Source organism: Octopus sinensis, unplaced genomic scaffold, assembly GCF_006345805.1.
Source record: "Octopus sinensis unplaced genomic scaffold, ASM634580v1 Contig15572, whole genome shotgun sequence".
Classification (NCBI taxonomy): Eukaryota; Metazoa; Mollusca; class Cephalopoda; order Octopoda; family Octopodidae; genus Octopus; species Octopus sinensis.
Genome location: NW_021833803.1, coordinates 1 through 68549, shown reverse-complemented (window position 1 = coordinate 68549; position 68549 = coordinate 1). Strand labels below are relative to the sequence as shown.

General features: G+C 33.7%; 3 protein-coding genes, 2 long non-coding RNA genes and 1 other non-coding gene across 6 annotated transcripts; 4 read left to right on the top strand and 2 right to left on the bottom strand.

Moving 5' to 3' along the window:
- The first annotated feature begins 2524 nt into the window (after positions 1–2524).
- LOC115230442 (sodium-dependent proline transporter-like) lies at positions 2525–3739 on the top strand. Its single transcript, XM_029800636.1, has 7 exons — positions 2525–2545; positions 2579–2690; positions 2721–2852; positions 2886–3092; positions 3308–3333; positions 3467–3601; positions 3632–3739. Exons 1-7 carry the CDS (start codon positions 2525–2527, stop codon positions 3737–3739), a joined length of 741 nt encoding a protein of 246 aa, XP_029656496.1.
- An 18-nt stretch (positions 3740–3757) lies between these two features.
- Positions 3758–4758, top strand: LOC115230443. The gene is made up of 5 exons (XR_004997504.1): positions 3758–3887; positions 3918–4030; positions 4066–4194; positions 4229–4621; positions 4652–4758. It is a non-coding gene; the product is annotated as an uncharacterized LOC115230443 (long non-coding RNA).
- A 608-nt stretch (positions 4759–5366) lies between these two features.
- Positions 5367–7686, bottom strand: LOC115230441 (serine/threonine-protein kinase 3-like). Its single transcript, XM_029800634.2, has 7 exons — positions 7570–7686; positions 7131–7338; positions 6951–7100; positions 6638–6768; positions 5924–6544; positions 5618–5885; positions 5367–5586 (listed from the first exon to the last, which is right to left on the bottom strand). Exons 1-7 carry the CDS (start codon positions 7684–7686, stop codon positions 5387–5389), a joined length of 1695 nt encoding a protein of 564 aa, XP_029656494.2. The 3' UTR covers positions 5367–5386.
- Positions 7687–41907: 34221 nt separating this feature from the next.
- On the bottom strand, positions 41908–41980 carry Trnav-cac. Its single transcript has one exon. It is a non-coding gene; the product is annotated as a tRNA-Val (tRNA).
- Positions 41981–56442: 14462 nt separating this feature from the next.
- Positions 56443–56988, top strand: LOC118761605 (arginine kinase-like; the record flags this gene model as incomplete). Its single annotated transcript, XM_036499665.1, is given in 3 exon segments — positions 56443–56601; positions 56633–56806; positions 56809–56988. Coding segments are annotated over 3 exon segments (513 nt in total), but the record flags the coding sequence as incomplete, so codon positions are not given.
- A 2203-nt stretch (positions 56989–59191) lies between these two features.
- LOC115230440 lies at positions 59192–59642 on the top strand. Its single transcript, XR_003883428.1, has 3 exons — positions 59192–59235; positions 59360–59478; positions 59510–59642. It is a non-coding gene; the product is annotated as an uncharacterized LOC115230440 (long non-coding RNA).
- The last annotated feature ends 8907 nt before the right edge of the window (positions 59643–68549 follow it).

Genomic DNA, 68549 nt, shown 5'->3' with positions numbered 1-68549 from the left:
GATGTGGTTCAATACGCCTTAAACAATCGGAAAGTTCGTCTCGTCTCTACTGGTTTGGATTTTGGGGATTCTGGATTTAAAAAGTAGTTTTATAAAAAAATTATATTATATTTTTAGATTCAAGCATTATAAATTCCATCCGTCTATGTCTTTGACTCGTCGTTATTACCCTCATGTTCATAATGTAGATGGATTCTTTGTTGCTAAATTAGAAAAAATATAATTATGATTTTTTTAATTACTGTGTATTACATTTTTTAAGAGATCTGGTCAGCTTTTTTAGTATTTAGTCTAGTGTTTTCCAACTTTTTTGTGCTTGTGGTATTTAAAACCAGTGATTTGATAATCTGGCAATAGACCGCTAATTAGTAATTAAAAAAATCAGACAATGAAACAAAATACATTTTTTTTATTAATACCTGATTAAATTCAGAATCTGAATCATTTCCATGTCAATGGTCTTAAATTCACGGTTTGCAGTTTTTTGGAGATTTACACTTTATTTGTGAGACATATGTTAATAATATTTGTAGATGTAACTTGTCGTTTTCATATCATTTTAATTAGTATTGTTTTTTCTATTTTAATTTAATACGAATCCATTATTTTGATACATGATAAGATATTTGCCGGTATATTTATAATCTAGTCTCTCGAGTCAATATCATTTTTCAAATTGTATTCAAATTTTACAGAATTTTTATTAACTGCGTCAACTGTATATTTAATTTACAATCTGTTCAGTATCCTTAGTCAATTTTGAAGAATCTTGTTTGCTTACTATAATTAATTTGACAGATGCGAATTCATTTAGATTTCTACAAATAATTCTATCAATTAGAAAATTGGTTAAGATAAGTCGTGAAGGGTTTTTTGTTCAATTTTTGTCAGTAGTATGTTACAAATGTATACACCTCTAAATGTTAAAAAATTTTAAGTCTTTAAACGAATAACATTTGCCAAAGTAAAACAGTTTCAATACTAATACAAGGGAAACACAATCCTCAAATTCAAATGTCTCGTTTGAACACTAAATAATGGCCTCTTATTAACTGTTAATAATTAAATCATATCGACCGCAATAAAAAAAATTATACACACGCGTCCGCAATAAGAAAAAAAATTCAATTTCTTTTTAAATTTTAAATTTGAGGCTAAATTTTAAATTTGATTGTTTGGTCAATGAAATTAACTCAAATAAAATTCTGAAGCTTATAAACCCATTTATTTTTTTGCATAAGAAGAGCGGATTTTAGAAGAGCGATGAGTGATTTGTTCAATAATCGTTTAAATATTAATCTATAATCAGAATTAAAGCTATTGCTCATTTCGGATCCTGATTCATGATTTTAAAGAGTAAAAGCAATCAAAAACAAATGAAGTCAACTTCAAAAGATAATCATTCTGTTATAAAAATACTAGAAATACATTTTACGTTTCAAACAAGCTTTTATTTTAAAGTTTTTTTACTCATTCGAAAGACTCAGAAATTATCCAAGAATTTTCAAATGGATTTTCAATTACTTTTGGTGGACCTTTATTTTGTAATTTAACCGACACTTGAGTAAAATTCAGTAAAAAATGGTTTTTAAGAAACACAGATTTATATAAAAACATATGTTATGTATTATCAAACCTAAAAAGAGTATTCAAACGTTTCTTCCCTCTACTGTTGGTACAAATGATTTTTCACAAAATCTAACTCAAACATTTGTTTCAGAAAATATTAAAATCAAAATGTCAAAACAGTGTCAAAGTTTTGAGGGAAAGACGCGTTAATGAAATAATCGAATTGTTAATTAATGAAAAGATGTTTTTATTATAAATGAGACTAACATCGGTAAAAAAATATGTAAACATTTTTATTGAGAAAATAACATGTTCCACGTAATATCTTACTGCACATTTTTGGATTTTCAAGTCTTTTTGCTATTGCACATTTTATTTACAATCGTGTTTTAATGATAAAACTAAATTACTCTCTAGTAAATAGTCCAATTGCCTCCATTTTCTGAGAATATTCGATCTAGAAGAAAATAATTGTAAAATAAAAAATCTATTAAAAATAAATTTGAATGAAAATCTAAAAATTTCAAATGCAATTTTTTGTTTTTGGAAGAGTTGTGACTAGTTTAATGCTAGATCACTACATTTTTGGTGGAACGTTTGTTTTAATTTTTCATAACATTGAGGGCAAAAGTCGGAAATTTTAAAGCCGAAAACGTCAAATATTATATGATTTAAAAAAATTATTGCCGAAACTTTTTAGATCTACATTTTGTCATCTTTTGTTTTTTAATCAACATGATTGACTTTTAGGTGTTCAATTTTTGCTATTTTAGGTCATCTCTGTAGTTAGAATATAATAAAAATTACTGGTAAAAATACTAAATTTATTTGATTAAAAATTACTGGTAAAAATACTAAATTTTTTTGATAAAAAATTACTTGCGTTTTTAGAAAATTTTTTTGGAAAATTTTTAATTATTTTTAATATAAAGAAATGGTTAACCTATAATTTTTAATGCCTGAGTCAAAGAATCACGTTCCGAAAAATTTGATTAAATGGAATTCCTAGATCGATGAAAAGTGGAAAAATCATTTTGAATTTATCCTCTCAGTCGTTGGATATGCTATTGGATTAGGAAACATATGGAGATTCCCATATCTTGCTTATACGAATGGCGGAGGTAGTTTCACGTTTTTTGAATCACTTTTAGGAGCATTTTTGATACCTTATTTGTTATTCCTAGTTCTCACTGGAATCCCCATGTTTTATCTAGAATTTTGCATTGGACAGTTTAGTTCTTGTAGACCAATTAATGCATTTTCTATGGTACCAATTTTCAAAGGTTTTTTTCATATTTTTTGATATTTAATTACAGGAATTGGAATCTCAATGGCAGTTATATCAGGATTAGTTACCATGTATTATAATATTATTGTTTCCTACGCACTTATATACTTTGTTAAATCGTTTGCAAGTCAGCTTCCGTGGGAAACGTGTAACAATTCTTGGAACTCTATACATTGTACAGACAGAACACAAAATATCACAGTTAATATTTCTTTTTTAAAAATCCCTCAATTAGGTTATCATTATATAAATTATATTTTCAGACAAAATTAATCAAAATTTTTTATGCTTAAATGAGACAATTGCAGATTTCTTAAAACAAAAGAATATACATTCGGATGCTCTGGTTGATAAATTTTGGACTTATTTCAATTGCTCAACTTATAAAAGTATTTCACCTTCTGAAGAATTTTGGAAGTTTGTTTTTTAAAGATAAAAACATTTTTATAGAAATTACATCTTACAGCAATCTAGCAGTATTTCAGAAACCGGAAAATTTGTTCCGACTCTTGTCGGAGCTCTTGCTATATCGTGGGTTTTACTTTTTCTCTGTCTATCAAAAGGAATTCAATCGAGTGGAAAAGTTTAATTATTTTACATAGCCTATAGGTTGTATATGTTACATCAATATTGCCATATATCTTAATAACTGTAATGTTGGTTCGGGCCAGTCTTCTGCCAGGCTCACATAATGGCATTCTGTATTTTATTAAACCTGATTGGTCAAGACTGTTGGATAAATCTGTATTTATTTATTATTATCTGATATTATAGGTCTGGATAGCTGCTGCAACACAAATATTTTATTCAATGGGTATTGGATTCGGATCTTTACTACTGTATGCTTCATATAACGATTTTAATAACAAATTCGAAAGGTAATTACATATCCTGTTAACAAATAGTGATGCTGTTTTATGTTCATTAATAAATTGTGGAACAAGCATATATGCAGGTTTTGCTGTTTTCGCAATAATTGGACATTTGAGCTTAAAAACAGGGTTACCAATAAACGAAGTAGTTACTCAAGGTTACAAACATGATATAATATTTATTATAGGTGTGGGTTTAATATTTGTTATCTATCCCGAAGTTTTAAAAACATTACCTATCGCACCTTTATGGTCTTGCTTAGTATTTCTTATGATAATTTTAGTTGGAATTGATACTCAGGTAAATAACATTTTATATCTAATTTTGATTAATAGTTTGGAATGTATGAAGCTTGTCTTTCATTAATTTTTGATTCATTTTCATTTTTTAAAAAATGGAGAGTAACGGTTACATTTTTTTGTTGTTTCATATGGTTCATATTAGGTCTCCCATTAACTACACAGGTTTTTAACAATTAAAATTTAATTAAACAAATAGGCTGGAATTTATTGGCTTACGTTACTGGATACAAGAAGTGCTCAATTATCACTTATATTGGTTACTCTCTTGGAAAATATTGCTGTTTGCTGGATTTATGGTATAAAAAATTTATCTGAAGACATTTTAATGATGACCGGTAAAAAACCTAACTATTACTGGAAATTTACTTGGCTTTTAACTTGCCCACTAATTTTACTTGTATTAAAGTAATGTTTATTTTAGGGGATTCTAATATTTTCGATGGTTACGTACACTCCCATTACTTATAATAAAGTTTTAATGCCTGTATTTACAGAATATTTGGGATGGGGAATATTTCTAGCACCGGTCCTTTGTATTGTTGCATACGCAGTTTATATAATTAATAAAAAAGTAATTATACAAAAAAAGGTACTTTAAATGATAAAAATAATATTTAAGACCTTTAAATCCTTATTTCTCCCTAATTCCCGCTATGGACCAGTCAAAAATGAAAACAGGGATGGAAGTCGATATAAATTACACGGAACTAAATTGTAGCATCTAATACATGATTATCTTTAAACTAAATTGATTATTCTTATTAAAACAAATAAAATTTATTTAAAAATATTAATATTTGTGATGCAAAGAAGAATTTACCAATCTATTTCAAAGGACAATCCATTTGGTTTGCTTATATCAAATGCCAAGACCTTCTTTGAGAGACTTGTAAAATTTTCTGGTAAAAGATCAGACTTCTCATATTCATCATAAATATTAGTTAAGTACTGCTTTTCATTTTCAAAAAACTCTTGAATTATCTAAAAATATAAAAACTAGAAGAGATACATAATCTTCACGAAGTTGATCCAAAGTAGTAATTTTCTCAGAAATGTTTCTCTTAATACTTCCCCCGTCAAACGATTTATGCTGAACGAGATAATTAATATACATTTGCTGTTCGGGTAAACAAAATATTTTAAACTTTTTCATCTTCTAGATTTTGAAACTGTTGTTTGAAATAGTTATGGAGACGTTCAGATTCGTTCGAATAGTTCTCTTTAATTTGCTTAAATTCTTTAAACAATTCTTCATCTGAACATATAATCACAAATTATTAACTAAATTGTTTTTTCTTTGTGATCAATTTAATTTCTTTTTCCAATTTTTTAATTACAGGTTGGTATTCTGTGTCTAATTTATAAAAACTATCACGTTCTTCTTTAACCAAAAGAGAAAAATTCTAAAAATATTTAAACTAATCAGAACCATTTGAAATCTCTCATCTTGTTCTCGAGCTCGTATGTCATACACTCTATTAAGTGCCTCTAAAAGTAATTTTTCCATTTCTAGTTGATGGTTTCTTTTAATTTCATATAAATTTTTCTCACAGTCTAAAAATTGCTAAAATTTGAAAACAAATACCTAAAATTAAATCCATTTTTTCAGAATATGCCTTTAAATCAATATCGAAAATGGTGGTCATGCGGTTAACATAAAACTGTAAATTTCGTTCTGTGTTCTTGTTTTTGATTTCCGTAACAAAGTCCATTTCCTTAAAAGAAATCGAATTAATTGATACTTTAATTATCATATTTTTTTCGCATGATGACATGGTTAATCGGTCACTCACCTTCGCCTGACGTTTGTATTCTTGTTTTAGTGTTTTTCGATAAAACTTCACATCATCGCTCTATTATATATTCACAAGTCAGCTTATAAGAATTATACCTCCTGAGCATCCATTTTTCTTATAAATAGTTTGTAGGCGTTGCAGGCGTCCACACACGCTGAATACACTGCTGAAGTCCGTTTTTTAGAAATTTTTTGAAGATCACCAATCACTTTATGATAAATCTTGTTGACCATTTCAGAATGAGTTGCTATTAGCTGGTCGTAGGACTTTGTAGTTTCGATTTTAACGAACTTCAGAATTTTCCTATTTCTGTCTTGCCACTTGCGGTATTGGAGAAGATTTTTCTTTTTGAGATTTTTTCCAAGAACTGTTAAGTTTCTTCTCGTTATTTCGTTAGTTTCAGTCTTGGGGTCGTCTCTGCACGTTCTTTTCGTTTCTTTTATAACAAAATTTCCATCTTCGTCAATATAAGTACTTTGATGCATAAAAGTTTTAGATTTTGTTATTTTTCTTGGAGAATTATCTTGCAGAACTTGTTGAGACGTTCTTATTGAATTTTCTGAATTTGTATTAATTGGAATCGAGTCCAAAATTTCTTGATCGTTTGAAACCGATTTTTCGTCTTCGATAATTTCTTCCACCACCAATTCTCCAGAAAGAAAACAAACCAATGACTGCATTGCCTTTTCATTAAAATCTTTGGTTATAAAAGTATGCTAAAAATCAATCAATTATAATACATTTAATAAATTCTCAGTGGTAGGCCTTTCTGCAGGGCTTTTAATAAGCATAGAAGAAATGAATTCTACAAACGAATTTGACCAGTTATTAGTATTCTCAAACGAAGGAGGCTCCGAATGAATAATAACAAGTCCAACTCGCAGTGGGACTACTTCATCATGAGGCGGTTTGCCTTGAGCCAATTCAATCCCAGTAATTCCTTTTTTAATTAATCACTTTTTAATAAAGTTTAATTAATATTTGCAATATTTAATTAATATCAATCAATTTAATTATTTAAATGATAAAATATTCAAACTAAGTTCTAAATTATTATTTTTATATCGAATTTGTACTAAAAATTAAAAATGAATGACGCAATATATAATAATTGATACAAACCTAAGGACCAAATATCAGCACTTGTGTTGTAGCGCAAGTTGCTATCGGTTTCACATGAAATAACTTCCGGAGCCATCCAATAGGGGGTTCCTATAAAACTATTTCGGCCAATTTCTTCGGTATTCATCAGTACAGCCACTCCAAAATCAGCTATATGCTATTGAACTAAATAGGACATACCAATCTTGATAATGGCTGACTCATTTAACATGATGTTGCTTGACTTTATATCTCTGTGAATAATCCTCTGCTTGTGAAGATATGAAAGTCCGTACAAAACAGATCTCATCACCGCTTTAATCTGAATTTCAGATAACTCGTCTCCCGATTTGGCCAATTCCTCAATTATGAGGTCAAATGATCCAAATTTACAGAATTCCAAATATAGCTTAGGAATGTATCAAAAAATTGTTACATAAATCGTATTCTCTGGTTGATATAAGTAAGAGGTTATATAGCCAATTATATTTGAATGTTCCAGCTCTGAAAGGATTTCGATCTCATTTAAATAGTCTTCAATATCATCTTCTATTTTTATTTCCTTCAAGGCTCCAATTTGATTAGTTTTGTTATTGATTGTCTAGTTTATTGAAACTTAATTTAAACATGCCTTGTATACTTTCCCAAATGCACCGTCTCCAATTTCTGAAATATTTGACCAGTCAGTGTGACTATTGGAGGTGTCTTTGAGTTTTTGAATAAGTTTTGAATGATTTTTTGATGGAATCTGACCCATCCGTTAACTAATTCTATCAAAATGTTAATATTTGAAAAAAATAATCAAGTTAAAAAATGCAACATGAATACGAAGCGGTACAATGTATTTTTTAATTAAAACTATTTATTTTTGCAAGATATTTAAACTTTACATAAATGTATTTTTATATTTATATAAAAATATTATCTTTTCTGGTTACAAAAAGATTGTATTACCACTGTTTAATAACTAAGTACATTTGACCATCGCAAATTGGCCATTTTTAGTTCCTTAGAATTTTGTGGTTAATTTTAAAAAATAAAATCACTAATTTTTAAGAACAATGAGCAAATATTTGTCTTAAAAATTGGTTAAATGAACCAAAAAACGTTTTTAAGTTCTATTAGAATGAAATGTAATTCTAACTGTTGTTTCATTCATAATATTTGGTTTGTAATTTCTTATTGAAGATACTAGATAAACTTCATGTACAGTCTCAAGATTGGCCAAGAGTTCATTCTCTATTGCAGTTAACCTAGCCACAATATTCCTTAAATTCAATTTCTTATAAGGATTATAAACCGAAATATTTTTTTATTTTCCAGTAATTCCGTCAAATAGATTAACTTGCGTGTATAAAAATACTCTTGAGGATTGTATAATGCAGATATCAATTGGTAGAAGCAATCTTGTACTATTTGTTGAAATAAACAATATTTTTATTCATTCCAAATTCAGGGGGATACAATTTGCAGGGAAGTTGTTAATTAATGATAATAATTAAGACTGACCTAGTAACATTAAGAATGAAAAACCTTGGGTTCTGTTAGACGAAACTAAGCTAGATATTTATATTTAGTTTAGAATATATGTTTACGGTTAAATTGTAATACTGACTATTCAATTTTAAGTTTTCATTATTTTAAGAATTTTATTTATACAAAGTTCATAAGTACTTTTAAAAATGATATACTATATATTATTTTTTGCATCTAAAAAGTCGATTATTATTCCACTTTGAAACAAAATTAAAATCAGATAACTAACGATTACTTTAGAACAGCGGAAACTAGACTATGAAATAACTACAGAAGAAATACTACTTGATTTCCCGTGCCACTAGAAAAGAGACTCTCAATATCTATTCAGAAATTGCAAAAATCAAGGGTAAATTAAGAACCTCAGGCATGTGGTCTTGACAAACACGCTTTGAAAAATAATAGCCAACATCGTTGTCAAAAGAATGGATTGTCGGGTAGACTTTTACTCTTTGTTTATTAAGAAACAAACTTTGTGTGACTAGTTTAAGTAAATAAACAAATTTACATAAATTATTGAGCTGCTATTAAAACCTCAAATATCTTTGTTGTAACAAAGAGTAAGAATACAACTCTAAAGCTTGCTGTGTTGAAAATGGACGCGAATTCTGTCTATTTTACCGTAGATAGTTTACTTGTAATCATTACACTTAATTGATCGAACTAAGAATAAGTAACGTGGATATTAAAACTATCAAGCGTTTCAACGTCTTGTCTAAATTTGGAATTCCATCAAAGATATGATCAACCTCTTTAAATATGTTGTCTTAGTAGCTGAAATACAGTTCCACTTCAATTTCAAAAATTTACGGTGTCCGAGAAAAGAAATTGAACTTTCCATAAATCGAAATCAAAAATAAACAAATCAAATCCTATAAACTTCCTGAGCGATAATCTATCATTTCTTGAAGGCTCATTCTAATCTCCGATTCGTTAATATTTACTAAAAATGTGTAGGAACGTGAGTTAAGTAGACTAAATGTATGGGAAAGACTGATCAGAAATAACAAATAAAGATAAAATATTGGTTAAAATTCATTTATTTTAAGCCAGCATTTTTCTTATTTTTTGACTTTGGTTTGTCCAGTGTGCACCACTGCAAGGGGTGTCTTCTATAGAATGGATAACTTGGAAATGTAATCTGTAACAAAATTATTAAATAAAAATACAATCGCAGCCAGAGTAGTAGATATTAGAACTGGAATATAACAGTAAGAAAAACAATTTGCGACATAAGCGACAAAAAAACTGACAACCTATTGATATCATTTTTATTTATGGAAAATATACTGTTGTTGATACTACAAGGATAATCTGTATATAATAAGCTAATTTTTGACCATCGTGGTCCTAAATATATTATTGAAATCTTTACGATTTGCCCGAAACAATTCTCTCCAAAATTCCTTACATATTCCATGACACGTATTAATTTTGAATATTATTTTTATTTAAAATTAAATAAAAATAAATTAAACATAAATTGAAAATTCATCCACAAATTTTACCCGTGGACAACATCCTCCAAAGTTCACCGCTTCAAATCTTTTTTTATTGCTTACGCATTGGGTGCCAATTTTTTTAAACCTGATTTAAAATTATAGCTGTCAAAACTATGGCGTATTCACATATGAGGTCTGCCACCTTTTTTACCTGTTTTTACTAATAAAATTAGTTTAAAAAGTTTATTTTATCATAAAAATTATTATTATGACCAAAAACACAGTCATAACCATAATTAATTATTTCAGGTAATCCCAGTCTCTTTTAGAAACCTTCGCATCTTTTCTCTGTGTTCTACAGCGCATTGTCTAAGAGGTCGGGGATCCCGAACATGGACTTTTTTCCTGAGGTCTCCGCCGTTTTATTTCACGATTTCTTCTAGTCCCTTTGGTTGAATTTTGTTCCCCGTGACATTAGCTAGAATGTTTACAATCTCCATTTGAATATTGTCGATTTTTTTGACAGTTGTATATGCTAGATTGCTTCCCCATACTGTACATCCGTAACCAATTGTCGGTTTAATGTATTGGATGTATAGACACTCTAATCCGTAAGTTCCTTTGGCGTCTTCCAAGTTTCCAAGAAATGCTTTAAAAAAGTTTAGTTTCTTATTGAATTTCATCAACACATTTTCCGTATGGGGAGTAAAGGTTAGAAAGGTGTCAAAGGTGATCCCTAGTATCTTTAGAGTTTTATTTTGGGGAATTGATTTCCCTTCCATGGTCACATTTATCGACAAATTCCCCAGTCTTTTGTTAGCTGTGAAAAAGGTTAGCTCAGACTTTTCCGGGCTTGCTTTCAGGAGATTGGCATTGAGCCATTATACAGGTTATTTATATTTTTCTGTAATCTTTTAGTAGCTTCGCTGACACATATATCCCTCGATGCAACGATTATATTATCCGCATATGTTAGTAAAATGTCCTTCTTGTTTTCAGGAAGAGGCATATCATTCAACATTAGGTTGAATAATACGGGGGATAGGGGGGAACCTTGTGGCACTCCATTCGGTAGAAGCTTCGATGCAGATCTTCGATTGCCCTTGTAGACTTTACCCCGACATCCATTCAGAAAATTGGCAAGCCATAGTTTTAAATTTGGTTCCATATTCAACGAGTAAATTTTTTGCGTAAGAATTTTTCGGGAGACCGTGTCAAAAGCTTTGTGAATATCAATGAGCATACAATCGTTTTTTATTTTTTAGGTTTCCTTTCCAACCCTTTTGTAATAAATTGTTTAAGGGACAGTAAATGGAATTGAAATGATGAGATAATACATTTAAGCTTTTTATACAAAACTGAGTATTTTTTTATTTGAGCGGGGTTTATTTACAAAAGAAGGTGTTTCAAGGTAATATGTCGACAGTAACGTGTTGTGACCTACAGCGATACAAATAAAAAACGGAACAGCCAATTTCTCAATTTCTTTCTATATCAACACGTGTAATAAAATAAAAAATGGTTTAAAAAACTCTGTAAAAATAGAGAATTTTATTTTGTTCTCTTTTTTATTTTGTTTGGACAAAACTGGATTTAATTACGGTCCGAAATATAAGTTGTTTTTATTTTTTTAAAGGCTAAAGTTATGTTTGTCTTCTAAAAATTCTATTTTTGTTAAAATAAATCAATCATTCAATAGAAAAAAATCGAGAAAATGAGTGTTCCGTTTTTTATTTGTATCGCTGTATAATAGCACTTTATTAAAAAAGATGTCTGCTACAGAGACTACGTATAATGCTCCGATGAATCTTAATAATAAAATGGTATGGTGTGTGTCTGTCTGTCTGTCTGTCTGTCTGTGTGTCTGTCTGTGTGTCTGTCTGTCTGTCTGTCTGTGTGTGCACACCAACTTCAAATTGGCAATACGATGTCCTCGACTTACATGATGAGGTCCTTAAAACCTTCCCCCCAAAAAAATAAAAAAAAAATTTTCTGCATTTTGGTTAAAATGAACACTACAATGTCCTCGACTTACATGATGAAGTCCTAAAACCTTCCCCCCAAAAAAAATTAAAAAAAAATTTTCTGCATTTTGGTTAAAATGAACAACTACAATGTCCTCGACTTACATGATGAAGTCCTTAAAACCTTCCCCCCCAAAAAAATTAAAAAAAAATTTTCTGCATTTTGGTTAAAATGAACAACTACATGTCCTCGACTTACATGATGAAGTCCTTAAAACCTTCCCCCCCAAAAAAATTAAAAAAAATTTTCTGCATTTTGGTTAAAATGAACAACTACAATGTCCTCGACTTACATGATGAAGTCCTTAAAACCTTCCCCCCCAAAAAAATTAAAAAAAATTTCTGCATTTTGGTTAAAATAAACAACTACAATGTCCTCGACTTACATGATGAAGTCCTTAAAACCTTCCCCCCCAAAAAAAATTAAAAAAAATTTTCTGCATTTTGGTTAAAATGAACAACTACAATGTCCTCGACTTACATGATGAAGTCCTTAAAACCTTCCCCCCCAAAAAAAATTAAAAAAAAATTTTCTGCATTTTGGTTAAAATGAACAACTACAATGTCCTCGACTTACATGATGAAGTCCTTAAAACCTTCCCCCCCAAAAAAAAAAAAAAAATTTTCTGCATTTTGGTTAAAATGAACAACTACAATGTCCTCGACTTACATGATGAAGTCCTTAAAACCTTCCCTCCAAAAAAAATTAAAAAAAAATTTTCTGCATTTTGGTTAAAATGAACAACTACAATGTCCTCGACTTACATGATGAAGTCCTTAAAACCTTCCCCCCAAAAAATCAAAAAATTATTTTCTGCATTTTGATTAAATGAACAACGCGAATGTCCTCGACATTCATGATGAGGTCCATTAAAACCTTCAAGGCAAAAATCTCACGTATTAAGAATATCCTTGATGAAAACGACAGCGAGAATATTAACAATGATGAACTCCCAATTATTCGCGATAAAGAAAATTCAATTCATCCTATGTTTTTCTCTTTAAAATTAAATGCATATATCATTATCGACCATGAATCAAAATTAAAGCTATTATCATATTTGACTTTGACAGAATGTGCAATCACAGAGGAGGGGTCACACTCCTCTCAAGTCTCTTTGAACAATCCAAACTGTACTGAGTCTCTTGTCCTCTCGCTGCAGATAAAAAATTATGCGATTGGACGAATAAAGTCCTTTAATATTCTAACCAAATCCGAGACTGCACAGAAGGCCCGAATTACTGCCAGGAAGTCTGGGGACTTTACCCTCGAATTCTCAAATTCTAGTGATAGGGACTCGTTTGTGAATGACTTCGAGTATAACAAACCATTTGGCCAGGACGGCCATTATATTTCTGCGTGCAGTCTGCAACCATCGACCGTAGTCTTGAAGGGAATACCATCTTGGGTCTCCGAGGAAGACCTGGATCTTTACCTCAAAGAAATTCTCAACCCCGGTTTTACTTTCCAACGGTTCTACAAAAATGGACGGAGTATACCTGTTGGAAAGTTGAGTCTGAATTCGAGGGCAGAAGCCACTTCGCTTGTAAGGATGGGAATCGAAGTGGGATTTCAAAAAACGATGCGAATGGTTTAAAAACCCAGCAACAAGATGCTTTCGCTGCCAACAATTTGGTCACATTGCTAACTTCTGCAAAGAAGTGAAAGATGTCTTTTCTGTGGTGGTGATCATAATATGAAAATGTGCCCGATTAAAGGAAAAACTGAGAAAAAATGTATAAACTGCGGTCTGAGTGGGCATTTGGCTTGCTACGGTGGCTGCTCTTCAGCTAAGGCAGCCACTGAACAACTAAAAAGCAGCTCAGTGCCAGGGACAGACTGGCCAAAGCAGAACACTCAAAAACTGTATGGTCAAAAGCGGAGGCCGTTGAATCTGTATGGCGAAAACCCACAATTTCCCGCTGTTTTGACTCCTCAACGCAAACAGATGTTAGTGAAGACGCAACTTTGCCTCCCAATACACAACACACAGAGCCTCCAACCCGCTTTAAGAGGAAAGCACCAACTATCGACGTTGAGCTTACCTCTATGATTCGCAAAATAATCGCTATATGCGATGAAAAAGGCCTCGATATCAACAATCTGTTGTCCCTTTCTCTTGGAAGGGAAAGGATTGATCAGGCGTGAGCCCCTTTCTGTCTATTATCGCTGTGAACGCACGTTCTCTAAAGAGAAGGCGTTCAGAGATTGAGGATATGTTATCCCATAACCCCGTGGACCTTTTGATCGTAAACGAAACAAAAATCAAAAAACATGATGATTACTACTTGGATGGCTATCGTTCCCTTGATATTAAGTGGAAGCCGGGCTCGATCGCTGGAACAGGCACTTCTATCTACTACAAATCAACTCTAAGGGTGAAAAATCTAAAAATTGTGTCCGAGGAATTGTGTGAATTCCTCACAATCGACGTCCTTCTGGAAAAAGGGTGGGTAACAATCGGAGGGATGTACTCAAAATCCCTTTCCAATTATTCATCGCTTATCAAGGACTTTTTTGCCGATAAACACAATCATTTGTCAATACTCCTCGGGGATCTAAATGCCAAATGCACATCTTTTGGCTGTCTGAGAACCAACAGGGATGGCATCATTCTTAAGAAGCTTTCAGAATCTCTCAGTTTCTCGGTCATCACATCAAAAACCCCAAATCATTACTCACCAGGAGGGTGGGACTATTTGGGCGTAGCATTGGTCTCTATGTCTACTCTTCAATTTATGGAACAACCGTACACCTTAAATGATATTGGAAGTGACCATCTACCAATTTTATACAAACTCAACCTTGGACCTTTAAAGGGTAAACCAACTTTTATACGATATAACCTCTCGACTATAAACTGGGAACACTACCGAAAATGTTTTACACTTTATCTGAGCAATTTCGCTCCTAAACTTGACGATAATTCTTCATCTGAGGACCTCGAGAAGTCTAGCAATTCCCTTATTGGATACATAAAGTCTTATCTGGAAACATATTCTACAAAAATCGTCTCAAACAATAGGAAAACTCACATGCCAAACATGAATGTTGAAATCCTACTAAGGAAAAAACAATGTCTAAGGAACAAACTCCGGCGCTGCGCAGATTTTCGTGACCGGTTTTTGGAAAGTGAAATCTTCACCATTACGGAAGAAATAAGAAAATCGGCGAAGGTGGCGAAGGATAAAAAATGGAATACTGAGTGCAAAAAGCTACATAAAGGAAGTCCAAATTTTTGGAAGGTCTACTCGAAATTAACCTCGACGTCTGAGAAAACTATACCTAAACTGCTAAAACAAGATGGATCCCCTGCATCTCATGAAGAAATCCCGAACATATTTGCTGATAGTCTCAAAAGAATACAAGAAGTCAATCCGGATACAAATCTATCTGATTCAGCTTTGTTTGATATGGAAAAAGAGTTGGAAGACAATCTTAGCTCATTACCAATGTGCTCGGAATCTATAACGTGCAAAGACGTGGAAAATGCAGTTAGATACTCCAAAAATAACGCTCCGGGAAAGGACAAGATAACCATGCGCATGTTCAAAGAAGCTCCCAAGCAACTTTACGAATATTTGGGATGTCTCTTCTCCCGCAGTGTGAGCTTGGGATACGTCCCTTCTTCATGGAAACTGACGGAGGTAAGGATGATACGGAAGCCTGGAAAACCTGGTTACTTGGCGACAAGTTATAGGCCTATAAGCCTAATTCCTACCATCAGTCGAATAATGGAAAGGGTAATGTTTGAACGACTCTCTGAACACGTCGAGAGAAATGGTTATCTCAAAGACGTGCAGTGGGGCTTTCGGAGGGGTCGTTCCTGTGCTGACTGTCTTTATACACTCAATTCGTCGATTGTAAAGGCTCTGGATTTCAAAGAGTGTCTGACAATTGTGTCTCTAGACATCTCAAAAGCCTTTGATATGGTTTGGCACCTCGGTCTCCTTAGACATCTGGCGAAGTGTCACATAGACAAAGGACTATTCCTATGGCTAAAAGACTTCCTCCGCGACAGGCGCTCTGTGATAAGCTTTCTGAACTATGACTCGGATGAACTGAAACTTAAAAGAGGCGTCCCTCAAGGATCAGTCCTCAGTCCTCTATTATTCAACATTGTGATGAGCAATCTGCCGTCTCCTGTCAACACACGGACGGAAATTTTGATATACGCCGATGATGTTGTAATCCTTGACATTTCATCGAAACCTGCCTTATCCGAACAAAGGATTATATCATATATGAATACAGTGGAGCAATGGTGCGATGAAAATATGTTCATTATTGCGCGTGAGAAGTCCGCATTACTGAGAATCACAGAAAGCAGAAATTTAATAAATTTACCGTGCCTGATCAAGAACATACCTCGACAAAACTCAATTAAATATCTTGGCTTGTTCATCGATGAAAAGGGAAACTATCTCGAAAACGCAAAATTAAGTAAAAGGAAAGCAACTAATGCTCTGTTCTGCCTGAGAAAGTTAAATTTGGAGCCTGATACTTTCCTCTACGTTTTCAATACGGTGATCCTACCGGGACTACTATACGGAAAAGAGGGATGGTACTTCTCTAAAAAGAAGGACACCATCTTAACTAAATTTGAAAAGTCTCGCAGGCTCGCTTTGAAGCTTGCTTACCACCAAAAATTGAAGATCCAATCCCCCTGTGGCTTGAAAGTAAATCCTCCATGGTCGGTGAAACTGTCGAAAAAGCTATAAGTGGTTATAAATCCAACTCAATTGTCACTGGGACGTACCTGCAGAGGTAGAAAAGAAAAAAAAAAAAAAAAAAAATTTACTTGAGGGGGTCTCTTTTTTTTTCTGGGAAGAAGTCGATAGGGTAGTCCTATTGTTTCATTATACAAACTCCCCCCTAACCTTTAACCCTTCTCTGTTTCCAATAAAACTTCCTATTCCTATTCTTAAGCCTGGGTATTTGTCAATTTATAGATTTTTTGATTGATCGGATCTAGAAATTGAGTGGTCGCTCGCTGCGCTCGGTCGCTCGCGACATAATATTTTTTACAAAAATAAATCTGCGTCACCTAACGACTAGCTTATGTCTTAACAAGTAATCACTGTTGAGCATCCGATTGTTTATCCAAATGGTAAGCGTTATAACAGTCCTTAACATTGGAGAGAATTATTCCTTCCAACGCCCACTGGCAAGACGCAATACAGTTCATAATTTCACAGCTCGATGTAATTGTTATATAAGGACATTAATGCCTTCAAAAAGGTTGACTGAGTTCAATTTGATAATCACAAGACTTCTGTCTTTTTTCAGCAAATCTTAAAATTCTATATTTAATAATCAATGCATAAAAATTATTAAAACCAAATAAAAAACGTCAAAGAAATCGTCTTTTTGAGCGAAAATCCATAGATGCTTGAGCTAAAATGTAAAAATTTAACAAACAAGATATTCTGCGAGTATTGCTATGATAAAGTCTCTGATCCCTTAAACTTATATTTCCTTTTTTGGTCAATTTACTTAAATAATCATCCATATGGACTAAAGTCGTCACATTGTCTAAGGCAAAAGAGGAGCTTAATGTTTAGTCGAATTAAATACCAGGACTTCTCAGGAGAGGAAACGTTGTTTTTACTTTTTTGAATATTCCCCTTATAAATTTCATCTGGTTTATTCACGATGCAGCCAATTACATCTGATGATAACCGAATATGTTTTTTTTGCTTTATAAATGGCGTTTCTTTCCGTTCTTTATATGAATCAATTCGGGAGCTATTTGAGCGTTTTTTACTTTTGATATTTTTTAATTCTGTCATTAAGTCCTCTTCTTTTGAGAGAATTTCTTGAGTAATAATACTGCAGTCATATTCTATTGGTGCTTTACATGTATCGTCAGAATCTTCAGATGACATTCTTAAATCACAACAATATACACGTTAAAAAATTTGAATATTTCTTTATTATCTTCAAAAAAGTAAAAAAAATAATAAAACTACACAAATATTAAAAAGAAACAAATAAATTAAAAACCTTGGGAAGAAAATCAGCTTGAATCTGATCTCGGTAACTTTGGCTATAAAATCACAAGGCTATTTAGTTCCACAGTCTTATTTTGAATGAATATTTGGAAAAAATTAATTTAAACAAATAAAAAACTATTTTTATCATTATTCATTCAATTAAGAGCAGTGGTTTTTTTACCTTTCTATACCAGTACAACTTAGTTCAAAAAGTAAATTAATTAATTACTCAAAAGATTGATCGAAAGTTGGATTACGTGCATCGTCTATTGCAGCGACTTCAAAGGGTCCACATATCTATGTAATTTGAGCTATTCAGTGCATGGGCTTTTTAATTATGAAATACAATGAGGCTCTCTCAGGTCTGATGGTGCAAAAGAGTTTGTCAGGAACTGTCTTCGCAAAGCCTATGAAATTAACAACTCCGGGGTCGTAGTTATAATTGACAATGCCAAATGCCATTCATAACTGGAAGAAATCCTTTGTGAAAAAGAGTTGACAATGCATCGAATTTTTCGATTGACACCATATACTCATATGCTTAATCCTATTGAAAATGCATTTTGAAAGCAGGAGTGAAAAAGATTTATCAACTCATCTTCCATCCATTTTAGACAATAATCAAACGTACTTAACACAAAAATAATATTGATTACGATGTCTTGAGAAAATTGTTGAAGAAAACATTGGACTAATAACTGTTCAAAAATGTACAAAACAAGCAAAGGGACTATTTCTAGAATCAAGTGAGAAATATACAATTTTGATGGATGTGAAGGTTCTGAGCCCTTCAGAGAGCCCGATAATAGTGATAAACATTTATTTCTTGACAAGGTTGTTTTTACTTTATTTCAAAAGTAATAATTAAACATGTCTAAATTTATATAGATTGAAAAATTATAATTTATTAGTTACCGGACCATTATTACAATCTACACACTAAAAGGAGCTCAAATTTTAAATTTACCAAAATTTAAAGCTTCCAATCGATGACTTGTTCGTTTTAAGAAACGGCATCAACTTTTTTTAAAACAATTTCTGGTGAAAATTAGTGGAATAAAATTAATGAGCAACGTACAGATGATGTTCAAAAAAATTTAATCAAATAAATGTAGAAAGAAATCTCTGGTATAGAAAATGACGACGCATTATATGACGGAGCTGTAAAATGCCAATCAGCTAAGAAACTAGTTTCTACAATTAATGCGCTGGAAGATGGCATTTTTCAGTTTGCTTCAGAGATATTAAGCGTATTTTATATCTTTAAAAAGTTAACGATGGATCGATTAATTCAAAAGTACAAATGCAAAGAGAAAATAACGGACTATTTTTCAATTAAAGACTAAAATCGTTAAATGAAATTAAAAATAAACATCTTTTTTGTTTTAAACTAAAAAACGTTAATTTTATGTTAATATCAAAAAACCACCCTACCTTTGGGGACACTAGGTATCCCAAAAATAGACTAAATTGTAGCTTATAAAGCTATACTCATCGAAGAAAATCAAATCGTTGTAATTAAGGAAATTGTACATTTTAGGTCCGTTGAATATTCTGTATCAATTGTAACAATCGAAAACTGTTAGGAACCATATTGAAAGCGTTTCAAAGCTCTATACCTTTCCAAGTTCAATATGGGAATTTCCAAATTCAATATGGGATTTCCAAGTTCAAAGTGGGATTTTCCAAATTCAATATGAGATTTCCAAGTTCAAAGTGGGATTTTCCAAATTTAATATGGGATTTCCAAGTTCAAAGTGGAATTTTCCAAATTCAATATGGGATTTTCAAGTTCAAGGATTTTCAAGTCGGTTATTGAATTCATTTATTAATTTAAAATCGCCTTACATTACAAAATGTACGTTAATAAAAAGAAAGAATTAGCTGAAAAAAGAAAAAAATTGTTGACCGTTTACAAAAATGATGGGGATTGGAATCAAGTTGCATGTTCTCTCGGAATAAAAAGAACATCTGCATACAGGTGGATAAAAGAAGGCTTTAAGGATGATTTAAGAGGTGGTTTTCGATATTCAAAAATTTCAAATACCGTACGAAATTATATGCAAGAAATGGTCGAGTCAAATCCGAAAATTACTTGCAAACAATTGGCTGCAGAGATCCAAGATAAGTACGGAATAAAAGTGTCAGGTGAGTGCGTTCGCCTGCATCTTGATTCGCTTATGTATACCATACCATGAAAATCTTGGGAATATCTTAGATGCAAATGAACCTGACTTGTCAAAAACAGAATTTCGGAAACAGAGATTGGAGGATTTAATTAAACAATATATGGACGAAGTTACTTCAAAGATTTGTGCTAAGTTAATAGCCAGAATCCAAGGACTATTGCCTCCTTTATTAAATTACAAGGACGTAACATTTTAATTTTTTCGTTTGATATAAATGAGTCATGATTTTTTTCAAATATTTTAAAATTAACTTGGAAATCCCATATTGAATTTGGAAAATCCCACTTTGAACTTGGAAATCCCACTTTGAACTTGGAAAGGTATAGATATTGTTGGCTACAATACAGGAATAGACAGGAAACTAATCTGATTTCATTTTGCGTTATGAATATTCTTTGCAATGTGCTGTATGCTGCGATACTATATTGCCAATAAAATTAGAATATACAATTAATTCAGAAAAAAAGTGATTCAGAAAAAGTGACTAAATAATGCAATATATCATAGTTTTGGTAGGGGTGATAGTATTTCTTTATTTTCTTGTCGTGTTGTATGCCAGTTGCTCTTTATGGAAAGTCTAATCCTATGGGCGCCCCTGCGGTAATAATAGCACGAGTCTCGAGGAAGCAGGGAATTTGTCTGTCGTGGTGTACGAAAGCATGGAAAATCGCGTGGTTAGTCATGTTAATGGATTTAGGAAGATGCCAACAAACCATTGTCAGCTATTAGCGAGGTCGACGGCTCTGAATCCACTTGGATCTCTCATATTGTCGATGCTATTAAGAAGAGACTTATAAGAATTCCGAGAGGCGGCTGGAAACTTATTGCAAGCAAGTACAACAGACGATGCTTAAAGAACATGAACTTATCTGATGTCAAAAAACTGATGATTCCAAAGAAGGCCGATAAAGCAAGAACGATCAGCAAAAAGCAAGAGAACGTAACACATTTGAACGTGAAAATTTCTAAATTCAAAGCTTGTCTCGAGGAACTAAATGTCCAATTTGAAAAGGTGAAAGCTATCCCAAGAGATTCCCGGAAACCAACTTCTAAAATACAAAGGAAATTCCTCAAACTGGAAATAATTCAAGGCTAAATTCGGCGATTTATTATATTATCAAGTCTACTCCTCCTCGGAGTATCGACGAGATTTCGGATATCTTGTATGCTGCGCAATCTGCGTATCTGTCCTTAACTTGTAAAACGAGGATTAATTCTAGCTGGGTTGAAGCTACGGAGAAAAAATTTGCAACCTTAATGAACTATCAGAATATAGTAAAAACATACGGTAGCTAAGCTCTCTTGGCGTCCAAAAAGCAAGATCTCGAGAAAATTACCATGAAATGCGAAAAAATCCGGCGCTATGCTCTGAAGCTAGCTTACAAGCTTGACCTACGAGGCCCAGTCCCAAGTTGGGTGGAGACCAAGTCCCCGGAGATACGGCAGGTCATTGAGAAATCTATCCGGTCTTTTCGGAGACGATCTCAAGTGACCGACCTATTTATCAATCAGTAACAGCCTAGCTTGCTCCAGAAAGAAAATAGACGTTTCCTCAGAAGAGTTCGACTGCCAATCTTCTCGTTGTATTGGGCGTCAAAAATTTCTGTCACTGTCTCTTGTTTTTACAATAAAATTCTGTCTGCCTGTTTATCGGACTTTGTGGATTCATTTGGTCAAATTAGTAGCTACCGTCCAATAAGCCTTATCTAACCATGACAACCAACTCGGAACTATGCCAGGGTGGTAAAGAATAAGGCCCTGATTAATCAATGTATCAATAAGGAATATCAGATGATTTTTTGAATATTCATTTCCATTAAAAAAGTGAACACTTAAACATTTCCTTAAAATATTAAATGTTTTATCATTATTTTTTAAAATAAATAAATTTCAATGCTTAAGCACTTGTCTGACGTCGAGAAAACTTTGATTACCGAAGATTTAAGGAATGGACTGTAACTTAAAGAAATTACACTTTTGAGTGTGTGTTGCTTTCTTTCCGTCGAGAAATACAACAGGGAAATTAAGGGCGGCACAAAATGTTCAAAATAAAATAATTAAAGTATATTTTAAAAATCGGACTATGGAAATAAATAGCCCTGTCTGGCAGGCATAGTCACGTATTAAATAAAAACGTTAATTTATCAAATTGGAAAAAATATTTATTAAAAATTATAAATGTTTTTTTTTCAATATAATTTTTCCATAAATAATAATTCGTATTTACTAGTTTAACGTGAGTTTTTTTTATTTTACTGTTTGGTTATTTTTATTTGGGATGATGAATATTCGATAATCTTAATAATAAAATGGTATGGTGTGTGTCTGTCTGTCTGTGTGTCTGTCTGTCTGTCTGTGCACACCCACATTCAAATTGTTACAAACCAGATCAAATTGTCAAAACCTTCCCTTTTGTAGTTATTCGATAATGAGGCACAATAAAAGGTTGATATCCTCTTAGAACCTTCCTGTCAAAAATTTTAATAAGAAAGAATATCCTCGATGATGAGGTCCCCCAAAACCTTCAAGTCAATTTTCTGCGTTTTTGTTAAAATGAACAACAAGAAAGTCCTCGACTCACATGATGTGGTCCCCCAAAACCTTCAAGCCAAAAAATTAAAAAAATTATTTTCTGCGTTTTTGTTAAAATGAACAACAAGAAAGTCCTCGACTCACATGATGTGGTCCCCCAAAACCTTCAAGCCAAAAAATTAAAAAAATTATTTTCTGCGTTTTTGTTAAAATGAACAACAAGAAAGTCCTCGACTCACATGATGTGGTCCCCCAAACCTTCAAGCCAAAAAATTAAAAAAAATTATTTTCTGCGTTTTTGTTAAAATGAACAACAAGAAAGTCCTCGACTCACATGATGTGGTCCCCCAAAACCTTCAAGCCAAAAAATTAAAAAAATTATTTTCTGCGTTTTTGTTAAAATGAACAACAAGAAAGTCCTCGACTCACATGATGTGGTCCCCCAAAACCTTCAAGCCAAAAAATTAAAAAAAAATATTTTCTGCGTTTTTGTTAAAATGAACAACAAGAAAGTCCTCGACTCACATGATGTGGTCCCCCAAAACCTTCAAGCTAAAAAATTAAAAAAATTATTTTCTGCGTTTTTGTTAAAATGAACAACAAGAAAGTCCTCGACTCACATGATGTGGTCCCCCAAAACCTTCAAGCCAAAAAATTAAAAAAATTATTTTCTGCGTTTTTGTTAAAATGAACAACAAGAAAGTCCTCGACTCACATGATGTGGTCCCCCAAAACCTTCAAGGTAAAAAATTAAAAAAATTATTTTCTGCGTTTTTGTTAAAATGAACAACAAGAAAGTCCTCGACTCACATGATGTGGTCCCCCAAAACCTTCAAGGTAAAAAATTAAAAAAATTATTTTCTGCGTTTTTGTTAAAATGAACAACAACTCAAAACCTTCAAGCCAAAAAATTAAAAAAAATTATTTTCTGCGTTTTTGTTAAAATGAACAACAAGAAAGTCCTCGACTCACATGATGTGGTCCCTCAAAACCTTCAAGCCAAAAAATAAAAAAAATTATTTTCTGCGTTTTTGTTAAAATGAACAACAAGAAGTCCTCGACTCACATGATGTGGTCCCCCAAAACCTTCAAGCCCAAAAATTAAAAAAAAATATTTTCTGCGTTTTTGTTAAAATGAACGACAAGAAAGTCCTCGACTCACATGATGAGGTCCTCCACAACCTTCAAGCCTCGTGAGGCCATTAATTTGCTTAGCTATCTTTTTTCGATGACATAAATTCTTTTTTGTTAAATTTTCGTTAAAAAAATAAAATAAAAGCTCTAATTGTTATCGACCATGAATATACTGTGCAATTATCAGATTTTGAAAACCACTAAAAAGGAAAAAGCAAAAATTATTAGAGATTTACATAATTGATTCTTTTTAACTGCCGAAACTGACAAATTCGATTATGCTACTGTTTAGATTTCTTAAAAGATAGAGGCAAATAAAATTTAAATTAGTCATGTAAATTTCAATTTGCCTATATTTAAATCTCCTTGATTTAACAGGCTTTAATTTTTTTCCTTATAATACTACAAAGATGAAGCTGATTATCATTTTCTTTACCGAAACAGACAAGTTCGATTATGCTAAAGTTTCAATTCCTTTAAACATAGAGGCAATTAAGTATAATGGCTTTGATTGGATAATACACTTTACATAAATTTCACTAAATAAATTTACGTAGAAAATTTAATATAAATTACTGATTCGCGTTTACAAAATCATAAGAATGTCCTATAAAGAGAGATCTGAGAATGTTAACAAACAAGAGAATATGAACCATATAACAAAAAAAGAGAAACGAGGAAGATGTGCTTAAATGGTGAGGGAACTTAGACAACAGCTGAACAAGGTCAGGACTGCTGTTAGACTCAACTACGGGTAATAGAATTATGCATTCTAGGTTAATTGTTTGGGATGAATGTACGATGGCTCATAAAGGCGCATTCAAGCAGTTGACCGAACATATAGAGATATCAAGAATTGTAGCGACCATTTGTTTGGGGGAGCATTAGTTGTATTGGCAGGTGATTTTAGACAGACGCTGCCAATTATTCAAAGAGGGACGCCAGCGGATGAATTGAATGCCTGCCTCAAATCGTCATATTTGTGGACACACGTGAAAAAGGTTAGCTTAGATGTAAATGTACATGCACATTTACAAGGCGTTAATAGCATATTCCCACAAATCCTTCTAGATATTGGAAATGGGGCAATCACTTCAGAAATGCACGACCAGAAAATTAGGCTACCGGAAGAATTATGTATTTTCGTAGAAACAGCAGAAGAATTATTGAATGCCGTCTATTCCGAACTATCTGAACACTACGTGAATTTCGACTGGCTGCGTGAACGAGCTATATTAGCTCCACTTAATGATGAGGTACTTAATATAAATTTAGATTTATTAATGAAAATCCCTGGCAGAGAAAGAATATATAAATCGGTCGACGTTATTATGGACCATGAAAGGGCCTGCGATAGATTTAAGAGACTACAATTTCCGCTGAAGATAAGTTTTGCTATGACAATAAACAAGGCCCAGGGACAGTCTTTAAAGGTAGTAGGCTTATTTTTAGAGAACGAGTGCTTTTCACATGGCCAGCTGTATGTGGGGTGCTCAAGGGTAGGTAGAAGAGAAATTTATTTATATTTGCCAAGGATGGACGGACTGCAAACATCGTTTATCCACAGGCCTTAGAATAAGGTTATATCAAAGCAGGTCGCATTTATATATCTACATAAATTTATAGTTATTTAAGGAAACTGCGAGCGTAGCGAGCAGGGCCTCCGCAGGAGCTAGCTCGCAGTGAGCGAAGCGAACTGCTGAGCTAGTGAATTATATGATTATTAACTAATCTTCTCTCTGACCGATTTATTTTATTTATATTTTAGTTTCCTCCTAGCAATATTCCATTTGCTTTATCTTGCCTTTTCTTAGGCCATATGTGTATTTTGGATATAGGAATGCTATTAATGCAGCTTTAACGAGCCTTTTCTGTTTGCAAATGAGAAGGTCGTGTTAAAGCCGGTTTTACGACTTTTTTCACAATATCTAAAAATTTAAAACATTTAAACTTATAGTATAAAAAATCCTACCTCAAATCACCCACGAAATTATTTTTTGAAGGCCTACTATTCTTTTTAGACATTTTCTTATCAAAAGTACAAAAAAGTCTCAAAAATAATTAGGCGGATTTGTATTAGTTTTTTCTGATGAACGACGATTGGAAATAATTCTAAAATCAATCTGCCATTAGCACATGCTATGTAATTCTTATTTTTGTATGGAAACTGGCAACTTTTGGATAACAAAGTAGACAGTATTGGATTCTTTCTTTGTTCTGGCAATGTGAGCAAAAGACAAATATCGTTGTAGTGTTCTAGCCGACGAATTCAGAGTTTATGATGATCTTGTAACCTGAAACTCTGCTGTTTCTTATGTCAGTGTTATTAATGACTTGATTCATTAGTAGCTGGATGCTTTAATATTTGTAAAATCTATTTAAATTGTTGCTAGCCTAGTTAAACTAAATAAAAAATATTTAAACAGAATTAAAATTTTTATTTAAAATATTGTTGTGGTGGATGATTCTGAAATATTTTTATCGTCGATTTCGTCTTTTTAAACAAAACTTATTGGCAATCGAATCAAGTTGTGATGATACATGTTGTGCAATTTTTGATGCAAATGGAATTCTTATCTCCGATTTTATTCAATCCCAGGCTTCTATTAGTGCTGCGTTTAATTAACATTTATATTTTAACAGTCTTGGGGGAATAATCCCGTCAGTAGCCTGTGGGCTTCATTCAAAATCCATAAAAAATGTCGTTCAGATTTGTTTAGATAAAGCTGGTCTAACTTTTTCAGTTAACATCAATCTTTTTTATTAAAATAGCAAATATCAGCAATCGCTGTAACAAATAGACCTGGATTAAAGGCTTCACTGTCAATTGGAGTTGAGTATGCAAAACTATTAAGCCACAAGTATAGGTTTTGTGTAAATTTAACGCGTTTTTAAGAATTCCTTTGATACCTGTCCACCACATGGAGGCTCATGCTCTAACACCTCGTTATTGTCAAGAAAAGTATTTTACAATAAAATATTTATTTTAGCTTAAAATTTCCGTATTTATGTCTACTCATTAGTGGAGGACATATGCTCATTGTTCTAGTTCAAAGTGACTCTGATTTTTACATACTTGGTAAAACAATTGACGAGTCACCAGGAGATGTCTATGATAAAGTATATTTATATATTTCCTTTTGATAGATCGCTAGAAGTCTGAATTTACGATTTTGTTTAGAATATAGTGAATTATCAGGAGGCGCAGCTTTAGAACAAATAGCCCTAAAATCAAAAAATAGAACCCTTCCAATTATTGATGCATACAGATACAACAGATCTTGTGACTTTTCATTGAGTGGGATTCATTCTCATTTCGATCGAATTATTTCTTCTAAAAAGATAGAAAACATGAGTAATTAATTAAAAAATAGTTAATTTTTAATCAGTTGGTATGATTGATTTGGATGATGCTTCTGAAATAGCTGATTGTTTTCAGCGTTCTCTTCTTCACCATATTCTCCGAAGAGTTGGGCGGGCTGTATTATTTTGTCGTCATAAAAAATTATTTCCTGATAAAGGGGGCACTTTAGTATCCACTTTTTTTTAACTTTTAGACAATTTCAGGAGGCGTCGCAAGAAATCAGTTTTTACTTAAAGGAGTTAGAGATTACTGTGAAAGATTTTTTGATCTTAACGTTGTTGTCCCTCCTCCAGCTCTATGTTCCGACAACGCTGTCATGATTGGATGGTTTCTAAAAATATATTAAATTAAAAAATAGGAATGCAATAGAAAGATTGCGAACTGATAGGGAATGCTATTATAAAAATGTAAATATTTTTCCACGGTTGAAGTTATTTGATTTTTTAAATAAAAGATCTTCATTCGGAATTGATATTCGAGAACAAGTTGGAAAATTAAAATTTAAAGTCCCGAGATATACATAGTCATTGCTGCTCGGTACAAATGTCGAAAGATATGAAATATTGACTTTTTCCTGATTTATAGATTTTTTTGAAATTTTTTAAAGATACGATCCAATTTATTTAAATAGCTAAAATGTAATAATTATTTTTAGTTGCGATTCAAAGTTTGACTGTTTTTTTGTCCGTGAAAAAATCACAAGATTTATAAAAACATCATCGTAGAGATTATAGAAATTATATTTTGGATTAAACTAAGATGAGAAACATACTAAAAATTACTAAGGTGAACTATTTATAGTTAATGGAGTAAAAATTGTACCAAATGGTTTTACGTGATAAACAATCGTGTAGACCAGGCATTCCCACGAGCATATAATTAATATAATCAATTTTTTACATTTTTTACACTTTATTATTGGCTCTTTATGTTTAACAACAATATTGGTTACAATTCGAATTAAACAAATTATTAGAAAACAATTTATATTTCCATTGTATATAGTTATACAGTACGACCCCGGTTTGGGGCAGCATTTTTATCATAGTGCCCCAAAAAGCGGGGGTGCCCCAAAATGCGAGGGTAAAGATTTTTTGCTTTTATTTTCTCCTCAATAGATTTTTATTGCATTTTAGACTATAAATTAAAATTATTTAATATTAATAAAAATTCTAACATAGTCCTTTCTTAATAAAATTTAAAAATTTTAATAAATCCAACAAAAAATACTATTAAAAGTAATCAGTAATTTTCTCACCGAATTGGTTTTTTTTCAGTTCTCCTGATAGGTTTTTTCTAAATTCGTAGTAGATTTTCAAAAATTGTGGACATGTACTGAAAATATTATCTTCTAGAGAATTCACGATGTTTATGATTTCTTTAATTGATGATTTTTTAGATTCATATCCATCATAAGTAATTTTGTCCTCATTTTCACTTCCTACAGTTTCCAAACAGTTGTCACTTCCTACAGTTTCACTTCCTACAGTTTCCAAACAGTTGTCATAATCAGCAAAAAAATTGGAAACCGTAGAAAGGTCAGATGAATTCTTTTCTCCACTTATAGTTTTAAATAGCAACTCGTGTCTTTTCTTGAACCGGTCTAGCCATCCATTTGATGCCTTAAATGATTCATAATTTATCTTTTTAGATAATTTTTTTGCAATCAGTTTTAAGATAGTTCCAGAAATTGGAAGAAATTCATCTCTCAGACGTAGAAAAGTTTCAAAAACTAATCTATCTAATTCATTATTTGGATCATGTGATTCCTTGATTCTATCGGATTCAGTTAATCCCGCGTCAAAATAATAAACAAAATTTTGTTTAATGCGAGAAATAGTACCTGTAATTAATAATTAGTTAAAAAAGATACCTTTGCTCGTTTTATACTTTTTAGCAAGATCTCTTTCTGAAAATTGACCATGTTTTATATCTTTAGCGATTTTAATTTTTGTTTCATAATTAATCTTTGAATTCTTTTTACGAACCATACTAAAGTCAAAATAAACACGTGAAATAATAGTATTAATTAATAATTAATAAATAAACTAACATTTTGTAATTAAATAAATTAAATAAGTGCCCCAAACCGGGGTCATCAAAAATAAATAATAGAATGAAAAATTTACTGTTTTCAAAAACTGCCCCTAAAAGCGGGGGTGCCCCAAAACCCGAGGGTGCCCCACCCATGGGGTCTGCCCCAAACCGGGGTCGTACTGTATTAGACTAAATTTTTGTCAATTATATACGTAGATTACTTCTATTGAAACATTTTAAAAGCACTACCAAAACTCCCTAAAAGTCATGACTTAACGGGTTGAGTCAATCAAATGTCGCCTGAAATTGGAGATCGACAAGATAAAATCTACTATTGCAAAAATGGCCAAGACTGAGGTCGAAAGTAAATGGAGGTCTGAATGCAGAAAACTGGATAAGCGAAACCCTAATTTCTGGAAAGCATATCAACGCCTTTCCAGAAATGATGCCAAAGGATTTGAAATTTCACTAAAAGAACCAGACGGGAAATATATCTCCTCTGATCGTACCCCGGAAGTACTCAGGAACCAACTTAGTCAGGTTCAAGAGGTCGAATCTACCGTTCCACGAGGGACTTATGACCGAATTGTGAAGAAGCTTGGCTCTTCGCAATTATCGGAGGGACCATTATGTGGGGCGATAACACAGGAAGAGGTTAAAAGGGCAATTGCTGGGTTGAAGAACAAGGCGCCTGGCTTCGACTACATCCCTCCGAAGTTGTTAAAGAAGGCCCCTGAAATTTTGATACGAGCATTGACTATGTTGTTTCACGCCAGCTGGACGTTCGGACACCTTCCATCGGCGTGGAAGCATACGATTGTTCGAATGATTCCAAAATCTGGTAAATCGACACTGCTGGCACAGAACTACCGGCCAATTAGCCTCATTTGTGCTTTCTCTAAGACAATGGAAAAGATTGTCTTTAACAGACTCTCTGGTCATATAGAATCACAAAATTTGCTTTTACCCGAACAATGGGGATTTCGTGGAGGAAGATCCACAGGGGACTGCCTCAGGGAGTTAGAGCACCAATTATCCCGTGCTGACAGAAATGAAGCATGGCTAACTGTGGTGTGTCTGGATCTGGCCAAAGCCTTCGATAGCGTGTGGCACCTGGGCCTACTCTCCAGAATCCATGACATCGGAGCCGGGATAAAGACCTATCGATGGCTGGAGAGCTTCTTGTCAGGAAGACAATCATTTGTCCGCTGTGGAAACCGCCTATCGGGGTGTGTGGAACTTAGAAGGGGAGTCCCGCAGGGATCTATCTTGAGTCCACTTCTGTTCAACCTCTTCTTGGCGGACATTCCTCTGCCGTCGACACGTACTGGCAAGCTCGTTATCTATGCTGACGATATCCTGGTCATGGATACCTCGAAAAGGATATCGCAGTCTTGGAGACGACTGAAATCATACATTGCAACGCTAAAGATGTGGACTAAAGAGAAGGGTTTGACTCTAGCACCGGAGAAAAGCACCATTTCATGGTTGCGGAGAGGGAGTCGCTATGCGGAGTCTTGTGCATATGCGATGAGTAGCTATGTGATGGATCTCTCGAAAAGAAAAAATCTTTCTTACCTGGGAGCAACCATTAACTGTCGTGGCTCGTACGTAGAGCATATAGCAAATCAGAGAAAGAGGAGTGTGAGGATCCTCAAAAGCTTAACCAGGTTCCATCTGGATCCGGAAACGTACATCTACGTATACAAAACGTGTGTGCAGCCAGTCCTCACATATGGCTACGAGGGCTGGTACGGTACGGAGGAGAGTGACTACCTGATCGAACAGTTGGAAAAGACAAGACGTTTCGCTATGAAATTGGCTTACGGAGTACAACTTGACGGAAGGTTAAAAGACTCACAAGAATCCTCTGTGCCCACGATCCGGATGGTCTTGGAGAATTGTCGTCAAACATGACTAGTATTGGGGATACGCATGGAAAGAGACACTTCGGTGCCTTGTTTTTTATCTCCCCGCCGATGATTTCTTCCTTGTTTTTCTTTTTCTTTACGCTCAATAAACACTATTCTATTCTATTCTTAACGCGTGATATGTTCAGACAATTGTGATCAAAAAACATTAGTGAGCATGCGCCCGGAGTACGAATTCTTACCTACAAAGCCAAAGACATTCGTAACAAAGATATCGTCCGCGTTTTTTTAGCTTATTAAATTTTTTATGCATACTAATATTGGTAAATTTTCAGCCCAGGGCGTATCAAAGGCACTGAAGGCCATAGTTTGGCTACCTTCTCTTTAGATAATATTATTTTGTTTTAATTATTTTAGATTTAATTACATTTATTAATTTATTTTAAATAAAAATCATAGCATTAATTTCTTTTAAATGCTTGACATACTTATCTTCATAGTCTTATTTGATTTTTTCACTGCGACAAATTGTCCTTTGTCTAATAACGAAATGTGATGCCTAATTAATTTATTATTATATATTCTAGTTCTAACTGTTTTTACAATGAAACCTTAAAAAATAATAAATTGGATCAAATTGTAATTAAAAATGGAGTCACATTTACAGAAAATTTACGATTTACGAATTTAATTTCTATTTATAGATTGTAACCTTTGGAAATTATATTTAGTGAATGCAATGGTAACTCTTTGCACAAACTAGTTGAAGATTCATTTGAAGGACTCGAATTTTTAATGCTCATGTATATTGTTTTTTATATTCTATTGGCTTCTCCATTTCTGTAGTATGCTTCGTTACATCAATATCAATACTTTTTCTGATATTCCACTTAAATACATGTTTTATTAAAATAATTAATCAAATTTTTAGCGATATGCCAGAAGGATCGACTTTTATTTCGTTCAATTTCAAGATAGATGATCTTGTGTAAGATAAAATTATTGAAGATATCGTTTTAGAATTCATATGTCTATTAATCAGCATCTCTGTCTTCTGGAAAATACTGCACAACCAGTTGCGTTTGTGTTTTTTATTATTTCGTTTTAGATTCAAGCCTTCAAAAATAATACAATTTGGATTAACAAAACAAAATTTTGTTGTGTCTCAGGGAACATTACAGTTTATAGGATCTTATGGTAAAAACTGCTTGTTTAATAGTAGTTTGCACTACTTGCCTACCCAAACTAACTAATAACATACTTTGTCCGGCTCAACTAAATCTAAGTTTGACCAAATAATATTAAATTAACATTTTTCTTGGAATAATTTTAATTTAACCTTGTTCTGAACTTTGATTTTTTTAATTCGATTGGTTTATTACGAAAAAAAGGATTCGGTCAAGTGTTGAAAGCTTCATGGGCGGGAAGTCGACGCAATCAAGAAAGAATTAGAGCGTACTATCGCAATGGATATCCGCTCGAAAAACCATCTTGATTCGCGGGTGTCGCCTGTGAGGCTTCCCCCTGTTGAAGGGAAACACAGTGATCCCGTCAGGCCTTTTTCCGTCCCCCGATCGATCCCAGAGGGTTCAAGCAGGGAAGGGATTCCGGCGACTTCCAGGGCTCTCCTGATAAGGTCGTTATCAGTAGTAATTAAAAAAGCCGAAATCAAAATGACCTTTCTGTTACAAAGATCGAAGATTTCATCATTTTAATTTTCCAATTGACCTAAAAGGAACTAAAAAAGCTCTTTTAAAAAGGAACTCTATTTCTACTTGGCACTTTGCGAACAACACGCAGCGAGTAAAACTTTATAAATAAAAAATTCCTCAAAACATCACTTTTTGCTCTCATCGCATTCATCAAAACTTTATACAAGTACTCGGGAAATGATTACTTACAGTAGAAATGAGCCATGGAAATCATCATGGTTCTGGCAATGAATTTCGATCGTTATTTTTGCAGCAACAATCAAACAATTCTCTCCCTACGTAAACTTAAAGTCGCTATAAAATACAGATTAATCATGCATCAGCATATCATTTATCATCGGTAACAATGTTGTTTCAGTTAAATACTATACATAAAATTTTTCTAGTGAGACACTGACAAACAAATAAAACGAATTAATAGTTATTCGGTTTCCGTTTTCGCCATTTGTAGTATTTTTACATCATTTATAGTATTTTGCTCTCTGAGGTCTCCCGCAACACTAGTGTCTGGATATATGCTTTTACCCTGTCCTCTACCCCAGAGGTTTCCAAATGGGGAGGCGCGCCTCCCTAGGGAGGCGTTGACTCGTGTCAAGGGAGGCGCGAAAAGTATTTCAGAAACATTTTTTAGAAAATTATATCTATGTAAAAAACGTGACTATATTCCGATAATAAGAGTTATTAATTTAAAAATTATATTTTTTCAAAAATTATTTAATTTATTAGACAATTAAATAATTTTAACACATGAATAAATTCTTGAGTGGTTGCAAAAGAAAATTCACGAATAATAAAGATTTTGACGATGGTTCAAAAAATCAAAATGATTGGAATATAATCAATACCACTCCAAAGACAAGAAAATACTTTCCATCTTACTTATTGTTAGGATTCACACGTATCTTTGTGATTCTATGGAAAAACCCCTCTGTTTGCTTTGCCTCAAAACACTTGCAGCAGATAGTATGAGGCCATGCAAATTAAGAAGACATTTTGAAACGATGCATTCTGAACATGTCCATAAGTCTGAAGAATTTTTAAAAGAAAATTAGAAGAGTTTGATAACCAAACGAAATCGTTAAACAAAGACATATTTGCTGAACATTTGGATGTTTGTTGAAGCATTTTGCTCACTATTTTAAAGATCTCGACTGTAAAATGTTCGAATGGATACAGAATCCATTTTTGATGAAGAATAATCAATTTGCATTGACAACTTTTGAAAAAGAAAAATTGATAGAATTGTCATGCGATACATTATTGAAACAAAAATTTGAGAGAGAACCGCTAATTTCTTTTTGGTTGAATGTAAGAACGGAATATGAAATTTTGTCGAATAAAGCAATGAAAGTTTTGTTGCCATTTGCTACTTCATATTTATGCGAAACTGGATTTTCTGCACTAGCTGCAATTAAATCTAAATATCGAACTCGTTTAGTAGTGACTAATGAGCTAAGAGTAGCACTCTCTGCGATGACACCAAGATTTGAAAAACTTTGCGCCAAGATGGAAAAAAAATTATCTCATTAACTTTTGTTTTAAAAAATTGTTTTTGATAAAATAATAATTGTATTATATTATGGAATATAAAGGGAGGCGCAAGATTGTACTTTTTCTCTAAGGGAGGCGCGTAAAAAAAAGCTTGGAAACCTCTGCTCTACCCTAAGCGTCTCCAGATAGTTTTTGAAGAATTTCGACAGAATCCCGTCCCAGGTCATAACTATAGGGACGATCTTCACTTTCGCTTGGTGGATAGCTTTCAGTTCATTTGTCAGTAAGTCGTATTTGTGGAACTTTTACCCCTCGACCTGCTTGAACAATTAATACCAATATTCAAAATTTTCAGGAAAGTTTTTTTCTTGATTAATTTTTAAAATAATAAAAAAATTATCTTAAAAGTTATCAAAGTATTTAGAATTGAAATATTTAATCATAATCAAAGTTTTATACAGTAAACTCTTAAATCTGCCATTTTTGGTTCCTGACCGAACTTTGGCGGATTCTAGAGGGGTTTTTATCATTTTTTTATTATTTTCTTATGAACAAATGAAAAATTTTTTATTCACAAAAATCAGTAATTTTAGTTTTTAATCTAGATATTCTTAGTTTTTGACCAATATTTTCCAACGTGTTTAAAGTTTGCATGTCTGTCACATGCAGTTTAAAATATTTTCTTTAGGTGTCGAATGCGCGAAAAGAATTTACAATAACCACATTTTCATTTTTGCTGGTATAAATTAACTTTTGATCAATAGCCCCATCCCGAGGAACAATTTGGCTTAACTACATATCCCTTCGAGCAGGGAAAATCCCTTATATGGGATTCTACCTGGTGTGACACATTCTCCAACGGGAACCTAGCCATGTCGGTTGTCGACCCAGGCTTCGCTTCTAATAGCGCTGAAGTCTCTTATCTTATTTTCACGCCCATCGCCGTTGAGAGCTCTGGGGGTTTTTGACTCCAAGTCGCTTTGTATTTTACGTGGTTTGGAGAGAAGAATCGACAAAGGAAGAGAAGACCCGAGATAGTCCTTTTGGCTTATTCAACGCCTCTCCATTGCCGTAATCCGTGGCAACTGTTTCGCAATCCGCGAGGCTGGAAGAGCGTCCTAAACTGCGTAGTCTTATTTCCTCGAACGTGCCTTAGAATGGATTATATGTTTTTAAATTATCTAAAGTTATTTCTAGTGTCTGTTTTCGTAATTTATCTGAAAGACAACTAATCACAAAGTACAAAACAATTAAAGGAACTATTTCGTTAATTGCCTTAGAAACAGCTTAAGAAATTGGATTTACTTCTTTTAAAGCTTCCAATTGGTGGCTTGAAAGATTTAAATTACGAAATGAACTTTAATACAGGTCGATATAGAGAAAAGGTTTCAAATCATCAATCGCATTTTTTGTCGAATCCATCTGTATTAGTGCATAGCATAATTGAGAACCTTTGAAAACTTGCTTTTTGTCATACTATAAATTTGTCTTTAATTCTTATAAAAAAGTTTTTTTTTAGCGATTTCATAATGCCAAAGATTCCTAAAATACAGAATTTAACGCAATAAAAACGGGAGGAAATGTAATGCTGAGAAAAATGCGAACTAATCCATTCTTTTAAAATTTGTGAAGATCTATACAGATTTTTTTTACAGATTAAGACTAAAACAAAATGAATACATTATTTTATAAAATATAAAATAGGACGAGTTTCTAAGCTCGATCCTTGCCAGTCATGTCGAAGCCGCAAAGCGCTTCAATCCCGACGATAGTACAAACGCCGGTACTTCAGGCTTTGACACCGCCTCTCTTGGGCCTCGTATCTTCTCCAAATTGATCGAGGGCGACACCAGAGCTGCTATGAGAGTTCTGGCTTCCAATGGCGGAGTACTCCCATCGACCAAAAACGTTATCAACACTTTGAAGTGCAAACACCCTCCCGCCCCTGTAGACCTCAGGCCTTTTCCATCCGTCGATTCCACGCCCTCCCCCCCGAAACTCACCAACGATGCGATCTGCCGCGCTCTCAAATCTTTTTCACCTAGCAGCAGTGCAGGCATTGAGGGGCTCCGCCCCAGTCACCTTCGCAACCTCATCTCTCCCTTGATCGGCCCAACAGGCTCGCTGCTCCTTACCTCGATCACGGAACTTGTCAACAACCTTTTATCTTCAAACTTATCCGCATTCGCTCGTGGACTCATTTTCTCCGCCCATCTGCTTCCTTTTTCCAAAAAAGACGGCGGAGTTCGTCCTATCGCCGTCGGGAACATTTTCCGACGTCTGGCTTCAAAGCTCGCCTGCTGGTCGGTCTCCCCGGAACTTGCAAAAGCTTTCCTCCCGTTACAGCTAGGAGTTGGGGTTTCCTCAGGCTGCGAGGCAGCGGTGCATGCCGCCAGACGCTTTGTGACCGAGAGTTTACATCCCCGAATTCTAGTCAAACTAGACATTACCAACGCATTTAACAGTGTCCGCCGCGACTCTGTGCTGGAATCTTGCTTTCTTCGTTGCCCATCCATTTATCGGTTCGTGCACCAAAGCTACGGCTCTCCTACTCTTCTTATCTCCGGCTCTTCTACCATTATTTCCGCCACCGGTGTACAACAGGGCGATCCTCTCGGCCCTCTCCTTTTTTCGCTGGCCATCGATGAAGCGGTCCGCTCGTGCACTTCTGAGCTCAACGTCTGGTACCTCGACGACGCCTCTATTGGAGGCCCGGCCGATAGTGTTGTAAATGACCTGAACAATGTGGCTCCGATACTGGCTTCTATAGGCCTTACCGTGAACCCACAAAAATCAGAGATTTTCAATATAGGATACGACCATGCACTCTTTACTCTGGAAATCCAGCCCCTGTTCGACCATAATCTCCCAGCCATACGCACCGTTCTGCCCGAAGAACTTACTCTTCTCGGTACGCCTCTATTCTCGTCCGGAATCCCATCTTTCCTCCGCGCTAAACTTCTTAATATGGAAAAATCATTCGACACTCTTAAATCCATCGACGCCCATGTGGCTTTCTTCCTACTGAAGAACTTTCTTGCCTTTCCTCGTTTGGAGTACGCACTTCGCACTTCTCCCTGTTTCCGATTCCCGGATGCAGTCGGAGAATTCGATTCGCTGCTCAGGAATACTCTCGTTCAAATCTCAAACGTACATTTTGACGAAATGGGCTGGAAACAGGCTATCCTGCCTATCAGGCACGGGGGTCTCGGATTCCAAGCCCCCTCGGTTCTCTCCTTGCCATGCTTTCTTTCTTCTTCTCACCGATGCATGCCTCTCGTAGTCCAGATCCTTCCTTCTCCCTCTGGATCGCTCACGGACTCAGAGCTTTCATACGGCACATCGTTGTGGACAGATTGCGGACTAAAAACTCCGTTGACCTATGCCTTATGCGCGAATGGACGGAGATCAGCAGCTCTCAGTCTTTCCGGTACTTACTGTCTCACGGAGACCAACACCGGCGTGCTTGTCTGTTGTCTGGAGCATCTCCACGGACTGGCGCCTGGATCAACGCCTATCCTTCCCCTGCAGCTGGAACCTTCCTGGACCCAGACTGTTTAAGAATCGGAATATCTCTCCGACTCGGCTTGGACATTTGCCAGCCTCACCAATGCCGTTGCGGGGCTCATATAGACCGCAAAGGTCTACACCCGCTCTCCTGCCGCAAATGCCCTGGGAGGTTCCCCAGGCACGGACAGCTTAATTCCATAATAAAGCGTCTGCTCGAGGCAACCGGCATCCCGTGCCAGCTGGAGCCCTCTGGCCTTAACAGGGGCGATGGCAAGAGGCCGGACGGCGTCTCGCTCTTCCCGTTCAAGTGCGGCAAAGCGATCGTCTGGGACGCGACATGCTCTGACACTTTTGCGTCAACATGCCTTCTCGCGTCCGCGATCGAAGCTGGCACAGCGGCGAAGAGGGCAGAGACCCGGAAGAAAGACAAGTACGCCTCGCTCGCCGACAGATTCCTCTTTGTGCCTGTTTCAGTCGAAACATCAGGCACATTCGGCCCAGCCACGCTACGTTTTCTCACCGAGAGAGGCCGTCACCTCGGGAGGATTAGAAACGACCCCCGCGAGGTCAATCGGCTTTTTGAGCGCGTCTCAATAGCCGTACTCAGGGGGAACAGTTTCTCTATTCTCTCTGCGGCTAGTAGCTGACTTCCTGTTCCATTTTCTTTTCTTTTAATTGAAAAAAAAAAAAAAAATTTTCAGAATAAATATAAATAAAATAAGATTATCCAGTCTTCGATAGCCAACTTTTCAATATAGTTCTTAAAAAACTTGGAAAAGACCTCGTCCCAAGTGAAAACCATTGGAATTATTTTCACTTGAGCGTTGTAAAGAATGGACAATGCCCTGTTAATAGATCGTATTTATGTCATTTCTCGACCTCGTCTTTCTTCAGGCGGTCATGAGAAGTAATTCTCACTTGATTTCTTTACCTTATAAACTGTCATTTCAAAAAAAAAAAAAAAATTGAAAAAAAAAAAAAAAAAAAAAAAAAAAAAAAAAATTCTCACTTTGATAAATCTTAATAATAAAATGGTATGGTGTGTGTCTGTCTGTCTGTCTGTCTGTCTTTCTGTCTGTCTGTCTATGTGTGCACACCAACTTCAAATTGGCAATACGATGTCCTCGACTTACATGATGAGGTCCTTAAAACCTTCCCCCCAAAAAAAATTAAAAAAAATTTTCTGCATTTTGGTTAAAATGAACAACTACGATGTCCTCGACTTACATGATGAGGTCCTTAAAACCTTCCCCCCAAAAAAATTAAAAAAAAATTTTCTGCATTTTGGTTAAAATGAACAACTACGATGTCCTCGACTTACATGATGAGGACCTTAAAACCTTCCCCCCAAAAAAAATTAAAAAAAAATTTCTGCATTTTGGTTAAAATGAACAACTACGATGTCCTCGACTTACATGATGAGGTCCTTAAAACCTTCCCCCCCAAACAAAATCAAAAAAAAATTTTCTGCATTTTGGTTAAAATGAACAACTACGATGTCCTCGACTTACATGATGAGGACCTTAAAACCTTCCCCCCAAAAAAAATTAAAAAAAAATTTTCTGCATTTTGGTTAAAATGAACAACTACGATGTCCTCGACTTACATGATGAGGTCCTTAAAACCTTCCCCCCCAAACAAAATCAAAAAAAAATTTTCTGCATTTTGGTTAAAATGAACAACTACGATGTCCTCGACTTACATGATGAGGTCCTTAAAACCTTCCCCCCAAAAAAAATTAAAAAAAATTTCTGCATTTTGGTTAAAATGAACAACTACGATGTCCTCGACTTACATGATGAGGTCCTTAAAACCTTCCCCCCAAAAAAATTAAAAAAAATTTTCTGCATTTTGGTTAAAATGAACAACTACGATGTCCTCGACTTACATGATGAGGTCCTTAAAACCTTCCCCCCAAAAAAAATTAAAAAAAAATTTCTGCATTTTGGTTAAAATGAACAACTACGATGTCCTCGACTTACATGATGAGGTCCTTAAAACCTTCCCCCCCAAACAAAATCAAAAAAAAATTTTCTGCATTTTGGTTAAAATGAACAACTACGATGTCCTCGACTTACATGATGAGGTCCTTAAAACCTTCCCCCCAAAAAAATTAAAAAAAATTTCTGCATTTTGGTTAAAATGAACAACTACGATGTCCTCGACTTACATGATGAGGTCCTTAAAACCTTCCCCCCAAAAAAAATTAAAAAAAAATTTTCTGCATTTTGGTTAAAATGAACAACTACGATGTCCTCGACTTACATGATGAGGTCCTTAAAACCTTCCCCCCAAAAAAAATTAAAAAAAAATTTTCTGCATTTTGGTTAAAATGAACAACTACGATGTCCTCGACTTACATGATGAGGTCCTTAAAACCTTCCCCCCAAAAAAAATTAAAAAAAATTTTCTGCATTTTGGTTAAAATGAACAACTACGATGTCCTCGACTTACATGATGAGGTCCTTAAAACCTTTCCGCCAAAAAATCAAAAAATTATTTTCTGCATTTGATTAAAATGAACAACGTTAATGTCCTCGACATTCATGATGAGGTCCATTAAAAATCTCACGTATTAAAAATATCCTTGATGAAAACGACAGCGAGAATATTAACAATGATGAACTCCCAATTATTCGCGATAAAGAAATTCAATTCATCTTATGATTTTCTCTTTAAAATTAAATGCATATACCATTCAAAATTAAACCTATTATCATATTTGACTTTGACAGAATGTGCAATTACAGATTGCACGACCTTGAATAGAGTGTGCAATTAACAGATTTTGAAAAACACTTTGATAGTTGAAACCACATTAGCAAAATCATTAACACAATTTACCACCAATTGACAGCGCAATCAGAAGAATTTGCGTAAAAATATTAACTATTTAGTTAAGTTTTTCGTAAAGATAGAATTTATTTTCGGTATGCCTCTTTTCCTAAACTTTTTTATTATTCAAAAATAATTTTTTCAATAGATAACTGAAGGAGGGAAGACGACCTTAAGAAAAGAAGTTTTTCGTAAAGATAGAATTTATTTTCTGTATGCCTCTTTTTTCCTAATATTTTTTATTATTCAAAAATAATTTTTTAAATAGATAACCGAAGGAGGAAAAACGAAGCTGAAGAAAAAACGGTCAGCTTAAGGTAATTAAATCTTTTTTGTGTGTCGCTTTTTTGGCTGCTGCTACTCTGCCTGCCGCATCTCCGCCTGCCGCATCTCCGGCTGCCCCATCTCCGCCAGTGGTTTGTCTAATCAAGGTCACTAAGCTAAATCTCCGGACTATAAAGGCTCTTAAGCATTATCTTAACTGGCTGTCAAAAAAATTAGACAGGCTGTTGCCGTGGCGGCAGAGATTTTTTTTGTTTATACTTTTTTACAAATTTTTAAAGTTTTTTTTTGTTTTTTCATTTCTTTTGTTTTTAAATTATTTATTTTTATTTGTTTTTTTTATTTTTTTGTTATTTTCTACAAATTCAACCGGATTGAATTTTTAAACTCCTTAGATCCCTCTGGAATGCCGAATCATCTTTTAAAGTTAAAGATAGGCGTTCCAGTGGTTTTATTACGAAATCTTGCGCCACCTAAATTATGCAACGGAACGAGGTTAGTTATCAAAAATTTGATGGCTAACGTAATAGAGGCGACGATATTCACAGGTAAGTATAGAGGTGAGGATGTTTATATTCCACGAATTCCGATAATTTCTGATGAATTACCATTTAGATTTAAAAGGCTGCAATTTCCTTTGAGGATGAGTTTTGCAATGACAATAAACAAGGCCCAGGGACAGTCATTAAAGGTAGTTGGGTTATTTTTAGAGAGTGAGTGCTTTTCACATGGACAGCTGTATGTGGGATGCTCGAGGGTAGGCAGAAGAGAAAATTTATTCATATATGCCAAGGAAGGACGGACGACAAACATCGTTTATCAACAGGCGATAGAATAGGGTTACATTAAACCAGGTAGTTTTATACATCTACATAAACTTATAGTTGTTTGATAAAACAGGCCCTCCGCAGGAGCTAGGTCGCGGTGAGCGAAGCGAGCTGCCGAGCTAGTAAATAATAAAGAACAAGAGAGCATAAATAGACACAAAATAAGAAACATAAAATTGACAAGGATAATAAAACTACCCCGACTGGGAATTGAACCCAGGACCTTTCGCGTGTGAGGCGAACGTGATAACCACTTCACCATCGGGGCTCTTTTTTAAATCACTTAGACCATGGTAAAAACCGAATAAACGTCACGTGATCCCGATGCACTCAACCAGGGACCTCATCTTCGCTCGGTGATCTTTCTAATGTTCACACAACATCGTCTTGGGCGGGTGGCCGCATTTGTCGTGGCATTTATAACAAACTGAGGTTCAGCTTGATCTTCCATAGGCCCGGACTAAAGCGTTTGTTATCGTTGCGACCAACGTTCGGTTCATTTGTTGGACATCTTCAATTCGCTTCCTGTTGGACCACGATAACCGCGGACCCCATGATTTGCAGGCGTAGGATATTGACGGTTCAAATAATTGACGGTAAATATTCGTCAATACCCGGCGGGAACCGTTTTTCCATAAACTAGATAAGCTTTTGAGCACGTTTATTTGTTTCTCGCATTTACGAAGAAGATTGTCTACGTGCGGGGAAAAGCAGAGGTGCATGTCGAGGGTTACCCCTAGAACCGTCTGACTTTTATAAAAGAATACGGACACATTGTTCAACTTAAAGTTGACCGAAGACTCTCCCTATCTTTTGTCAGATGTGAAAAGGAACGTGGCGGACTTCGCCGCGTTTACTACGAGTCGGTTGTCAGTTAGCCATAGGTTGAACCGATCCAAGTTAGCTTAGAGTCTTTCAGCGGCCTTTCGGATGTCCCGGTCCCGTGAGGCTAGTACGATGTCATCCGCATTTGAAATGACAACATCATTATTGTCGAGGGAGGACGGGAAATCTTCCAGGAAAAGATTGAAAAGGGCCGGGGATAAGGGGGATCCCTGTGGTACACCGTTGGGCAGGAGTTGAGACGTGAACTTCAGGCCTCCGAGGCACACTCTTCTCCTTCGTCCACTTATTACTTTCGTTAAACGAGGTCAAACAGCACTTTGGATGTAAAATGTATATAAAATTTAGATTTCATCAATTGAAAAAATTGGTCAATAAATATTCTGTCAATACATTCGCAGATGTCATTTTTAGTTTCGATCTGTTCCGAATGTATAAATAAAAAATTTAGTTTATATAATATAATTCATAATCGATGAATTCTGATTTGACTAAAGTTGAATATTTAACTTTATGTTTTTTGTTTATTTGTATATATGGAGGGCAAACAGGATTTCTATCTGAAAGACTAGTTAAACAAAATTCTATACATTTGCTATGGTTGTTTGGTGATTTTATTTGCATTTCGATTTTTACTATTTTTATTATTTTTCACCGTTCTTTTAAAAAATCAAGTCATAAAATTAAAATAATTAAACATCAAATATTGCTGTTATTTTTATCTTTTGAGTTATTGTTTGTGATGACATTTGTTAAATTTTCATTTCTCTACTCTGTTTCACCTACAATCATTTGTGTGATAGAAATATGTTTAGGATTTTTATTTTATATTTTGAACATAATTACAAGTATATATAATCCTAAAAACACGTATTATGGCAAATATTTAGCATTTGTCGATTTTCTCGACTCAATTGATTTTCATAGTCTTGTTTATTCACGTCATGGTATTGAATCTTTATCACAAATAATCCCATTTCCTTTAATAACGACGTTAAGCTTCATATTTATCTCTCTAATTGTGATAATATATTGTACCAATTATAAACAGTGGGCTCTAAATAGAGACGATTATAGTGAAAAATGTTTTATTGCTATATTTTCGTCTATTTTGGGGATCAATTTTATTTTCTTGATTGTCAGATTATATCTGTCATTTAATTTAAAAGGATATTTTTCGATCTTTTCTGGAAAAAATATCTTAGTATGTTGTATTAGTTTCATAATGCTACTAAAAAAATTTTCAATTAAATAAATTATTGTATTTCTTATTTTGTATGAAATAAAACATGAATATTGTTTAGTTAATAGAATAATTAGTTATTCTTGGGTCAAGAGTAGAGAATTTTTTGCTCTGTCCATAGCCAGGCACTGAAGATCGTCACTTAGATACTCTGGAAAAAACTAAAAGTTCTTTCCTCGGTAGAATGTGTTCCGCAATCATTTTATTGATCTTCTTCAGGAATGCCCTGGCCGTTTCACCGATAATAACACTCGTTTTGGATACAATTGGGAGCAATTCCACGCTGTTTGGAAAAGAGGCATACTTCAATTCCTTTCTGGTTTCGACCAGAAAACAGGCATGTCCAGTAGCCGTGCCTAAAGAGAGCACTTGGTTATTTTGTCAGGATGTTTTCCCTCGCACCTGTTGAGTCGAGTGGGTTTCAAGATCGACGAAAAACCAGCAGAGATTTCGAACTTTTTTTAATACAGTCAAACCCCGTTTACTCGCCAAATTTTGGACCAAGCAAAAAAATGGCGAGTAACTGAAATTGGTGAGTAACTAAATAATTAATAATGTCCCCATCCGCTTTACTGTCATCTGCTTCTTCCGGCTCGGCCGCGGCTTTGGCGGAAGCCCGCAAAGTAGAAAAGTACAAGAATCTTGCCACTCGACATTCCTTCGTGCATGTGGCTTTTGAGACATTAGGCGCTTCCGGTCCGCTCACCTCATGCTTCATAAAAGACCTCAGCATCCTCATTGGTCGGAAGAAAATGAATGCTCGCGAGTCCTCTTGGTTGAGGCAGAGGATCTCGCTCGCAATCCGCAAGCAATCCGTTCGGCTGGGCTATAACTCCTGAAAAAAAATTGTTATGTTGTTCAAAACCCATTTAATAAAAAATGATTAATGAAAATTTTATTTGAAAAAAATTATTAAAAAAAATAATCGTTCAATGTTGGTTTTTGTAAAAATCGTATCCTCGATTAATATATTGATCATTTGAATTGCGTTAATATTAAAAGTATTGTATTATAGTTTTCGAATTTTTTTCTTCGAAAGAGTCGAGAAAATTGAGGCAATTCGATTTAAGCTAAGACCCATATTTTCAAAGTGAAAATAGTACCCATTGTATTAACATGGAATGGGTTGGTTACTCAACAATTCTTGCAATATGCACGTTCGCTTAACATCAGTGAGAGAAAGCACGCATACATTCAATCGCTCACTATAAAGAAGACCCTTGAGAACATGATTGTTTCTTCTAGAAACAGGGTTGAACCATGGGAAAGAACGTTCTAACTGGACAAGCGTATAAGAGAGATTTATCACCAAATTAGTATGTCTTTAACATCGCTCCTGCCCGTCAGTACCTTGAAGGGAAAAAGGCGGGTTTGCTTATCTGAATCACTTTGCGAATAGAGGATGGAGCGACTAGAAGAAGTTTCTCTAATTAAAAAATTAAAAATAGTGGCGAGTAACTGAAATTGGTAAGTGGGGTGACGACTAACAGGGGTTTGATTGTAATTAGTTTTTTTGGTCAGTATTTTTCTAATAAACAGTCGTTAATTCTTTGATTGAGAGAACGAGCGAATAGATAGGCAGTTTCCGCGCAATATCGCCAGCGAAATGCGCTGAAAAAGCCAGCTAGACTCACGTCTCTCGTGACTCTTCCTCGAGATCATCAAACCAATCTCCGAAAGAGACTCCAGGGCTTTTGGGCCGATTATCCCACTCGTCTCGAAAGCCAGGGGACGAAGAGGCAGGTGTTTTCCAATGAGGCGTACTTTGCAATTTTTTTCGTTTCGGCATGTGCGGAGGCAGAGTCGAGTCGATGAGAGATGACGAGGAAAATGAGTCGATTTCGAATTTATTTTATATATATACAGTTAAAATTCAAATATCAAAAATTAAAAAAATTATTAATTTATAATTTTTTAATATATAATTAATAGATGGCACTTCTTCGAACCAAACGTAGCCTAAAAATTTAAGGTACCTGTTACCCAATCTTTCAATTTTTGATCTGATTTTAATGTTTTCCAGGGAATATTTGTGATTTCATTCTAACTTTGTTTTTATAGCATCACCAAATTAGACATGCGTCATTTAAATTGCAACGAAAAAATAGCATTTTACTATAACACGCAATTATTTTAATTTTACTTTAAAATTCACAGCTTATTTCTAAAATATAATTCGTTTTTAATTTACTAAGTCCTGGTTTACACTGCGAAAAAGATGTTTAAGTTTTTAGTATTTTATAAGCTAACGATCGTAATTGGTATTTTATTATTTTACGATTCTGAATAAGTTTTTTTTACTTTTATAGGTTCTAGGAGTAAAAAAATTACATAAATTAAAATTAGAAATTACTATTAAGATCCCATCCAATCATATAATTTACTATTGGGCATTCAATGAAGGGAACATCAAAGTCGTAAAATAACGTATACTCGGTTGGATAAAAGAAACTTCCTCCAATTAACCCACAGTCAGAAATTGTTAAACTCGTACCAAGTATGTTGGACTTTGAAAGGTCGCTGTATATTAAAAGTTTAATGCTGGACAAATTTAAATCTTCCACAATTTTCGTTATTACGTATTGTATAGTTGAGTGTGTCGGCAAAGCACTAATCATGTGGTGAAATGGCGATTCAATATCTGCAAATGTCGCTAGAACACATTTTAAGTTGATATATCTAAAAATTCTTCAACTTTAAAAATAACTGTGCGTTATGTACTTTTTCAAATTGAACTAGAATCCCACATTTTTCGCAAGGCTTAAGCTCCTTATGAGAGGATGATATAATTTTCGAAGTTAACTCTTTTTTAGGACATCCAATTTTTTCGAGCAATACGTTTCCGTAAAAATAACTAAAAATAATTTAATTCTCTCATATTTTATCAAAGAAAATCCGTTTTCACACTGATTGTAATTAAACTCTCCTGTATCTTCGTAATCAAGTAAAGAAGATAAGTAAAGAATTTCCTTCCCGTTAAAAATACAACTCATGTCTTGAAAAACTAACATTTCTGAAAGCAAAAAACTTTTTTTTAAATCAAGAATTTTTAATTTTTCTGAATTGTTGACATCTATTTTTCGACAAAGATACTGAAATAATTCCCAGTTATTTTTTATAAAGTAATCAGCTTTTCTTAAAATACTTTCAGAAATCTCGCTATCTTTTACTATATCTTTTAATTTTTTCTACACTTTTAAAAATATGAATCTACCTTAAGCACACTTCGTTTCATAGCATCTATTACAATGATAACATTTTTCGAAAATTCATAATGTTATCTATTTTAAAAATTATTATGAAAATAAAATAAGTAATAAAAATTGCTTATTTGTGCAATAGCAATAATCTAGAAATTTAACAAATCTGAAAATGATTTATTAAGATTTGACACAAAAATTAAAATGAAAACTTAGACATCCGTCACTCGTGTTCTCCCTAGATACAAGTCAGTTGGTCTAGTCTCTGTTTCGACCCGATAACCCCTCTGTGTAGAAGCCACACATGTTTTGAACTTAAGTTCATTTTTTTGACTTCACAGATATGAAATAACTGTGAATGTTCTTAACAAATAAAATCGACATCATCCGTGTAAATGAGTTCCATTAAGTGATTTCACAACCTTCCGTTTTGTTCTCTTAGATTTCTCAAAGATGCCTCCAGATGGAAGATAAATAATACGGTTAATACCGTTTCCCCTTGTGATGTTCCAACATTGGTAGAAATGGAATAGTGCCAACTCTAACGAGTAGTTCACTTTCATCGATAATATCTTTCATCACGGTAAGTAACTTACTCCTGTTGATGGTGTCAAAATCCTTACTTGTGTCGACTCCCAGGATATGAAAAAATCGTTTGTACTTTTGAAATAATGAAATTATCTACCGATGGTTCCAGACAACATTAGCTCTGGGGGATCTTTAGGTCTGAACCACTTTAACCACAAGAGAGATATCGATCAACGAATTTTTATATACGGGTTCTGATAATAGTTGACATAGTTTTTTTAGAGAGGTAACTAGTACTATTGGTTCTAACTTCCAGACTGCCCTCACCGTTTTCTTACTATAACGTGTTCCGATTCGTCCCATATTAATATTTTGGTGTTTTTAGAACCCCCGTTGAGCTTCTTTATTAATTGGAACAAAATCAGCATCATTAGCGTAGGAAAATTTCCATAATATCGTCAGTGTATCGGCGATTTTATAAAGCCTAAACAAGAAAAATTCTTTTCTGAAGCCATAAGCTTAATCATGGAAATGCGCAGGAAATTTTTTAGATAGATTTAAAGAATAGAGTAGGTAATGATTACCATGAAAGAATTCTTCAAAACAGCTAGAATAAAGTTCCGAGGTCGTCCAAGTTCTAAATTATGACCGAAAGCCAGTGAAAAGACTACAGGATTGGAAAAACCTCAGCATCTTTGGAGCCTGGCATCAACTAAGAAAGGTAAAAAAGACTAGTCTCATAATCATTGATGCGCGGCACTAATGGAATTATAATTTATGCGAATTTATGTTCACAAACTCTTTTTTTTTCCTCTTCTATAAAAACCATGTTTTACAATTTCTGAATATGACCCTATAATTTGTGTAACCATAATTGTCAAAATTTTTATAAGAATAATTCATGATATTAGACCTAAACAAGAAATTACACTCATTGACCTGGCATAATCAATATTATATTTGTGAAGAATCACTTATTTTAAGCGGTCTAGAAGATGATACAAATTATATTTTCAAAATTAATATTTCCTTATCCGAATTTGGCAGTAGGTTGAATTATAAGTTAAAAATTTTGGTATACCCTTAGAATACCCAACACATGAAGTTCAGTTCCACCAAAGTCAAACGCAAGCTGAACACATTACGTGACTTATGGCCAAGCCAAAGAATGCCTCGCTCTGATCTACAAAAAATTTGTCAAAACATCAATAAACTATGGTAATCCAGGATTGTCATCGTTTATTAAATTGAGATCTCTGATAGCGCCCAATCTTGCTTCTCGCTACCTGATTGCATCCGGCTTGAAGAAAAATATTTATTTAAAAAGAGGCTGGTAGTAGAGGATAGATGAAGACCTGAATTAAAGCTCATTTCGTAATTTAAATCTATCATGCCACCCATTGGAAGCTTTAAAAGAAGTAAATCCAATTTCTGAATTTGTATCTAAGGCAATTAACTAAACAGCTTCTTTACTTGTTTTGTACTTTGTAATTAGTTGCCTCTCAGATAAATTTTTCCTGCGATAGGGCTATCACGAAGATTTAATTTAGACCAGCAAAAATGAAAATGTGGTTATCATAGATCCTTTTCGCGCATTCGACACCTTAAGAAACTATTTTGAAGTGAATGTGACAGACATGGAAAAATATTGGTCAAAAACTAAGAAAATCTAGATTAAAAACTAAAATTACTGATTTTGATTAAAAAATTCATTTGTTTATTAGAAAATAATTTAAAAATCGATAAAAACCCTTCTAGAATCCGCCAGATTTCGCTCAGGAACAGAAATGGCGGATTCGAGAGAGTTTACTGTATTAATTTGGCCACCTCCTCTGTAGATAATATAATTTTGTTTTAATTATTTTAGATTTAAAAATACAAAGAAGATTTCATCATTTTTAGTTTTTCGATTTACCTAAAAGGAACTAAAAAAACCCTTTTAAAAAGGAACTCTATTTCTACTGGGCACCTTGCGAACAACGCGGAGCGCATAAAACTTTATAAATAAAAATATCTAAAAACATCACTTTTTGCTCTCAGCGCCTTCATCAAGATGATGATTCCCATAGCTCATTTCTACTGTAATTAATCATTTTCCCGATGTCTTGTATAAAGTATTGATGACGTTTCGAATTCAATGAGTGCAAAAAGTGATGCTTTGAGGAATTTTTTATTTATAAAGTGTTACGCGCTCCGCGTTGTTTGCAAGGTTCCCAGTAGAAATAAAGTTCCTTTTTAAAAAAAACTAGAAATGATAAGATCTTTGATCTTTGTAAAAGAAATGTCATTGGGATTTCGGCTTTTTTAATTACTACTGATTAATCAAAGTTCATCAAATTAAAAAATCAGAATGAGGTTAAATTAAAATTATTCCAAGAAAAATGTTAATTTAATATTTTTGGTCGAACTTAGATTTAGTTGAGCAGGACAAAGTATGTTATTAGTTATTGTGGGTTGGCAATTAGAGCAAACTATTATTAAACAAGCAGTTTTTACCATCAGATTCTATAAACTGTAATGTTCCGTAAGACACAACAAAAATTTTGTTTGTTAATCCAACTTGTGTTATTTTTGAAGGCTTGAATCTAAAACGAAATAATAAAAAACACAAACGCAACTGGTTGTGCAGTATTTTCCAGAAGACAGAGATGCTGATTAGTAAACATAGAAATTCTAAAACGATATCTTCAATAATTTTATCTTACATAAGTAGATCTATCTTTAAATTGAACGAAATAAAAGTCGATCCTTTCGGCATATCCCTAAATATGTGATTAACTATTTTAATAAAACATGAATTCAAGTGGAATGTCAGAAAAAGTATTGATATTGATGTAACGAAGCATACTACATAAACGGAGATATCAATAGAATATAAAAAACAATATACATGATCCATAAAAATTTGAGTCCTTTAAATGAATCTTCAACCAGTTTGTGCAAAGAGTTACCATCGCATTCACTAAATATAATTTACGAAGGTTACAATGTATCAATAGAAATTAAATTCGTAAATCGTGGATTTTCTGTAAATGTGACTCCATTTTTAATTACAATTTCGTACAATTTATCATTTTTTAATGATTCATTGTAAAAACAGTTAGAACTAGAATATATAATAATAAATTAATTAGGCATCACATTTCGTTATTAGACAAAGGACAATTTGACTTCGCAGTGAAAAAATCAAGAAAGACTATGAAGATAAGTATGTCAAGCATTTAAAAGAAATTAATGCTATGATTTTTATTTAAAATAAATTAATAAATGTAATTAAATCTAAAATAATTAAAACAAAATAATGCTATCTAAAGAGGAGGTGGTCAAACTATGGCCTTCAGTGGCTTTGATACGCCCTGGGCTGAAAATTTATCAACATTAGTATGCATAAAAAATTTAATAAGCTAAAAAAAACGCGGACGATATCTTTGTTACGATTGTCTTGATGTGTGGAGCCCACACAGAAGGTTTGATGAGTCGTGACAAAAACCGACTTTCGAACATTATGGGAACCTGATTATATCAAAGAACCTACGCTACTTGGAAACAACAGTAGTCATCACCGGGTCTTACAAACTACATGTGCACGAAAGGCGTTTTCAAAGTGCAGAAATCCTAAAAGGACTGAGGCGATTCTGTCTTAACACAGAAACGTTCCTATACGTTTATCAGACCTGTGTTCAGCTACTAATAATCTGTGGTTCTAAGGGATAATTCGTACGAACGAAATAGAACTCCTCACCTGTCACTACCTATTGGAATTTGAGATTTCTAATAGTGCCAAATCTCTGCTTCTCGCTACCTGATTGCAGCCGGCTTCCTACATGCTAGAAAAGCCGGGGTAACTAACTAACTAGAATATTACACCTAATTTATTCAGCTTAGTTATCCCGCCTTAGTTATTTGTATTATTGTTCTATACATTATAAAATCTTCCGCGGGTGAGATTAAGATACCAAAAGACATAATAGATTTGCAATCTGAAACAATGACAATTTAACTTTTCGAAGATCATTGAAGAATTTTTTGGATATAAATTGATTTACCAAACAAATTCCCTAATCTATGGACGAGAGGTTAATGCTTTTATTCCTTTTCCATTAAACTATTTGGTTGAATGCTTCAGCGAAGTACACTAGGTGCAAAAAAAAACCGTTTTTTTAAATACGGCATATTTTGCAGAGATAACCGTGATTTTTCTTTGTCGATATCGAAAATGATCATTAAATTAACCCTAAATCAATTTTGTTATATTTTTTTTGTATTGTGTTATATGTCTATATTAAAAATTTTAATTACACGAGCGCAATAAAAAAAACGTTTATTCTGCTGAGTGTGACATTTTTTATTTTTTTTAGAATTTTAACCCTCGATAAAATTACGAATACTTGATGTAATAACAAAAGGAAAGATTCTAAGCTTGAATGCGTTAAATTGGACCACTAAAAAAATATCTGACGAGCTTAATATCCCGCAATCAACTATCGCTGACTTCATCCGAAAATTCATTAAATATGGTACGACTGAAAGAATGAAAGGTTCGGGGAGACCAAAAATTCTTAATAAGGACGATATCCTTATTTTACTCAACCTGGTTAAAGAGGACTCCCCAAAAAAAGCTGATTGCTTAAGGAATGATCTCCGTAAAATAACCGGAAGAACAGTCGGTAAAAGATCCATCGCAAATTATTTAAGAAGGGAGCAAATATATGCTCGTGTATTTAGAAAAAAACCATTATTGAACAAAATAAATAGTGAAAAACGCTATAACATGGCAAAGCATTTCATTACTGTGCCAAACACTGAATGGATGAGGACAATTTTCAGTGACGAATGCAGTTTCGAAGTTTTTAATATTAAAAAACGGCAATATTGTTATCGGAAAAACAATACAGGCCTTCAAAAAAGCAACCTTTCGCCTACTGTAAAATTTGGTGGGGGGAAAGTTATGGTCTGGGGCTGTTTTTCCTATTACGGAATGGGCTCGCTTGCTTTTATACACGGGAATATGAATTCCGCACTTTATATCAACACACTATGTAACCATTTATGGGAATCTGCAAAAAAATGGAGCTTAGTGACTTTATTTTCCAACAAGACATGGCACCATGTCATACTTCCAAGATGACTATGCGATTTTTTCAAGAAAAGAAAGTAAACCTTTTACCATGGGCACCTCAATCACCGGATTTAAATCCGATCGAACATATATGGGCTCATATGAAGAGGGAATTAAACACCTTTCATCCAAAGAATGTTTCGGAATTGAAAGAAAAAATCGAAAATATTTGGAACGAAATACCGATTAGTTTTATAAAAAAAATTAATCGAAAGCATGCCGAATAGAGCACAAAAGCTTTTTAAGGCAAAAGGGGACCATATTGAATACTAACCTGAAATAATCAAAAATAAAACGGTTTTTTATTGCGTTTGATTTTTTGTTAGTTATAATTTGTTAAGTAAAAATGATTACAAGTTCAAATATAAAAATAAAACTAGTGTTAAAAAATGATAAATTATTCAATTCTTTAATAAAAACAATATACAGTCTAACCCCGGGGTGGGGCACCAAAGCGGGGGTGCCCTTCCAAACAGGGGTCTGGTTCAAACTATTGAATTATAGTTTATTTAACTTAAATTTTGGTTTACTTTGCGAACAAAGAACTCTTTCACATCTCTCAAAGTGTTTATATGCCGATAATACAATAAGTTGTGCTTTTTTGCTCTATAGTTCGATAGATTTCTATTCTGTTTTTTAATTTGATTTTGATTAAAATAAATCATTATTTTTAAAACATTTTTTTGAAATAATCAGTCAATTTCAAATTTTTCTTATTTCTTAAATCTTTTCCAAGTTGAAATCTAAACTCGTAATATTTTTGGAGTGTCTCGAAAGATGTATTTTGCGCTACATTTTCCAACTTATCCATCATTTCATACGTTTCTAATATCGTTGTTTTGTCCTCTATCCCAGTTCCATTATAAAATTCGCGACTTTTGGCTAGATCTTCATTTTCTTCAGATATTACTTCGGTTATTATTTCTTCCAGGACTTCTTCCCCGCAATTTTTATCCTCAACTAATTCTTCTCTATTTTCCTCAAATAGTGCCTTTGCTTATCTTGAATTTTTTTACAACTTCTCTTTCAGAAGAAGTTTGTAGACACTTTGCAATTTTAATTTTTTTTCAATAGAAATCTTGGAAGGCATTACACAAAGATAAGTATCAAATGTTTATAAATAATATTATTCAAAAAAATGTTATGTAATAATATTAAAATAAATTAGTAAAGTGCCCCATAGTGGGGTTTTGATAATTTCCAAATTTGGAAATTATTGCTGAAAAATGTACTAAAAAATAAAATCGCCCCAAAAACAGAGGGTGCCCCAAGGCGGGGTTTTTGTTGGGGCGGGGTTCGAATGTAGTTGCATAGTAAATTTTTGATATTTCGAAAAAACGGTTTTTTTTGCACCTAGTGTAGTATCACATACATAAACGAGAAATAGACTTGATGCTGTCAAGGAATAATTATTTAAATCCAAATTAGTAAATTCATTGATATGGAAAAAATATCTTATCATGAGAATTTTGGTTACAACTTCCTTCTCTTTGCTATCGATCCGCCTCCTTCCTCCAGATTCATGGGCCGGAATACAGCGTCTCTTCCCTTGATAGGTTCAGTGGATGTCTCGTGGTGGTTGCTTCCTTCACTTAGTCGTTCATTGATTGCATGCTTCGCCGTTGTAGGTAAGAGTTTGTACTCCGGGCGCATGCTCTCCAGTGCTTTTTTTGATCACAATTGTCTGAACATATGCACGCGTTGAATCATAGACTTGTAGGGAGTTTTGGTAGTACTTGTAAAATTTGGATGTTATTCCATCCAAATGTTGTCAATAGAAGTAATCTACGTATATAATTGACAAATATTGAGTCTGATTTAACTATGTTGGCAATGGAAATATAAAAGGACTCTGGAGAGTGTCTCGTTTGATGGTCGCCGATCCAGCCCTTTCCTGACGTTTAGTCAGAGCAGCCACAACGACAAACGTGCAGGACACATTGCCTTAGCCCGAAAGGCAGGGAGATTCCAATTTTTGACGATTCGTCATCGAAGAGGGTGCCAGATGAGGCGTTCGGGAATGCGCAAAGCCAAGCTCCACTAGCCGGAGATGCTGGCGAAAGTAGGAAAGCGCGGCAATGTTGGTTGGACGACTCGATTAGCAGATTGAAACTTTGCCTGCATTCTATTAGATCCCAGGCTCGCATGAGACATTCGATCCTCCGGAAGGTTAAGGCCTTAGAAAGTTGGTTATTGGAGTAGATTGCGCTGCCGGGATAAGATTACGAAAATAGCAGACAGCGTCTTCGAAGGTAGATTTCAAACACCCAAAGTTAGAGATTTCGCATTTAGAGAAGTTTAAACTGAGGCCAAATTTCCTCAAGGCCGGAACGATTTTTATTATGTCCTACAAAACGGTGTCCAGAGGGCCTCCGAGAGTGGCATCATCGAGGCACCAGAGATTAAGTGGGGAAGATACAAGTTTGATCACCTCAGAAATTCCAAGACAGAAAAGGACAGGGCTCAAAGGGTCTTCATGTTGAACTCCCGTAGAAGATGGGATAGTGTCGGATCCGATGATAAGGGAGGATGATTGCCCGTATAAATGGAAAGTTAGGTCAAATAATGAAGGACAATACCCAGAGCAAGCCTCCAAAACTCGGTCCCGTCGGATACTGTTGAATGCATTTCTGATATCTAGTTTGACCAATTTCTTGTATGCATCTGAGAATGTGCCGATAGCATGAACTGCAGATTCGTATCCTCCAGGGACGCCAACCCCGAGTTAGACTGGCTAAGCTTTGCATCAATGGGGGGAATATTTTTCTTTCATGCGATCTTGGTTGCAAGCGGACGGAAGACAAAGCTGACCGCAATTGGGTGAATCCCTCCGCATTTTTTGCCAAAAGCGATAAGATTGGTTGAAAAGATTATGTGACGAATAGAATCCGGCAGATTTCCTTGGATGAATTGATTTATTTGGCAAGTAATTGATTTGAGGAGACGTGTACCGGGCAATAAACCATAATTAACATGTCTGCTTTCCATTATCGAATTTTAGTACACGTTGACATAAATACCACGAGTTTTTTAATAATATATCTTAAGAAATAAATTAGATTTTTAGAATCATTCCTGGCACCCTCGAAAAAATTTCTTGTACCTACAGGGAGTTCGGGCATCCCCAATCGGGAAGCAATGTTGTAGACTCTCCAGATTCATCTAATTTTTACTAAGAAGACCATCTTAAATTGGATTGTATTCAAGCAAACCTCCAGCTTAATGAATATCCCTCGTTTTTCGATAACTTAAAATACTAAATTAAAAATAAACAGTTCACTAAATATAAAAAATGAACTTGAAATGAAACAACGTCATTTATTTTCGTCATACATTTATTACACAAAAACTATTAGAAAATTATAAAGAAAGCTATTGTTGGAAAGTTTAATGAATTATTTATAATTTAAGTTAGTTTTGTTTCACATTAACTAGTGTACGTGGAAATCGATTTTTATGACATGTATAAATTCAGATAGCTCGTGAATTAATTAGTTTTGAGAATGGAAGCTTTGTGGACAAAGTATAAAACTACGGAATCAAAAAGCCTGCTTAAGAAATATTTGACTCAAGATCTCTACGACTCCCTTAAGGGGCTTAAGACTTCTTATGGAGGAGAACTTTCAAATTGTATCACTCCAGGTTAGAATTAGCTTTTAATTTGTAAGGCCTAACTAATACCGATTCTCAGATAGGTATGTATGCTTGCGATCCAGAGGCCTATACGTTATTTGGACCACTTATTAATTTAATTATAAAAGATTACCACAAAGTACGTGTACTTTTCAATTGCTTAGATAAGTAATTCAATAACACACCCTCAACCCAATTTTGGTAATTTGGACAACCTGCCATTTGGAGATTTGGATCCCGATAATAAATATATCATTTCAACACGTGTCAGAGTTGGAAGATCTCTTGAAGGCAGACCATTCCCGCCTCTTTTGTCAAAGCAGGTACATGTTATCTTGAAATATGTATTCGTAGGATAGACTTGATATGGAGAACGTTGTTAAGAAAGTTTTTAGTCAATTTACTGGGGACCATGCTGGGAAATACTATGCTTTGTCCAATATGAGTAAAGAAGTCGAAAAGCAATTAGTCGAGGATCACTTTCTTTTTCAAGACGACAATAGGTTGGGTTTATACAATTTTTTTGATTTCTACGGACTGCCTGTGGATATAACCATTGGCCTGCCGGACGTGGAATCTATCATAATGATTCCAAAACATTTCTGATCTGGGTCAACGAGGAAGATCATTTGAGAATAATTTCTATGCAGAAGGGAGGGAATCTTTCAGAAGTTTACAGGAGACTGATAGAGGCTTGCTTATTTATATAATTTTTTAAGGGAGTAAATAAATTTGGTGCCTGTGGGATGAATTTTGCGCATAACGAAAATTTGGGTTATTTAACATATTGTCCAACTAATTTGGGAACAACAATTCGTGCTTCTGTTCATATCAGAATCCCTTGGCTCAGTTCGCAGCCTAATTTTAAAGAAATTTGTGAGAAATTAATGGTTCAGCCTCGTGGTATTCATGGAGAGCATACCGAAAGTGTTGGCGGAGTTTACGATATATCGAATAAGCGAAGACTCGGCATTTCTGAAATTGACGTTGTAGCAGAAATGGCTAACGGTGTTAAGAGAATCATTGAAATGGAATCTTCAAAGAAAATCAACATTTAGATGATTAATCTAATTTACTAATGGTTTCTAAGTATTAAAGTTTTGATTAACCTTCAAATCATTCATGTTTAAAATTTTCTTTAGGTTAGAATTCATATATTGGATGTTTAAAAATATTTGCAAGCGAATTTTTTTTAGTAAAAATTATATGAACAAATTAAATAATATTAAGGTTAAAAATCCTCAGAAATTAATTTCCTGTTTTTGGCCTTGAACATATTTCAAAGTTAATACCATTTTTATCGCGGATTTCTTTTTTCATTATCTTGTTTTAAATAATTTTTACGTAGTACAAATTATCATTAAATAAAGAACAAAGTTAGATGCTATCTAGGCTAAATTGATTTAAAAGTTAATCAAGAGCCTAAAGTTCAGCTCAACCACGCCACACTGTGTATTCAATGGCAGTTTCTGCGGAACACAGCGACCGACATTTCCTGAAAGACCCAGCTTGTCTCCGTTCGTTTATTTTCGAGGAGATTCTCCTACCGATGTAAGTGAGGTGCTTCTTCAGGTTTCGAAGGCAAACTGAGAAAAATCAAAATAATCCGGAATACACAGGTATTTCGTTCTCTTTGACACCTCGGCTTGAGCGCTGGCGGAGCCTGGGTGGCTGCAGGTTTTGAATAGCACATGTGGCGTTTAAAACTAGGGACTTGCCTTTCCTGAAAGGAGAAGTCGTCATCCAGTCGGAACACTTGCCGTCGGTCCGGAAAAGGCCGACTGGCTCTAGAAAAAAGGGAAACCAGCTGCTTCTAGTTTATTTTTCAGTCAGCAGCATGTGTGTTAGTGGTATAGAGAATTACTCTAGTGGAATTTCAAATTATTTCAAAATTCTAATGGGTCTTAAACTGGCTAAATACACACGATTCATCAAATTTATTTGGATCAATAATCAGAACTAGGTAAAAATAAATTTATTCAACAAAAAACAGAATTTTAATAATATTCAGTAAAATGTTGCTTTATAACCAAACTAGGAAAAAATGCTATGAGTGATCTTGAAGGTTAATAAATAAAAATAAAATACGTACATGTAGAATTGCTTTTAGAATTTTGTATCACTATATCTACAGACCTGTTGTAAAAAGGATGTCATGATTTAAAGTCTTGGTAAATAATAATTCTACTAAAATATTTTTCTCCCAGATATATCTACTCAGAAAAAATTTAAATTTTAAAAAAATCAATTAAATAAAAGTAAAAGATAAATTTATTTATAAGTTGTAAAAAATACTGTGGTGACAAAAATGATTCAGGACAACAGTGATCTTGTAAATATTATATCAGAAATAGAGGATTTTTTTAATGTCTTTTATAGAAATTTAATACTATAGAATTTTAACCTTCAATTAAAATCCAATTATATTTTGAAAGAACAGCTAAAAACTAATGAAGAAGAACTAAAAAATGTTTCTCTTTTGAACGAATCTCTCAATAAACGTTTATAGCTAATTTATCATTAAAGAATTGAAGACTGTTTTTTCTTTAAAAGAACATCAAAATTCTTTATTTTGCAATGAGTTACAAGGTAAACAAGAAATATAATTTTTAAGACAAATACAACTTACTGAATACTAAATTTAACGAAATAAGCAAAGAAAAAGAACTTTTAATATTAAAAAACGAAGATATAGAAATTCAACACTACAATAAGATTAAAAAGATTGAAGATGACCTGAGAATTAAATGTTTGATTTTAAAAACATAAAAACAGATGAAAAAGAAATCAAAGAAATACAGCAAGCTGCATTTGAAGATAAAAAAGCTATCGTATATATGACTGGTATTTTCGTAGTCCTGTATCATTTGTTGATTCACTATGATAGAATGATCAAACATGCAAGGAAATGGCTTCGGATTTTATGACAAATCTAAAAAAACTGATTCGATTACTCGGTAATATGAAATACTGCGTTAATATTTATTCTCAATTAGATTTTTCCATGGTAGCTTTATCACTAAAGTTTTTTTTGCTTTTATTTTATTACAAAATTAAAATTTTTTAATATTTTACATTTAGTTAAAAAATATCCGATTGATCAAAATTTATCTCGAACTTCTAAGGAAACGCGGATTACTAACACAACTCCATTTAGTGAGCTTTATTTATTTGAGCTACTCAGTAGTCTTGCTTTGGGGGTATATATTCTTAATAACGTATGTATTCTAGTTTGAAATTAACGGCAATGAGACTCCAGGAGTCGAAAATCTCTGGGACTTTGAATCTTGTATTCGATTATGTAATTTCTGTGACGTAACTGTCTCAATAAACAAATACATCAAAGATTATGAGAATCAGCGAGGTTATTATTAGTTTTTAACATTTTTAGTAAAGTTATTCTCACTGCCTGCAGTACCTGTCTATCTTGCTTACTTTTCTCTTATTGTTTCTGCTAGGCTAAATTGCATTGCTGGGAAATATGAAGAAGGGCTTGCTTCTTTATCCAATATGGATGTTTTCAGAGTAATTAGTCTTGCTTATTTGTAGGATGGGATTTTGTCTTGTTCATTAGCACTTCTTTCATTTCACTTTTATAAAGGCTTTTTGCTGTTGATGACCAGAAATGTCACAAGGGCTCGTGATTGTTTAATTTTGGGACTTGCATCGATTAAAACCACGAATGAAACCAATCCGGGTTATGGAAAAGCTGTTTATTACTTGTAATAATAAAAATAGATAAAACAGCTACGGTTAAAAATGTCAGCTTTAGTTGCCATTTGTTACTATATTTGGCCGTCGTCTCTAATTTTAACTCCAGATATTCCTAATTCGATACGCGATACGTATTACCAACTGGTTGAAGGGTTGTATTATTCTTTTATATTTGTAGTCAGCAATCAATTGAAAGTGTTTATCAATCAGCATGTCCTTTTGTCTCTTCAATAAACCAGAAAGGAGTATTTAGTGTGAACCACATGGATAACTTCCGTATTATGAATAAAGAATTTATTCAATTTTTTATTTTAAGAAAGTTTGTATTGTTTCTTATATTTTTAGCATGTCACATTTATATGTCAGTGCTCCTTTGTATATTGTTGCAAATAGACTTTCAATTGTGTGATTTGATTTGACTATAATTTTAGGATCCTGAACAAGTAGAAGATATTCAAAAAAGATATATGGTTTTCTTCTGTGTATTACTATGGTATAGGAAGTTGTGAGACTTAATCAGACTGAAGGAGTCGAAGATATTAATATCTTTATCGAAGACGATTTCGTTATTTTCTATAAGAATGAGATTTCATTTGATATCTCAGCCGCTTATAATGATATGTTTTTAAGAATCGAAAAAGTTGTCGGGTAGTAACTTATGTATTTAGATCAAGGGGAAAATAAATCTTTCGAAAAAACTTAGCGCAATTTAAGTTTAGCTTTTAAATATTTTTTTGATTTCTTTAAATCTTTTCTTATAAAAAGTTCATTTTACTTCTCACCTTTCTTCCTGTCTTAGGGTGGCGTTATGGGGTCCACCATGTCAGTTGGGACTTTCAATCGGATATGGAAACGCTCAGGAGACACTTAATGCCTACCGAAAAAGGACTTTTAGAACTCTGACCATGGGACATCGTCGTCTCAGTCCGATCATTGTGGGCAGGATCGAACCTTTCAGAAGGATCTCCCTCGCTTGAATCGGGGATCACTGGGGATTATAATTAACTGGCTTACCCTGGTCCTTTGGTCAATAAAGTATTCAAAGTATTTTACCATTCGAGGATTGATATCAATAAAAATTGAATATTTAAGATTAAAAAAACTAATTACTAAGTGTCACGCGCCATAAATGAAACGCGTGCCTAAAGTGAAACGCCGTGACCTTGAATTTAACCTTCAATTAAGCTCTTGACAATTATCAAGTCAATATTAAAGATGATTGCGCACTTTGAGATAATATTATCGAAATGAGATTTGCCAACATTGTAAAGGATGATCAGGAGTATAAGAATATTCTTGATTTTTTAATAAATAATACAATACCAGAAGATTTTTCAAGACTAAAAAGATTTCGTTTTCTCAAAAAATGTAGAAATTTCGTAAATTCTGGAGGTACTATTAAATCTAATGATAGGTGTGCTATATTATAAACAATCTGATGGAAACAAAATATTGGTAATTGCCTCAAATGATTTCGAATCCATGAAACTGCATTGTGAAAGGATTCATTCAATTTATCACTATGGATTTAATAAAATGGAAGAGTATTGCAAAAATAATTTTTGCATAATCAATCGAAACATAATTAGGGATGTAATATCATCATGCCACAAATGTCAGCGAAGTCAGCCCTTAAAGACAAAATATCCACTAGTCAACATAGTAGCCAAAGAACCTCGAGAACGGTTCATTCAATAGCTTATTTTTAGCTATCAAGTTGATTTAGTCGATCTTTCGTTTTATGCAGATATAAATGATTCCTATAAATATCTTATGAATGTCATAGATATTTATTCAAAATTTTGCTTTGCTAAAAAATAGAAAATAAAGAAGCAGTTACAGTTTCGGAATCATTGAAAACTATATTTCTTTCCTATGGTCCACAAAAATTCTGCAGTCTGACAACGGAACAGAATTTGTTAATTCAGAAATAACGTCATTATGTGAAGAATTTAAAATAATTCATAAAAGGGGACGTCCAAGACATCCAGAATCACAGGGACAAGTGGAGCGTTGCAATCAAACCATTTGCAGATGGATTCAAAAAGAACTCACAGACAAACAGAAAAAATGGGTGGATGTGTTAGAAAAAATTGTATATCAGTACAATATTTCAATTCATTCTTCTATAAATATGTCACCATTTATGGCTTTTTTCCGAACAAGAGGATATAACATTTCTTATTATAATGATGATGAATTAATTGAAGAACATGAAAATCAAACTATCATAAATGACAAATATCTTGAAAGAATGGAACGAAATTTTTCAAAAACATTGAAAGAAATTGCAATTGGAAATAATGTTTTGCTGAAAAAAGATTTTGATACAAATCAAAGGACGAAGAAGCGAAAATTAGAATCTTTTTATCATCAACAAATCTTTACTGTTGAAGATTTAATTTCAAATAATAGAGTTAAAATAAAAGATCAAGATGGAAATGAAAAAATAGTATTTAAATCACAAGTTAAAAAAATTTAGACAGGTAAATTTTCAGGTTAAAATATTTTTAATTTTTTGGTAATTTTAAAATGGCTAACCATTATTTAAATAAATTGTTAATCTTTCAAACGATAATAATAAAAAATTGATTTCTCGGTTTTATTCCTGTTTTCATCAAAGGATTGTTAATTTTATTTTCGAGGTTTTTTGTGGTTTTCTCAAGGTTCACAGCGTTTCACTTTAGGCACGCGTTTCATCCATTGCGCGCGACACTAAGAGATTTACTTTTTTGATTCAGTTTGATCATCAATTTTCATGTAATAGAATAAAATAGGTACATAGGAACCCGCCTTCGAATTCGGCTGTACAACTCCTTTGTCGAACCAATCTTGCTTTACAACGCGGGGACCTGGGGCCTAACCGCTAAAGAACTGGAGCAGCTCAACTCTTTCCACAGAAAATAACTACGACTACTCCTGGGAATTCACTGGCCAAAAAAGATGACCAATAATGAACTCTACAGAATCACCCATACATCCGAGATTGCAAAGAAAGTGATGTTCACGAAGTGGATGCTCTTTGGACATGTCCTAAGAGCCTCGGAAATGACGCCGGCCAATCAGAACATGGAATCCTACTTCTGCTCATTAAATAAAACGGCATATAGGGGCCGACAAAGAATAACATTACCGACTACGCTCGACCATGATCTCATGTCGATTGGAAGGAAACTGAAATCGGCCGATGATCTGGACGAACTGAGATACCTCGCACCTAACAGGGGAGCGTGGATACGACTAACAGAGCGTATCCTGAGTCGGATGGCAAAAGTGAAATCTTAATTAACTTTTTGATTCCGCGAGATTGCTTTAATAATAATAGAATAAAATTCTATTGAAAAAATCAGAAATGTACTAATTGTCGTTCGTAAGAAGATTTGATAACATGTCGAAAGATTTTAAAAGAACGAAAATTACTTAATTTTTTTAAAAAAGTAAAAAATTGGCACTAAAGAAAATTTGAAAAAAGGATAATTTCCTAGAAAAAAAGAAATTTGTTATACTTAGCAAATAAGCTTAAAATACAAATTTAATTATAAATTAACGTCTTTAGTTACTAATAACTAACTAATCGATATAATTCTCCTTCTTTTTGGACCGTTGCACTGGATCTGCGTATTCTCCTCCTCTAACACTTCATATGACACATGAGACACATCTTCCGGCAAATCTGGTGGATCTGTTGTTTCTCTAGCCAATTTTAGGAGGCGGTTGGTGGGTCTCGAAACTTGTTCCTCATGTTTTTCAATTTCCACTCCATGTTTATGTTCAACAAGCATGGCCTCCAATGTCTTTTTAATTGTCAGCGATTGTATATACGATCTAGTAGAAGCATCCAACTTCAGTCTTTCCATATAAGACTTATAGAACTTAGAAACTATCCCGTCCCATGTGAGGACAATGGGGATTATCGTTACCTTCGCACCGTGGATTTGAGATAATTCTCCAGCAAGAAGATCATACTTATGTAGTTTTTCTACTTCCACTTGCTTTAACATGGCGTGGGAAGTAATTCCGACTTCAATTAGAGTGATTTCGTTTTTCGTTTTATCAAGGACAAAGATATCTGGTGAGAGGATCTGCCGTTAAAAAGATAAAAAAAATATGGGATTGCTTTTTCAGAAATCATTTTGTTGGTAGAAAACATTTATTTACCGCTGGATATAAGATAAAAGACTTTCTATGAGTTGATTTTGCCCGCTTTTGAGTTTCCTTTTTTAGCTTTATTAATGTTCAAACATACCACATGCTAGGAAATGGGCAATTAAACCCCTATCATACTCATTGAAAAATAATTCATCCATGTGAATACCAAATAAACAACTATTTATTTTATTTATTTAACCCTATTCCCCCTGAATTGGGAGGGAATGCGGCACAAAGAAACCCAAAAGACCTCTTAGGGTCAAACCATAACTCAAGCATAAAGTTAATCTTGTATGAATACTTATAAACTATACGCGCGGCACGTTTTGTTTCTTGCAGTGTTTATTCCTCCCTTGAAATTTAAATATAAGAGCCACTAATCTGGTCAGCGTGGGCGCTCTAATGGAATCACCAGATTTGTATCTATAGAAGAATCGTCACACAACAGTCCCCTGGGGTAACACTCCCAGGCGGCCACGGCTAAAACGCCAGCAGATCCAAAAGAATCAGACAACTATTATACTAAAATGTCATTAATGCACAGCACAGTTTATTAACATAATAATTGAAATCAAAATCTGGGATTAAATTTATTTATTGAGTTGGTGTACTAAATAAGTTTCGCGAATTGCATTAGTTATTTATCAGAAATGAAGATCAGAATTTCAGACTCATTTATCATTTGTTTCTTAATTTTCATTTTATTGTTAATTTAACATAATCCTCATTCCGAACGACATTTTTCTCTGATTCTCCAGGATTCTTCGTCCAGAAGGCAGAGGTAGTAGTTCTCCTTTGCACCCCTCAGGGGCTGGATACTCATTCTTAAGCATGCCGATTGGCCTTTGTCATTCGTTCATTTAATTCTTCGTACGAATTGGCGTAGATTAGTGATTTTCATTGCAATTGGCAGGTTGTGTTAGATGGAGTACGTAATCCCACTTTTTCTCAAGCGAGAAGGTAATCATTCATACCAAAAGATATTTTCTGGTCATTGTATTGAGAGAGAACTGCGTAGCAAAACAGATGTTCAGAATGCTTTTTGCACATTTTTTCACGCTTTCAAACTAATCTTCAAGTAATTCAAGTTCAAGAGCTAAAAGTTTAACAAAAGTGATTTCAATATAGTTTTAGGGGTTCTTCTAATTACTCCGTCAGATAGATAGCATAGATTAAGAATAATAGATTAAGAGGGAGGATAAAAGTGGCTTGAAGGTCACCCTTTGAACTTCATTTTACAGAGTAAAAATTGACACATTCTTTGGGTCAATCATTGCCAGAATTCTGTGATTACCCTTTGAAAATGAAACGAATTCGTGCAAAGCATCGATTTCAGTTTTGGTACTTCGTCAAACTACGAATCCGGTTTTTACCGGCATAAAGTTTTTTAAAGATGATACAGAACCTGCCTTTATAGCAGCAATTCTTTAAAAAATGTTCCCGACATCCATGACATCATGCCTTTACTGGAGTCAGGTATGACATTAGAAGTTTAAAATTACGATAATCCTATAGTGCACTGGGCTGTTTTGTTTCGCTAGATCAGGCACAGTAATAATCCAAAATTTAGGTCGATTTTAAACCAGAATGGCATTCCGTACTTTTTGTTTTAATTTGTATTTATTTTAGCGAAATTGTAATTTGTTTAAGTTCTTTCTCATTTGCTGTTATTGCGGTAATTTTAATGTCAAAATTAGACTACAAAGAAGACATGAAAAATTTATTAGTCCATATAGAAAAGCCATTAGAAATAACATGGCGTGGCTCTGGACAACTTTTGTGATCTTTGTTTTTTTCCCTTTAACAACGTTGACGGCTTTGTCCCTCGAACCTCTAGACAAAAATGTAATCAAATCAATTATATCAGTTCAACTGAAAAATCCTTTTCACGTAGTCAACACGACGTAACTTTTCCAAAAGGAGGAATAATTTGAAAACCTTAGGTTTGTGAAGCTTCGGTCACCCTTTCAAATATAGCTAGTTTTAAAAATATTCCGTTTCATGAGAGGTGATCTTTTACAAATACAAAAAATATTTAAACAAGTTTTAGTTTTATCAATTGCAAAACTGGATCAGATTCATTTCCAATTCCATATTGACACAAATTTAAAATGCTAAGATCTTTTAAGAATGTTGAAATAGGGACAGCTTCAGCAACTAGTTTCCATCTTCTAAGAAGAGGTATTAATGACCAATCAACACTAAAAATTAAAAAAAATAATACCACCGAACTTGATAAATTATCCATGCCTCACAATTCCTAGAGCCTGCCATCAAAAAATTAATGCTGCACAAAATATTTTCGAAATCGCTCTTCGCGTAGAAACAATCAGCGAGTAATATCAAATCATATTCCCGTGGTAATTGAGGGTCAATATGATCTTGAAAATTTCCCCATCTGAGTTTATAAGGAGTAATAATATGTTGTAAATTATTTTCTCTTATGTTAATTTTGGTTGAAGATATTTCTGAATCAGTTGCTATTACAAATGACGGATTGCAGAGAGCTGCAGTTAATGATACAAGTCCGACACCACATCCCAACTAAATATCATAATAATTATTTTAAAAAGTTTGAAAACCTCAATAATACGAGAACCATTCAATTTTTGTTGACAGTGCAATAAATAGTATGAAAGGACAACTGCAGATGGCCAAACAAATTCATAAAAATTATTTTCTTTCACCTGAAATTTAAATGAATTATGAAAATAGCACTTCAATTATTCTAATTTCCTTATTCAGCTCTCCAAATTTAAACGTTTTATACATTTCATTATTATTCACAAAAAAAAGTTTAATATATTTTTTTCAATTATTAATAATAATAATTTAAATTAAGCTAACAAATTTTATGTTATTTTATTAAATTTTCAATTATAATGGTTTCACGTAGTTGTGAATTTATCTTATCTTAGTTGTGAATTTATTTTTTAAAGAACCGCACAAGATTCAAATCATAAAGAACTTAATTCAATTATGAATGAAAATATTTGGGAAAATACAATATTTAAAGTAAAGATAATATATGATTATAATAGATAATTCATGTAAGTTCTCATTACGCAATTGTAAATTTTTTTTGCTCTGTAAAATTTTTTGGTGCCTTTAAAAATTTTCCTAATTCTTCATTTCACGTTATTCGACAATATTCTTCGACTCGAACAGAAGGATGCAATAAAATGTTGGTTTAGTTAAAATTTATTTGTTACGTCGTTAATTTCTTCATTTTAAATTAGCAAAATCTACAAAATATCCGTTGGCACGTCGACGTTCAAATTATACATTGCTAATTTGGAAGCAAACTCGACTATTTGTTTGAAGTATTATTCTTTAAGAATATTTTTATCCTAATAAATGAATATTTTTAGATTAATGATTGTTACAAAATTTTATCAAAGTAACTTATCACCCGAAATTCAAATTACAACATTAAACCGCTGTTTTTGCTCTGTGGTTTGTTTTACCCGTCCTAACAAGACACTTGGAGCTGCTTTTCGGTTTTATGTTTAAACTTATCAAAGCAATAAGAAAGTTTTGAAATTACTCGAAAAGAACTATCGTATAGCCTGCTCTTTCCAAGAAACTTTACTGCCGGATACCTTTGACATACGCCCAGTTGTAGATCAAATTCTTTCTGTTGATGAATTTGAGAAGAGACGTGCTAGAACAATAGACTTTGATGATATTCTCAAGTTGCTTACTTTTTTCGCATTTTTAGGCTTCTTTACCTTTTCAACAGAGAATCTATTCATTTTGCTTAAATTTTTGTATCAGTAAATATATTATTTACTTTTTAATGTTGAAATTTATATTTTATTGCAGTGGACTCATAAAAATATTATTTCCCTAAAATAGACTTAATCTCAACGGCTATTGAGATTATTATTAATTAGGTGATTCCGAAAATCCTTTTTATAAATCTCATTTTTTCCAATTGTAGTTTTGGAGGTATGTTTAGAATTTACAAGCGAATGGAATTGTCGTCCGACAAAGAGTTTTTTATATTAGATAATGTTGAGTGGTCTTGAGAGCATCTTTAAAGGCGAACTATAAGATATCATGTTAATTATTAATTGTCACTACGTTAGTCAACTAATTAAGATTAGAAGATATGCACGTTTTAAAAATATGACTTTATTTTATGTGGCCACCAAATTGATTTACCAATGAGAATCAATAATTTTGTGAAAAATTTATTCCTGATCCTAAAGGGAATCCCCCGTTGGATGTCGACTAACGACCTTGACCTCCACCTCCGGGAAACTCTCGATTCGGACTTCAAGTTCGAGAGATACTCTCGGAATGGAACCGACATTCCAGTCGGAAAGCTTACGCTGGACTCTCGAGCTGAGGCCAACACCCTCATCCGCTTCGGGATTACTGTGGGTTTCAGCCATATCCGATG

Coding starts and splice junctions, on each gene's coding strand:
- LOC115230442 (XM_029800636.1), top strand. CDS start 2,525: ATGCCTGAGTCAAAGAATCAC. Junction 3,093..3,307: donor TTTAAAAATCCCTCAATTAG/GTTATCATTATA, acceptor ACATTTTTATAG/AAATTACATCTTACAGCAAT. Junction 3,334..3,466: donor CATCTTACAGCAATCTAGCA/GTATTTCAGAAA, acceptor CATAGCCTATAG/GTTGTATATGTTACATCAAT.
- LOC115230441 (XM_029800634.2), bottom strand. CDS start 7,686: ATGGGTCAGATTCCATCAAAAAATCATTCAAAACTTATTCAAAAACTC. Junction 7,101..7,130: donor GTCAGCCATTATCAAGATTG/GTATGTCCTATT, acceptor AATAGCATATAG/CTGATTTTGGAGTGGCTGTA. Junction 6,545..6,637: donor ATAACTGGTCAAATTCGTTT/GTAGAATTCATT, acceptor ATTGATTTTTAG/CATACTTTTATAACCAAAGA.